General features: G+C 37.6%; 4 protein-coding genes and 2 non-coding genes across 6 annotated transcripts in view; 4 read left to right on the top strand and 2 right to left on the bottom strand.

Moving 5' to 3' along the window:
* Positions 1-36,768: 36,768 nt before the first annotated feature.
* Positions 36,769-38,294, top strand: LOC111885077 (60S ribosomal protein L11). Its single transcript, XM_023881365.2, has 5 exons — positions 36,769-36,928; positions 37,045-37,152; positions 37,250-37,292; positions 37,543-37,738; positions 37,960-38,294. Exons 1-5 carry the CDS (start codon positions 36,926-36,928, stop codon positions 38,156-38,158), a joined length of 549 nt encoding a protein of 182 aa, XP_023737133.1. The 5' UTR covers positions 36,769-36,925; the 3' UTR covers positions 38,159-38,294.
* Positions 38,295-40,286: 1,992 nt separating this feature from the next.
* On the bottom strand, positions 40,287-40,389 carry LOC111885600 (U6 spliceosomal RNA). Its single transcript, XR_002848154.1, has one exon. It is a non-coding gene; the product is annotated as a U6 spliceosomal RNA (small nuclear RNA).
* A 565-nt stretch (positions 40,390-40,954) lies between these two features.
* On the top strand, positions 40,955-43,876 carry LOC111885085 (pentatricopeptide repeat-containing protein DOT4, chloroplastic). Its single transcript, XM_023881376.3, has one exon. The coding sequence runs from the start codon at positions 41,116-41,118 to the stop codon at positions 43,753-43,755; it is 2,640 nt and encodes an 879-aa protein (XP_023737144.1). The 5' UTR covers positions 40,955-41,115; the 3' UTR covers positions 43,756-43,876.
* A 15,810-nt stretch (positions 43,877-59,686) lies between these two features.
* Positions 59,687-59,793, bottom strand: LOC111885611 (small nucleolar RNA R71). The gene has a single exon (XR_002848156.1). It is a non-coding gene; the product is annotated as a small nucleolar RNA R71 (small nucleolar RNA).
* A 9,229-nt stretch (positions 59,794-69,022) lies between these two features.
* Positions 69,023-70,038, top strand: LOC122197469 (secreted RxLR effector protein 161-like). Its single transcript, XM_042901622.1, has 2 exons — positions 69,023-69,440; positions 69,929-70,038. Exons 1-2 carry the CDS (start codon positions 69,023-69,025, stop codon positions 70,036-70,038), a joined length of 528 nt encoding a protein of 175 aa, XP_042757556.1.
* Positions 70,039-71,923: 1,885 nt separating this feature from the next.
* LOC111885093 (probable WRKY transcription factor 65) overlaps positions 71,924-72,089 on the top strand; it is a 2,024-nt gene continuing 1,858 nt past the window's right edge. Inside the window, 1 exon segment of the mRNA XM_023881384.3 lies at positions 71,924-72,089. This exon segment is cut by the window's right edge and continues 160 nt beyond it. Within this exon segment, the coding sequence (XP_023737152.2) occupies positions 72,065-72,089 (25 nt within the window). The 5' untranslated portion in view covers positions 71,924-72,064.

Below are 72,089 nucleotides of genomic sequence, written 5' to 3'. Positions count from 1 at the left end.
GCATAAATGTGTTTAAATATGGTGCAAACCCTTGAAATTAGGGCTTCATCCAGACACGCAGACTCGCCTAGTCCCAACATATGGACTCGCCGAGTAGCCAACATAAATGGTGTGATCATCCCGATTCTACTCGACGAGTCGGGCTACAGACTCGTCGAGTACCCCTTAAGAAAAGAAAATGCATTAATTAAATTACATACCAAAAATGGGGCGTTACAATTTATATGTACGAAATCCTTATAACATATACTATAATATAGTTAAGATTAATCCTTTTAAATAATCTTCCATCAAAAAGTCATTTTTGATGCTTATCGTCTCTAAATTGACTAACCCAGATCTACGGGCGTTACAATTATATCCCCCTTATGATGATTACGTCCCGAAATCATCAACGAAATAGGACTTGTATAATGATTCCATACATTATCTCTCCATCCAAAGTAATAATCGTGATGCTAAATCTTGCATCTACTATTCGTACTATGTTAGACTTTCAATCGTAACTTTTAAAGTTACACAATAAGTCCTTATTGTGGACTCCTTCTTCTTCTTAGGATAAATACTTTCCTTTATCTATTGTAACAGACTGATGGGTTGTACTTTAATGACCTTTCATCGAATGACGCAACGCTTAGACTCAGGTTTCTTAGAGTCAAATTCCAGAATGGAGTATACCTTTCTTCATAATCTAATGTGATATAATCACATTTTTGCATGTAGCATTTCTAGCTACCAATTTCTCTAACAACGAGCGCGATGCTATTGATCGCATTGATTTCAATCTTCTGTCTTGAGTCAGATGTTACATCGAACTTGGTTCTCTGAACCACATAACAACTCATTGTAGTCGGACTCAATTTGATATGACCACTAGGGTCGAAATAAAATCATCTCATTAGTCATTACTAAAACGATGGTAACAACATACTTGAATAAAACGAGACCAATTACTAGCTTCTTGGTAACCTTGTGAATTTCCCTGATCCAAGCGTGAGTCTTGTGCTTCCAGTAGTATAGATCTCTACTACTATTCATACCTACTCATACTAGTCCCAAGTATTGTCTCGTAGTCCCCAAGTCCTAAAATCATAAAACAATTTAACACATACGAATGTGTCCAATTAATCATACAAAAATTCCTAGACTCTACTAGGACTTTTTCCATGTGCATCTTCACTCATCAATTCTACTTTAACTCGGTTGGTGGTGGAAATTCCAAATGATGGGAAAACTTCAAGAATTACGCCAATCGTTCCATCATCCTTCCAATCGAAGGTGTACTTCAGACGTACCGTACTCCTCTAAATGTTCCGTTATTTTATCAAACATAAACTAAAGGCAAGACACCACTCTTACGATATCTTCCGATAGGTGTCATTCACTATCATAAGCCTTTTATTTCCTCCATTTACTTAATTCTCTACGAGTCTTCACCATAACATTTTGTACACCCAAGCACATGTTCGATGTACCGGGCGAGAATTTAAGATAAGAAAGCTTTATTTACAATAGACACATAAATTGTTGGATTAGTGTCTAAGTCCATAACTATTTTGGTATGTACTTGACCCGATGGTGCATGGTCCTTTTGGGTTGCCTTCACCAAAGCAACTTGATAGGATGAATTATGGAGAGAAATGATTAAATATGATTTATTAATATATTATGGGAATAATATATTAAAGGAGAAATCATATTGTTTAATTAATATTAGTCAGTAATTAATTGGTAATTAGTTTTGTGACTAAAAGAGATTAATTAAACTTAAGGGACTGGAATTGTAATTATAAGATAATTGCAATCTGGGCCATGGATTGCCTTGTATTAAGGAATGGACGAATTCTATGGGGAAACCCATAAGGAAATCGTCCAAGGCCTTAAGGAAAGGGATCCATGGGTTGCTTCGGGCTTAAGCATCCAAATTAGGGTTTCCTTGTTAGATAACCCTAATAGCCTCACTATATATAGATCCCTTATGACCTAAAAACGTGGCTAAGCATCCTTCTAGGGTTTCACACGTTTTAGGGCAGCCTCCATCCTCTCTCCTCTTCATCCTCTTACTTTTGGTGTTTGTGAACCATTAGAGGAGTGACATTTGTGACTCTAAGCTTTCTAAAGTCAATAGAAGAAGGATTTGAGATTGTTATTGCTACATAACAATCAAGGTATGATCTAAACCCATTATTATGTTAATATGATTACTTGTATGCTAGAATTAGGGTTTATAGTCTTGGATAATTTGCATGTACAATAGAGAAACCTAGATCCAAGCATTAGGGTTTGTATGAGCACATAGGATGTTCTTAGGACCAAAACCCATCAGTGGTATCAGAGCCTTGATTGGTTTCTATTGTATTGATGCCTTGTTTGTTTGTTCAAGCTATAAAATCGATTTTTTGGCCCCCTGTCTGATGAACTCGACAAGTTCCAATGTGGACTCGGCGAGTAGCTCCAACTCACCGAGTCCATAGAGGAACTCGGTGAGTTCGAGCGCCAGAAAGAGGCTGTTTCGGGATTTTTGCCTATTTTGACTTAGGATAATTGCCTTAATTGTTTAAAATTAATAAAATTCGAATTTTATTGATTCCTTATGATTATCCTTGTAAAAATAAAAGATTTTGGTCATCTAATTAGATAATTGTTACCTTATTTGATAAATGTTAAGTTATGGAAATTATTTGATCATTATCTTGCAAGAATTTGAACTAGATCTAATTAGATAACCACCAATTATAGTTAATTGCCTTATTTGATTTATGTGATCTAGAATATTCTTGACAAAGTTTGGAAAAGTTTCAAATTAATCCCTTTAGGTTTTATAGTTTAAATTAGAACTTGAAAGTTTAGAATTTAAATAGTTGAAACCCTAATGTTTTGAGAAAGGTTTCAAAACTTGCCCAAGTTTTGGAATTTAAATTTTGATTAATAGTTTAATTTTGATGTATATTTAAATTCTAAACCCTAATGTTTTGAAATGTTTCAAAACTTGCCCTCAAGTTTTGGAATTTAAAAGTTAATTAAAGGTTTAATTAGGAATGTTAAATTCTAAAACACTAGTATTGTTTTGAAAAGTTCAAATCTCACCCTTATGGTTTTATTAATTAATTGAAGTGTATAATTAAAGGAGGTTTAATAAATCCATAAAAGTTTTGGTTTACAATTTAATTGAATTAAAAGTATAATTGTTAAATTAGACCACCTAGTATTTTAAAAAGTATAAAATACACCCTATACTATATATAACATTAAAAGCCTAACATTATATATATGTATGAGTAAAAGTCAGTCTTACCGTTAGTAGGCCTCATTCACGAAACTGGTCTATAAGGGGTGTTTAAGGAAATTGCCTATAAAATGACGATTGAATGGGTATCCACTCTTACCCACCGCACTCTTGACTAGTGGAGGGTCGTTAGCCGAACGGGTAGGATGGGACAAAACCTTCCATTATAAGTATAATGAAGTATAAAAGTAACTAAATGTTTTCATAAAATTCCCAATCTTAGTTACTTAGGCAAAAGTGAATTTATGCAATTCCATGAAATTACACTTTGTGCCCTTGCGAAGACGTTAGTGGAGCGTGTGTGGTTTACTGGCACACTAAATGGTTCTAAGAAAAGGTAGCAAAGGGTGACTCAATGTTTATCATACTTCGGTGGAGCGTGTGTGGTTTACCAGCACATCGAATAGGTGACTGTAACATGTGAGGGCACCATGTAAGTTTGCATGGTTATTCACACCCGCTTTGTGATCCTCGGCATCCCAGTCACAAACTAGAGGGGCATATCGAGATTTAAACATGCCATTGAAATGTTCAATGAATCTCAAAGGATCTAGGAGTTTTCATAGATTTAAAACTTAAATTTCTTTTTCGTTTTTCATGGTGGAAATTAGTGAATCGTCATTCACTTACCTTCAAATATTTTGCAACTAGATTACGGCATCCCTTTTCTAGGTTGTAGCATATTGTGTTGGGTCCTAGCCTTAGTATCTCATTTGGGTGATTTACTAAGGACTCAATCAATCAACTAACTTGAATTCGTTTTCTCCCGTTTTGTAGATGTCAAAGTACGACAACTATGGTCCTCCCAAATCCTGTGGAACAAGCATTCCGCATGAAGATGATATTCCACGATTCGATCGAGGAACAAGAGATCATGCTTCACTTCCTCCACCACCTCCAATTATTCTCCCTAACCCACAAGTTCGAAGACTTGAAAAGTTCAAGCTCACTCAAGCCCTTTGGCAAGTAAACATAAAGAAGAAAAGTCGGTGTGTGCACACGTCCTAGGGATGAAGTCACACATTGATAGGTTAAAAATGATGGGATCTGTTGTCTGTGAGGAGATGGCTGTTGATTGGGTTCTTCAGTCACTTCCTAACTCGTATAGTGAGTTCGTAAGAGAGTACTATATGATGAACCACGACGTGACCCTTATAGATCTCATCTACATGCTTATTGCCGCTGAATCTGCAATGGTTTGGCGCAATGGAAAAGCAAAGTTGATTGGTGAATCTGCCTTCCAGACCTCTATGGATATAGACAATGACAACGAAAGACATGCCATGATCGAAGAGTTTGATCATAAGAGAAAGGCAATATCTGAAGTAGTTCCATTTGCTGTTCCAAAAGAGTCAATTTGCTTTTATTGCCAAGAGAAGGGGCATTGGAGATGAAGTTGCCCTATTTACCTAAGAGATCTAAGAGATGGGAGAGTCAAAACGTATGGCTCTGCTTTAGGTAAAATCCATTGACTAACTCTTTTAAGCTCCTATTCTAGATTCTTAATACATAATGTGATAAGATTACAATTGATGTTTTGTAGGATCGAAGAAAAGAGAGGAAGCTTAAGGGAAGAAGTGAGTGGAATCTAATCGTGAAGAAATGGATTTCGATCACATTACTTAAAGATTAGATTCTTAAGCTACTACTTAGAGTTAGAATAAGATTGCTAAGAAATATGTATTAGCGTAGTTTTTGAATGAATTGCATTGTAAGGACAAATTTTTCCGCAATAAAATAAATTTTGATTTTATATTATTTATTTATCCTTGCAATGGCATGCATGAAAATAGATGATTGAAGGTTTCTAATATTAGCAATAATGGATTTGATTCTTAATTATGTTGTTTGTGGAAATGTCGAGAATTTACCAAATAGGGAGAGTTTCTCATCGACCAAGTTTCAGTTGGACAGAAATTTGGAATCACGCAACTTGGTTGCATGATGAATGAGAAATTTCATATTTGGAAATTAGACTAATTTGTTGACAAAGTGTCAAGTGAAAGGACTAGGAAATCGAGTACACGAGTTGCGTGTTGATCAAGTCCACCATAAGAGTAACAAAGATATTCGTCATGATTTACTAAAGGTTTAGTAAATATGATTATACTTATAAGATTAAGTGTAATTCTGAATTGATTGAAAAAGTTTAAATCAATAGCAGAACGAATAAGAAGAATCAAGTAAGCAGAAAGATAAAAGTTTCTCCATTCTAAGAAGAAGGGAGAGTACCTTTTATGCTTTATGATAGGTCTTAATGATTAAGAACCATATCTCAATTGATCCTCTAAGTGAGTCTTAGTACAATTGTATGTCTAAGAAGAGGATTCAAGAATTGAAGAAATGGTTAAATCAAGAAGTCAATCATACTTCGTTCCAAAACAAGTCTTAGAGTTAAGATTGTGAAATTGAGTGATAAGTATTAAGAAGGTTTATAACATTCATCAAATGTGGAAAGTTGTGATGCCTTGGATAAGACAAAGATCAACTAGGACCAATTTATGAAGTGTTTTGATAAAAACTACACTAACTCTTGAATATTTGTTTGTCAAGAAATATTTATTGACAAGAGAATCTTATATGTCAAGGAGTCAGTGGGAGTCTTAATGATCTTGAAAGGTTTCAAGAATAAATCAAAATAGACCTTATCGATCATCACTAGCACATGAGTTGAGGTTGTGCCATTCCAATTGAGTTAATTATGCATATGAGTTCTACGAGTTCTCATTTGAACACATAAAAGGCAAACACCTTGATCAATGGAAAGTACATTGATAGGAAAGGGTGAGCTGCTTAACTACTTGGAAGACATGGTGGGCAGTTGTGTTACCATAAGGCAAGAAATCAAGATTAAGAAAGTTTGGTCCATATGAGTTAGATTTTGTCGTAAACTTTGTATTTGACAAATTCACATGGATAGGAACACATACACCATTAAAATCTAAGTGTCATAAGATTCCCTCCTTCATGAAAATGATTGTGAGGAAATGCTTTCACTAAGAGAGATTTTAAGAAGATAGTGATTGTGAAATTGAATTCTCGAATTCGATTATGGTTACGGTATCCCTTTCCATGATTCGAATTGTGGGATTTGGCAATTGGTCTGAATTGTTTAGACACACATATGAACTATCTAAGGAAAAGGTGTATAAATTTGAGAAGCCTTGATAAAAGATTATCAAAGCATTGGGTATTAGAAGCATGAACTTAAGAAATTCAATAAGTATTGTTTTTCTCGAAGTTAAGCTGGTTTCTAAATACATGTCAAAGCTAGTGGGAGCATAAGTGTTATGTTTATAATAATCATCATGATAGTGGGAGCATAAATGTTATGATTGTATGATTATTAAGGAAAGTATTGCAAGTTAGCAATATTAATTATAGAAAACAAGAGTCATACCTTGCAAAGTTGTAAGGGTTGAATAGTTGTTTTGCTATAATTAAGGGAGAGAATATTATGCTTCATTTCAAATCTAAAGGCTTAGGTTGTGGAATGTTAATAAATTTAGTCAAGGATACATAGTGTGTTTTCAAATTTTGATTATGATTACGGCATTCCTCTTCATAGTTCGAATTTTGAGAATGTAGCACATAAAATATTATGGCAGAAGATTGATAAAGTATCGAATCTTCATGTAAGACATTGTGCATCGTGTCCCATATGCTTCAGGTATAGGATCGATTGCAAATGCTATAATATTTGACCATTCTAAAATTTTCCAAATGTCTAGCGCATTTAGAGGGAAAAAGGACAAGAATCGGTTTTGACTAAGGTAATTAAACAACTATCAAAGGACAATCCAAAGTTCGCCAAGGATTGGTCGCTTGTGAGTAGTTGGAAGTATAGTATTGGATGGACCATATCGACATTATTATGAATAGACAAGATTATATTAAGAATGAGTTGTCATATGGAAAATATGGAAACGTGTCCATATTGGGAATTGAATATTGAAAATCTATGTCTAGATTAGAAACTTTTATGCAAAAGGATGTTCAAAGGAATGTGCTTTGAGTGAGAGACATCATATCTAAGGAATTGTATTGTAACAATCTCCGATAGAGGACTTTGTAATTTCATTGGCAATAGTCATTGTGACTTTAGTGCAGTGACATTACAAAAGGATCGTTGCATAAAATGTTAGAATCTAACATATTCCATAAGTGGAAAGAATTAGATATTCTTTCACTTGTGAAAAGGATTCGGAGTTGTGAAATGAGTATGATTGGAAATGTGTTCAATTTGATCTATTTCACAAAGTAAGAACCATAGGTAAACATTGTATGCATGCTAGGAGCATGGGACAAGTGTAGTAATAATTCGAGTAAGAAGTTGATTACCCGAAAAAACAAATAATGAGTAATCAATATGGTGATAAATAAAAGGTGTTTTATTTATGCTCAAAGGTTTGAGGCCATATGGGATTAGTATTATTCTTGTGTTTCACATTGCATGTTTTGACTTCCTGAATAATTTAATTGGTTGAGAACAATCAAATTATTCGAACGGGCCACAGTCATTCATATGTTGGAAGTAGGTATGAATAAAGACTGTCGTGAATTGGTGTGTGGATTGTCTAAAGAGTATTAGACATAAGCAAATGTTTGTTGCAACGTTCATGAGTGCTTATGAATATGATTCGAGCATTGGATTAAACCCACGCTCACTTGGATCACTCCATGAATTGTATCACGAGTGATTGGTGAGACGATAACATCTTATATTCTTGAAACCGAGATGTGTGAGTTGTATCTTGCAAATCGGTTGCACATTGATAATATGTAAACGCACCAGTAACTTGGTGTCATAAAACATATTGTTGTGTGTGATTTGGTGAGTGAGTGCAAGCGAGCATTGAATCAAAGTTTATCCGTTCCTTTTATCCAAAGTAGGATAAAAGCGATATCTTTGGGCCCCTCGATGATTTAGTGAAACGTAAATGCTCGGCCGGGCTAGGGCTAATTTGATTTGTTCAATTAGTTAGTCGTCATAAATCGGAAGTCGAAGAAAAGTACAAAGAGAATGATTTGAAATCATGTCTTATACGATATCTAGAATGGAGGAATATATGATCCCTTATCTAAAGGACACGCGTATCTGATAGGATTAGAGTTGACATCGACTTTGGAAAGCTACGATTGCAGATCAGGATCTAAAGTCATATGCAGAATAGTTATTAGACTTATCCAAGTGGGAGACTGTTGGATTAGTGTCTAAGTCCATAACTATTTTGGTATGTACTTGACCCGATGGTGCATGGTCCTTTTGGGTTGCCTTCACTAAAGCAACTTGATAGGATGAATTATGGAGAGAAATGATTAAATATGATTTATTAATATATTATAGGAATAATATATTAAAGGAGAAATCATATTGTTTAATTAATATTAGTCAGTAATTAATTGGTAATTAGTTTTGTGACTAAAAGAGATTAATTAAACTTAAGGGACTGGAATTGTAATTATAAGATAATTGCAATTTGGGCCATGGATTGCCTTGTGTTAAGGAATGGACGAATTCTATGGGGAAACCCATAAGGAAATCGTCCAAGGCCTTAAGGAAAGGGATCCATGGGTTGCTTAGGGCTTAAGCATCCAAATTACGGTTTCCTTGTTAGATAACCCTAATAGCCTCACTATATATAGATCCCTTATGACCTAAAAACATGGCTAAGCATCCTTCTAGGGTTTCACACGTTTTAGGGCAGCCTCCATCCTCTCTCCTCTTCATCCTCTTGCTTTTGGTGTTTGTGAACCATTAGAGGAGTGACATTTGTGACTCTAATCTTTCTAAAGTCAATAGAAGAAGGATTTGAGATTGTTATTGCTATATAACAATCAAGGTATGATCTAAACCCATTCTTATGTTAATATGATTACTTGTATGCTAGAATTAGTGTTTATAGTCTTGGATAACTTGCATGTACAATAGAGAAACCTAGATCCAAGCATTAGGGTTTGTATGAGCACATAGGATGTTCTTAGGACCAAAACCCATCATAAATCTCCTTATCACTCCGAAACGTTTACATGCTAGTTCTAATACCGTAGTCGTATGCTTAGAATCCTAAACACATAAGGTTTCGATACCCGGTCGGCAACAGACCATAGATCCGAACAAATAATATCATATATGGCAAACATATAACATTTAGCATATAAAAGCATTTTAGGCAACTTTCCATAAATATACTAGTGCTCGTGTCTTAAAATATGGTAGACACTCATCTCACAATCATCGCTTAGCATTCTAAGTTTAAGTCTAGAAATCCTACAAATTTCTAGTTCGCTTAAACTAATGCTCTGATACCAACTGTGACATCCCCATTTTTACGGCTAGAAAAGACCGATTTGTTTATGATTTGTTTTATAAATCAGAGTAATCTTTTAAAGAAAACAGTTGCGGAATTTGTCCCCAAAACAAAATGTGATAAGAATTTATCAAAGTATTTCATTAAAGAAATGTATTTTCATTAAATAACAAAATCTTGGGATGTCATGTTCCGATAGAGACCAAAAGCATAAACAATATAAAATAGACCTTACAATAGTTATTTATAACTACTGATCTATAATCCAAAATCTCTCGTCAAGTCCACCAACTTATACTCTTGTGCCATTGTCTGTAATGCAAAGAAAACTGAGTGGGTCAGGCTTGGGAGCCTGGTGAGCATATAGGGTTTTCGACCCACAATAATATAATTATTATATTTAATCATCAAACAATCAACCCAATTACCCATCCCCATTATCTTATTTATTTCTTAAGGTTTTACCCTAAGAATCAACTATCCTTTATTCATTCGTTCCTAAGGATTGACCTAAGGAATTGGCACGAAGTCCATTGCTGCCAAAGTTTATCAATCAGGTACTAAATCCATAGCTATCAGGCGTTAAGTCCATAGTCACCAAGGTTCACTTAATAGGCGCTAACTCCATAGTCACCAAGGTTCACTTAATAGGCGCTAACTCCATAGTCACCAAGGTTCACTTTACAGGCGCTAACTCCATAGTCACCAAGGTTCACTTAACAGGTGCTAACTCCATAGTCACCAAGGTTCATCTACACTGTACTAAATCCATAGCTACCATCGTTTTATTGTGAGACACTAAATCTATAGCTGCCAAGATTTTTAGAGTACACCGGTGAACATCAAGTCCACAACACGTACAAGTTGCCAGCTTGCTAGTGTTCCACTGGACTGTTTAGAATAGTCTGTGGTTGTCATCCCTACTCTGCTGAATGACGGGGTGCATCATTTAGGTAAAGGTTTCACTCATTTATCACCTATCACCCTCATCTCATGATCTATATCATCTTTTGTCTCATCCTCAAACTAATCTTTCCTCACACACCAACTATTTCATCTACCCATGTTCTACCCAACAAATTTGTAGATATAAATTACATATATAGTTTAAATCATTTAAAAATCTGTATAAAAAATCCATTCAACAACCATCTCAAGTAAACAAACAACGTATAAACACATAGCACGTATTTCATAGCAAATACTTCATATCTATGCGGTAGAAGAAAGTAACTACACACTCACTTGTTTAGACGATGCTCGGACAGCACTACGGCTCTAAGAGTAGTATTCTTCGGTGAAACTAGAATATCTTCAAACACCAGGCTTCTCGCGGGCAGAGCTTCGGCTCAGAAACTCTTTTTCTTCTCGGGATCTTCGGGCTTCGGGATTCTCTTCGGATCTCGGGATGATACCAGGGTTTCGGGGGGTAAAATAGGGATTAGAGAGGGTATCGGGAGTGGGAGAGTAAGGGAGGAGCAACCAAAATCGGTTGACCCTTGATTTCTGTTTATAGGGTGAAATTTCTGCACTCACGTCGTGAGCTTCTAATGCTCACGTCGTGGGGATTGATCGCCACTACATGATTTATCACAAGTGGGGTCTGACAGAGTCCAGGTGACGTTTTTCTGAGTTCACGTCGTGAACATAGTGTTCACGTCGTGAGTTCTGACACAGGGTCGGATTTCGTGCCCCGAACTTCAGAAATTCATATCTTTCGCATAAGAGCTCCATTTTTTACGTTCTTTATATGCATGCGTATATGAGATTATGCTCTACAACTCAGTTATAAAATCATAACTCTTTCGTCTGACGTCCGTTTTCGTCTGTCTTTCCGCCATTGCACTACTATCGATGAGATCTTCAATTCTCATTTAGATTGTTTCGGCTAAATATCGTTCGATCTCATATTCGAACTTCGGGTTGTACAATGCTAAGCCGAAACTTCGAAAAATCATAACTTCCTCATACGAAGTCAGATTTAGACGTTCTTTTTATGTACGCTCGTGGTTTAACGTATTCTACGAATTTCATTTAGATTGCTAAGGTCAAATATTGCTCTAACGTAAATTCACTATTTACGTCGCGTTGTGTCGTGTTGGTTCTGTCGCGAAACTTCGACAAGTCATAATTTCTTCGTTATAACTCGGATTTTGGCGTTCTTTATATGTACGGAATCCTTGTAACATATATATAACTTAGTTAAGATTAATCCTTCTAAATAATCTTCCATCAAAAAGTCATTTTTGATGCTTATCGTCTCTAAATTGACTAGCCCGAATCTACGGGCGTTACAACAACCGAGCTATCCAGACGCGAACTAGAAATGGTTTTAAAAGCCAAAGAGGAGCTTGCAACAAAATATAACATCTAAACGAAAAAGTGAGTTTGCAATAAAATAACTTTTAGCCTTAGCGATCTAAATGAAAGTCATAGTATACGTTAAACCAAGTGTGTGCATATAGAGAACGTCCAAATCTAACTTCGTTGAAAAAGTTATGATTTTTCTAAGATTTAGCATAGCAGTATGCAACACGGAAATCAAATTTTAGATCGATCGATTTTTATCCGACACAATCTAAATGAGAATTGAATATCTTGTTAATACGAGCTCAACGATACAAAGACAGACGAGAACGAACGTCGGATGACAAAGTGATGAATTTTTAACGGAATTTATATGTCTAAGCCTGTTAAAATATAATTTTAAAAATAAAATCAAAGTTAACAGACGGAGTCTAAACGAAAGTTGTAGATCACGTCGCTCCCTACGCGTGGATATAAAGAACGTCAAAAATGGAGCTCGTATGTGAAAGTTACGTTGTTTAGAAGTTAATTAAACTATGGATTAATGCAAGGTTGACACGTGGCGCGATGCCCACACTCCCTTTCTCCCCACGACTTCGCATGCGATGATGACACATGCCCCTCGTACGTGCAATGTAGGGCTTCAGACACCCGCGCACTGAGTATGCCCAACGTACTCTGCGGATTCAACCTATAAATAGAGGCAAGGATCACTCCAAAAACTCACACATTTCCCATTATTTCACTTCCAATTACCTTTCTTAGCCCCTCCCATTCCCTAGCACTTCCCAAGTGCTAGAGGTGAGTCCCAGAGCGCCAAAAGGCTCCGAGAAGAAGAGCTTTCGGCTCAGAAGTTTTGCCCCCGCAGAGTCCGACTCCTAGCTAAACTCCATTGTTAGTGAGTTATGATTACCCTACTTTAAGTATAGCTTATGTTTAAGTTCATTATCGTTATTATGAACCTATAAAAAATATATGTGGTAAGTATTATAAATAATACAAAGAGTTATTATAATACCTTTTAACTGCTCGTGGTATAGGGAATATGGTTTGAAGGGTTGCATAGGGTTGTTGGATTTGATAACATCTTAAATGCCAAAATAGTCCTGCCCTCCGGTGTTTCATGTTTGGCTCATGTCTGTACATAGTAGTTTAAAAGTATTGTTTAACACTTATAAAACAATATCGCTCGTAAATCTAGACTAATAATTAGTCACAATAAATATTTGACTAAAATCTAGTGATAATAATACTAGGTTTCGTCGAAGAAAACTAAATTGTTAGAAGCGAAACACTGCTGAGTTTCGAGTCATCACTTTAACAAGTGAGTGTATAGTTACTTTCATCTTACACATAGATATTAAGTATTTAATATAAATTACGTGTTACGTGTGCATATTATCTGTGTTCTTGATATTTATGCTGGATGAACAAAATATACATGTTTTATTCAAATTAAAGTGTATATGTATTTTATACCTATAACTATGATGGGTAAAGATGGGTAGATGATATAGATGATTAAAGATATGATGAGAGGCCTCGATGTTTAAGATGACTTAGTCATCTAGCGGAGTATAGATGAAAACCATGTGGGTGTTTGTGAATGATGTGTTCACCGATGTACTCCATCCTCCTCATAGTTGCCTTAATGACATATATTTTTGAGGAATCCCCTAAGCAGTATTGCCTATCCTGATGATGATCCTTATGATAGGTCCCTTAAATTAGATACTTTAGGGACAAGAAGTGAGGATAACGGGAACGGGTAATCGGGTTGAATGATTTGATCAAAATAATAAACTTAACTGTTATGGGTTGAAAACTCTATGTGCTCACCAGCCTCCCATGTTACATCCGAGAAAAATAAAGGTATGTTTTGGAACCTTTGAATAAGAATTTTTGGCATGAATGGTCCCTTAGTACGTTGGGCGTACTTAAGTGTATGCTTAGCGTACTACGTCCTTTTCTGGTCGCGGGTGTTTGGGGGTACGCGGGGCGTACGCGCCAGAGAAGCAAAACCCTAATTCTCGGACTTGAGGCCTATATAAACGACTTTAAGCTCCTTGGAGTGAACCCTAGAGAGCCTCTACTATCCTTAAACATTATTACACCTCTGGAAACCTTGAGAGGGTATCTTTGAGCCTTATAAGTGTGTATGTGTGGTCTTTAGTGCCCATTTTAAGAGGAGGATTTGGTGAAGAAAGCTTGGATCAAGAGGGTGCTTCTAGATCTTGCATCATAATTATTTGTCAGAGCTTTTGGAGGTAGAAAGCTTGCACCTTTCCTCTTATTTCTTTAGATCTTGCTAGGGTTTTTGTAGTTGGTCCCTTTGATGAGACTTGGACCTCATTTGTTGGCTTGGTCATCCCCATGGGTTAAAAAGTCATATCTGGGGTCCTTAAGCCATCTAGAAGCATAAAAATAGGATCTTGGTGGTAGTCTTGACCTTGAGCATGAGTTAAAGACCTTGGGAAGGTCTTGATGAGGGTTTTGGAAGTATAAGGGACATGCAAAGACATAAAGTTGGCAACTTTATGCCTTGGGACGTGTTTAAGAACTCAGATTTAGCTTTTGGACGTAAAAGAATGGTATATTAAGAACTTAATTGGGAAAGTGCTTAACTCGGGCGAACGCCAGGCGTACTCAGTGTACGATGCGCGTAGCCTTGGGAGCCCAGTACGTGGCGCGTACCAAAGAGGTACGCTGAGGGTACGCAAGATAGATTGGGTCGCTCCTGTTTTGGGGCTGGCGACTTTTGGGCCTCAACTTGGTATTTTGGGCTAACTGCATTCTGTGAAATACGGGCTATACCTTTGGATGTGGGTCATGGACTTTTAGGAGGGCCTTATTGGGCCAAGAGGCCCATTAGTGATTTTGGACTTGGACTTTGGGCCCATTTTCAAAGAAAGATTGATTGGGCCGCATGAATAGGGTTGGGGCTTGGGTCTTTCCTTCGTGATTAATATAAGGATCTAATATTATTTAATACTATTATCCAGGCCGCGAGATTTCGGATTATTAGGAGAGCAACTTTGGTTTTCGGCAAACGGAGGTGAGTCTCCTCACCATACCTATGGTCTAAGGCACCAAGGCCGACCCATTATATGTGATGTGTTACGTGTTAGTCATTCTGTGAAACTATGTGTTGTGATTATGTTGGTACGGAAGACCTCGGGGGGTTCCCGGGGCACTTAAACTAAGGAAATGGTAAAAAATGTTTTCAAAAGTAATAAATAATAATAAGAGTGCAACGCGCGTGATCAGCCGAGCCAAGTAAGTGATTCCCTTATATGATGGCCATGTTACACTATTTTTAGTGTTATGTGAACATGTGGAACTTGTTATGTGTATGCTTTTAAATTTGTATACGACTAGGAGCTTATAGACTCAGAATGATTGATTTGGCCTTAATTTCTTTTCCTTGTTTGGATGTGGTCTTAGGGTAGAATCTTTATTCGAAGGTCTATTTGATCCTTTTTGTGTATAATTTGCATGCATAAAGGCAACCTGTTATGATGAATTGGTATTAGTAGAACAACTGCTAGGGCGGTTTAGGGCTTGATTCGTTTTTTCTTTGCATGAGCTGTGAGGGACGGGGCGAGTTGGAGTTAGCAGGTGGGACATTGAGGGAAAGGTACGGGTAGGTGTGGAAGGTAGTATTGGGCCCGTACTACTGGAAGCACAGGACCTGTACCCAAACTCATGTTGTACCTGAGAACTCTAAGAAGGAGAACCGGTTGGGAGGGTTCTTGTTATAGGCATCTTGATCATTATGTTTTATGGCTTTTCAGTTCAGCATGGTGGTGACTCGATTTGGAGCAGGGGGATCAGGACCGGGATCTGGATCCGGGGCGGGATCAGGAGACACTACTGATGCTATTGATGAGAGGCTGCAAGAGCTTATTGCAGTCGAGGTTAGCAAGGGCATACTTGACGCGAACCCGATCATCTTCGGGACGGTCAAGGAGGGTATCATGGATCTTATGGAGGAGAGACTCAGATCATTCAGGGATGAGGTTTCAGCGGGCCAGGTTGGGGCCCGAACTCCCTCGTTTCGGGAGTTCAAGGCGTGTAGAGCGCCGGAGTTTCTCGGGGCCAGGGACCCCATTGTCAGTCGGCGTTGGATAGCGGATATTGAGAATGCCCAGCATACGAGTTCTTTCCCGGATGCAGCGAAGGTGGGGTTTGCTTCATGTATGCTAAGGGATAGGGCCCAGGATTGGTGGGGCGAGGTTACTAGCCAATTGGGGCCGGCCGGAGTGGCCGAAATGTCATGGGCCGAGTTCGTACAACGATTTGATCAGGAGTTTGCACCACCCGTTGAGGTGCAGAGGTTGGTACGGGAGTTCCACGATTTGCAGCAGACCACCGAGACGGTGGCGGAGATCACCACCAAGTTTCGGGAGCGGGCTCTATTGATACCACAGTATGCTACTGACGAGGATATGAGACAGACCCGGTATAATTCCATGCTGAGAGATGACATTCAGGAGTTTGTGAGTTTCACGGGGTGCAAGACCCTAAATGAGATGGTGGATAAGGCCTGTGAGAGGGAGATGGAGTTGGACTTCCGTACGAAGCGGAAGCCGGAGCAGGCCCAGGAAGCAGTAAGACAGGCTAAAAAGCCTAAGACCTCGGATTCGTCTAGTCGGGGCCAGCAGGGCCGAAGCCGATGTGCCAAATGTGGGAGGTCACATGGAGGGATATGTAAGGGACAAGGCATGACATGTTATACCTGTGGTCAGCCGGACCACGTGAGCAAGGATTGCCCCAAGAAGGGCCTGATATGTTTCTACTGCAACCAGACCGGCCACAAGCGGGCCGATTGCCCTAAGTTGCAGGGAGGAGGAGGAGCGGTAGCGGCGCCTGCGCCCGCTACTTTGAGGATCACCGATAGCCGATCTACCAAGGCAGACGCCCCAGCGGCTAAGAGCCGTGCTTTTCAGCTGACTACCGAGGAGGCTCGGGCAGCACCGGATGTTGTGACTGGTACGTGTTTATTTTCTCCCTCCATGTTCATTTTGTTGTGTGTTCTGGTGATTTAGGGACCTTTTTGGTCAATGGTATATCAGTCCACGTTTTGTTCGACTCGGGAGCTACCCGATCATTTGTGTCTCTTGCGCTTAGCAAGAAATTCCGGGATACGTCGGGGACTTTGGATTCCCCGCTTGAGGTGGAAATTGCAGACGACCGCACGGTGAGTGCTGAAAGGGTGTATCGAGGTTGTGTTCTGAATATGCATAACGACATATCTGGAACAACATTGATGAAGATAGTGTCTAGCCCTAGATGTTGAACATAGAATCATCCCACGTTGAGTACTCTCTCCATGAACCACTAACTCTCCTCCACTTGGGGTCCGAATACATATCATCTGACGCTCGCAATCACTAACTGCCCCATTAGGGCTCAAGTAGACCATCCCTACAATAACCTTATTCCCGAGCAAAGGAATATGAACCAAATTTATCGGATACTGCTCGCTAAACATCTCTGGAACACAATCCCGATAAACCCTCGATACCCGAATAGATTGATCATCCGCAATCTCAACCTCTAATGGACAATCCAGCTCCCCCGGAGCTCCAACAAACCTCTTGCTAAGCGTAATAGATATAAAAGATCAGGTAGCCCCTCGATACCCGAACGTATCGATCATCCGCAATCTCAACCTCTAATGGACAATCCAGCTCCCCCGGAGCTCCAACAAACCTCTTGCTGAGCGCAAGAGATATAAAAGATCAGGTAGCCCCTGAATCAAATAATACCAAGGCAGAGATGTCGTTCACAAGGAACAATCCTAAAAACACACAATCAAATAATACCAAGGCAGAGATGTCGTTCAAATGAGAACCACAAAAGATTAAGAACCTAAGAACTCCTATTAATTAGAAAATATTTACATGATACTCTTATAAAACATGTTAAAATTCCTATTTTTTGTCATTTTGGTACGAAAAAGGGCAAAAATGTAATTTTTACAGTCTAATATTTTATTCATATATGCTCTTATATTTTAACACAACACTGATATAAAATACAACTTTATACAGTCCATTTACATTTTATTGCAAAAGCTTCACAACTTAATACAAACTATTTTACAATAATTCACTAATTCAAAGAAGTCAAAAACACAAACTCTACCACCACCACCATCACACGCTGCCACCAAACACCTGTAACAACATCACAACCATTATTTCTTCCAAATCAGATCTGTAAATAAATTCATGCATTAACAACTTAAATACTATATTCATAGTCTAATAAAACTTACTAATTCACTCATCTTGAATTTAATGCAAAATAATTATAAAAACTAATATAGTCTTCCATATTTATACAAGACACAAATAAATATATTCACAAACAAATTAAAACAAAAATTCGTACATAAATCAGTCATATTTTAACACATAACTCCTTGAAATTTTACAGCTTAATAAAATCAATTCACAGTTTAGTACATAAAATTCACAGCTTAGTATAAAAATTAACAGTTTAATGCAATAAAATTATACATTCACAATCATGTTCTCAACTTAAAACTTACATATATATATATATATATATATATATATATATATATATATATATATATATATATATATATATATATATATATATATATTTAGATCTATAGGCTAATGCTTCTTTCAAAGTTTATTTACAAAAATTTTCACAACTTAAATTTTAAATGCTTTATTCAAAATTAGATTAAATGAGATCTTTGTATAATGGTACTTTTATTCAAAATTTTAGAAGGCTACAAGGAATTATAAAAAATTCATAGCTTAATACAATAAATTCACAGCTTAATACAGTCAATTCACAACTTAATACAGTCAATTCATAATTTAATATAGTTAATTTAAAACTCAATACAATCAAATCATGGTTTAATAAAAAAAATCACAGTTTAATATAATAATTTCAAATTTTAATACGAAAAAAAATTATACTTCACAATCATATTCTCAAGTTAAAACGTATATTTCAAGACTTTAATTCACAATATAATAAAGTAGCTTAGGTCACTCATTCACGATATTTACAACTTAAAAACATAATCGATTTTGTTGAATCATTTCATCAAATATCTTGTGTGCATCAAACAAATTCACACTTTAATAGAGCATAAAATTCATAAAAAAATCATTGCTTAATACAACCAATTCACAACTTAATACAGTTAATTCACAGTTTAATACATAAAAATAATAGCTTATACAGCCAATTCATAATTTAGTATATAAAATTCATAATTTAATACACAAAATTTTATACATTTATTACCAATTTTCCAAATTAAAGCTTAAATTTATACCATTATGGAGCCTAGTGATTTTTTTCAAAATTTATTTACACAATATTTACCGATTATGTTTTACGTACTTTATTCTAAATTAGAGAAAATCAAATTTTTGTATAATGTTTCTTTTATTTCATATTTAATAAGCAAACACAAATTTTATGAAAAAAATCACAGTTTAATACAATTAGTTTAATACTTAATATATTATATTTATAGTTTAATACATAAAATTTATAAAATTTATAGTTTAATATAATTCATAATTTAATAAAAATGGTTGACATTTAATTCTTATGTGAGGAAATGTTATGATCTAACTCATCTTCTCTTTGTTTTTACAATATCCTAAGAGCCCAAAAACATAATCATATATATGTGGTGTAAATATATTTTATATATCTCAATAAAATTTGTGATCAAAATTTGTTGGATACACATAATTATCTAGTCAACAAAATAAAATTTTATTAGAATCATTATTGACGAATTTATATTTGAAACTAAATCGAAACTATATAGTAATAGTACATTACCTATTATTTTAATTAATTAACTACAATCAATAGTTAAATATTTTATATTGAAAATAAATCCAAACTATATAATAATAATACATCACCTATTATTTTAATTAATTAACTACAATTAATGGTTAAATGAATTTATTTATAAACACTTAGAAAATCTCAAAAGGACTCCCGTAAATTGTTTTTTTTTTTTAATATCTTATTTCTTTTAATTCATGGACTTCCGTAAAATGATTTTTTTTTAATATTTCATTTCTTTTAATCGATTTCAAGGTCTAACTCAATTAAAACTAACTAGACCAATTAAACAAAAAAAGATAAGCCCAAAATGAGACACAATACGGTAAATGACCACCAACCTTGTTCTCATTCTCGCTGGAAAACCTCAACAAGACGAAACAATCACGATTTTTTTGGATTCACAACCCACCGGATGAACTCATATCTCTTATTTTCTTATTACCGCTGATGAATAATCAAATCGATTAACTTCGTTTCGATTCTCATTAACTCAATCTTACTCGCCAGAAAAAACATCGCTTACTCATATGTGTTTTGCACTTCGTTGTAATTGCTGATAGTTTAAACGAAATAGAAAACGGAGGAGCCGACGATGGAGGAGGCGAAGACGGAAGAAATCGTCGGAGGAGAAGACGGGGAAGAGATCTGTCGGAAATCGTAGATCTCATCGTTCGTTAGAGCTTCTAGATCTGGTCTCGCCGATAAGAAGAGGAGGAGGTGATGCAGGTGACATGGAGGAGTTTCATTAGAGCCGCTGGACATCAGTGGTGGTGGCGGATGACGGCATTCGTGGTGGTGGCGGATGAAGAGCTTAAACATGTCAGATCTGATATAGATTTAGTTGTTTGTCACCGGAGATCATGGAGGTGTTGTTGGTCGTGGTCGTTGCAGAGCATCATCGAGAAGTATATGAAGTGGCGGTGGTCGGAAAATCATGGATCTGGAAGATCTAATGCAACAGCGACCGGAAAATCGTAGACCTAGAGGCTACCGGAAAATCATAAAGTTTGACATCTAGAGTGGTGGGGCAGTGGTAGAACAACGACAGTGGAGAGAGGTGAAGGCGGTCTTTCGACAGTGGTTCTTTGTTGGTGGCGGTGGTGATAAAGTCGGTAGACGGTGCTGGCAAAGGCGATAGGTGGTGGTGATGGAGGCGGTAGGCGGTGGTGCTAATAGGGACTGTGTGTTCTTCAAAAACTTGTGGGAGAATTCGAAAGGATTTGATAGATCCGATTTTAAAACGTAGCTTTTGTTAAAATGTAGATTTTGCGTTTTTTTTATTGTTTATATTAAATAGACAAAAGAATATTTAATGGTTCTTACGGTTTTTAACTTTTCAGGGTTCTTATTTGAACCTTTATATATATATATATATATATATATATATATATATATATATATATATATATATATATATATATATATATAGACACACACACACACATAGGCCTGACAATTGGGTTGGGTTCGGGTTGGCGAGTTGAAATTCAGAAACTCAACCTAACGCATATAATATATGGGTTGGCGGGTTGGACACATCAACCCAACCCAACCCATATAACCCGTATAAATATATGGGTTAGCGGGTTCACGTGTCAATGGGTCGAACCCAACCCGTATAACCCGTTTAATAAGCAACACATTTTAAGATGAAATTGAAAAATCCAAATAAAATGAAATCTAAAAGTCATAAACATTAAACATAAAATCATAAACATCCAAAATAAACATTAAACATAAAGTCATAAACATCCAAATAAAACTCTAAAAATCAAAACATTCATGAAAAGTGCAATTGTTCAAACATATCCAAAAACAAATGTGATAATTCATTCATGCTACAATTCCCATTTCTTCCTCCAACACCAACTTCTTCAAGGTGGGTCGAAAATGTCGAAGCTGACAAGAGTGGGTGCGAATAGCGATGAGCGGATGAGGATCAGCCCGATGAGTGATTAAATCATGAGTTCGTGATGTTTCTTCCTTCAAAGATCAGTCCTTAACTCCTTAATCTTTATCCTTCGTTCAATTGTTCGTGAATGTGGAGACTGGGGCGGGTGAGGAATGGCGTTTTTTATTAGGGCACACAAATACGCAATGGCTGGCTGCACAAGGACTTAACAGTCAACACTCAAGGATTCAAGGTCAAAGATGGATGACGGGATCATGAAACACAAGCCCAACAGTAGCCCACAACACAATGCCACATTGCCCAAACATATGGTTGATGATATACAAAATTACGATTGAATACCAAATTTAAATTTAAGGATATGATAAATAGAAACTAATAGTATAATATGATCTTAGATTATTAAAAAATAAAATAAATAGATAATTAAATATATTAGGTGGGTTGTAACGACTGAAAAATACAACCAATTTTAAATTTTTCAAAAACAACTCGATTCCATTAAATCTTTACAAAAAGGTTTTCAATACAAAACATTTAACGTATTCCCAGAATCACATTACTACAAAATCATGAGGAGCGGTACGATCACGCCTTCACCTTGCCACGGTCTCCTGAAGAACCTAAAAAACATAAAACCACAACTGTAAGCCCGAAAGCTTAGTGAGATATCCCCAAAATACCAACCACATATACCATACATGCATAACATGCCATAACATATCCGATCACAGAACAACCATGCACTTCGGGTCTGCTGTATGACTGGTCCGCCGCACTGGCCTACAGTCCACCTGGTCCACCCTCTGAGTCTAGCCATAAACCTCGAGTCTACATTGTGATTGGTCCGCCCGCACCGGGTCTTCAATCCACCTGGTCCACTCTCCGAATCTAACCACATACACCGAGTCTGCAGTGTGATTGGTTCGCCCGCGCCGGGCCTTCAATCCACCTGGTCCACTCTCTGAGTCTACAGTATGACTGGTCCGCCCACACCGGGCCTTCAGTCGGCCTGGTCCACTCTCCGAGCCTCGGCACGTCTGGTCCGCCCTCTTGGGGCCTACAGCCTATCCGGACCGCTCGCTGGGCCTTCGGAACAACCGGTCCGCCCTGGGTATCTTGGCCTACAGCACAAAGCAGGACCCGCCTCAACCCAACTCCAGTCCAAACAACCATGTGCACATATACATACAATCATATAGCAATTCACAGTCAACAAGCAGATCAAACAGATCACATAACATATCACCATCCTAACCAGGATACCGACCTATCAGGTCACTAGCATAGCATCTCCCTATCTCTCAAGATACCGATCTCAATCAGGTCTCTAACATATACCATCCTAGCTCTCAGGATGCAAACATATCAAAGCAATAACATAAAAACAACTACCTGGATCTCAATCCGATAAGGGCCGGCCTTGGTGCCTTAGACCCTGTTGATATAGTGAGGATAACTCACCTCGATACTGTCGACTGAACAGATAACCCAAGCTGCTCCGACCACTGATACGATCTCCACCACTGGACAACTACCACGGAACTGAACTCAAAACAATAACCAACAATTACCCAAAATGCCCCTGGAAACCACTGGTCAACCTTTGGTCAAAGACAAGGTCAAAGTCAACCCCTGACTGACTCTACTTGCCGAGTCAACCCGATGACTCGCCGAGTCCCCATACTCAGAACTTCCCTCAATCTGCGACCTAACTCGCCGAGTCATCCCGAGACTCGTCGAGTCCAACAACTCTGAGTCCACTCGCCCACAACTCACCGAGTCATCCCTTGACTCGCCGATTCTTGACTCAACCAGAAAATATTGGGACTCTTCGACAAGACTCGCTGAGTCCAAGAACAGACTCGCCGAGTCTAAGGCTATCTTTAACCTACTCGCCGAGTTGTTCATACAACTCGCCGAGTTCCAGGCCATCTTCATCCAACTCGCCGAGTTGTACTTCCAACTCGTCGAGTTCCAGCTCATCTTCAAGCAACTCGTCGAGTTCACCCATGTGACTCGCCGAGTACCACCGGTCTGAATCCATACAGAAGCATTCCAGGCCATGCAATTGATGCAAAACATAGATCTAGCCTCCTACAACCCATCCATCACGTAAAGTGGCAAACTTTACGTGAATCCAAAGAAATCTAGGCCTTATACACTTTAGGGCTAGGGTTTGGGACATGATAGCTTCACTACACACTCAAACACAGGGACTTTCAGGCATTCCATCCCTTCTCCATTCCAGATCTGAGGTAGCAACCTCAGATCTAACCTCTAAACTCCAAAACACCAAAAGATAAGCTCCCCACAAACCCCATAATGATGAATCCAAAGAGTAACAGCCCAAGGACGAGATATTACCTCAAAAGAACGCCCCAACTGCAATGGAACTCGAATCCAAACAAAGCCCCTAGCTCCAAGCCTCCTACCCTTCAAGATTTCCTCAACAATTGCTTCTCCAAGCTCCCAAATGCAACTTGATCCACTCACATACGAAGGTTAGGGTTTCTGGACTTGAGGATGAGTAAAGAGGCTGGGGGAATGGATGTTATGTTCTTTATATAGGGCTCAACCCCGAGAATTAGGGTTTTCTCCACTCAGCGCCTACTCGCCGAGTCCATCTTACTGACTCACCGAGTCGGCTACTTAACACGCGACCAAGTCGCGACTCTACTCGCCGAGTCCACCCATGAACTCGCTGAGTCACTCTTTCCCAATTTACTCTTTTAGCCCTTCAACTCTACTCTTGATATTTCGGGATGTTACACGGGTTGACCCGCGAACCCAAACAGGTAACCCAACCCATTAAATAAACGGGTTGGCGGGTCAGAAATCTCAACCCTAACCCACTTATTTTCGTGTCGGGTTACGGGTTGGGTTGAGAGTTGCCACCCCTACACACATCGAGGAATCCCATACCCTACAAGCTTCCAGGTATCATCATAACTTTCCTTGACTCGAGTATGGATCCTCTGCTTCCAGTAGTACGAGCCCATACTACCTTACACATCTATCTGTACTTTCCTCAAGGATCGCTCTGAATCCTTCAAGTCACTCCCTTATCCATACATACAACCCTCAACAAGACAAGTCTCCCTACACTAAATCTCTTCCTAGGCTTTCCTAGGGAAATCACCACACCACTCTCTACCATCAGCTGCAGAAGGACCCCCCGCCCTCTAACACCCTCTAACTAACTCACGAATACAATTACATATTACTGACACCATATAATTCTTTGAATGAAAGATCTCACACTACAACGGTTGGACTCAGACAAGAGCTATGCAATAGATTTAAAACCTAACCTTCTAAAATTATTTAGTTTCAATAATATGTAACATAGCATATTCGCTTACTAGTTATATGAGGTTAATGAGAACTCCTAAAAAGTACAAAGCAACCAACATTCGAGCAATGTGTAATCATAATCAAGCATAGCCTAAACAGGCCATCCTATCACTAACTGATTAATACTTGCATGTAAGCCTACACGCTCATATAACAAGCATACAAAGGCATCTCTCCTAGCACTCTATCCAATCCTGATAAGATCCTTAGCCCTAATCTAGCATGCAATTCAGATTCACAATTTAAAGCATAACATAACATGTATGGGTATTTTGGGAAAACTTACTTGAGCTCGGTCGATTGCATGCACCACACCCCTTTCTTTTATTAGAAAACTATTTTTATAAAACATTTTTTTTTTGTAAAATTTACCGAACCCTTAGTTTGAATTCAAACACACCCGAGAGTATGCCTGAATCCCTCAAACCAAGGCTCTAATACCAACTTGTAATGTCCCAAAAATCAAGACCAAAATTTCTTTTTAATTATAATAAAACCGCCATTCAAAACATGTTCATAAAACCATGATAAAATCAAAGTATGATCAAAACATCCAAATACATCAGAGTCGAATAAAAAGCGGAACGATATGGTCTGTGCGATGCGAACACCCCGAGCTCTTCCCCTTGGATCTGGAAGTACCCGAAATATAAACTAAAAATTGTAAGAACAAAGCTTAGTGAGTTCCCCAAAACACCACATATCATACATATCAAACATATAATGCTCCCCGCCCAGCATCAGGCCCCGCTCGGAACAGATCTGTTAGTAATATGAGATGGTCCCCGGCACATCACATTTATCAGGCCCCACCCGGTATACATATAAACACATTAACACATGCAAGAATCACAAAGATAAATAGAATACAATATAGTCATCAGTCCCCGCCTGGAATCGGGCCCCGTCCGGTATACATATTAACATTTAACACTAGAAAGAGTCATGTAGACAAATAGCAGCCTAATCATAACAAACAATGGGTCGACATTGGTGCCTTCAACATGTTAAGCACAGTGAGGACACTCACCTCAAGCTGCTGAATCTCTCAGATAATACTCAGACTGCTGATCCGAAAAAATCCTTGCGCCAACACCATCAAATAAAATCCAATTAATAATTAGGTTACAACCCATAACTAGGATCCTAGTCCAACTATCCAATACTTAGGGTAAAAGACCATTTTACCCATTCCTAACTTGGCCCAAAACCAAGGCCCAATCCAATAGCACAAAAAAGCCCAATGTGACCCAAAGCTCTAAAAGATTCCCAAAACCCATTATGGGCCCAAACACATGAAGGCCTAAGGCCCAACAATGACTTAAAGGCAGAAGGGACAATGACCCATCAGGACCCAAACTCTATTTGTCTAAAAAAGGCCCAAAGTCACAAAAGCCCAATCCAGGCCTGGTACGCTGCGCGTACCAGATGTACGCCCAACGTACCCTTGAGTACGCCCAACGTATGTGCATATTAAGGACTTTTTCCTTAAGTGCTTAATACTTGCATTCCAACATCCAAATTTCAGATCCAAGTCTAAATGAACGTCTTAATCCATAAATTCGTGAGCTTGGAGCATTTGTGATGAAATGATTAAAATTTTGTAAACCTAGACTTTGAAGAGTCCAAGTGTTGAAAATACTGAAACAAATTTTAGAATTGTCAAGTGGCAAGTAATGCGGAAAATAAAGAGTTATGAATCAACCATGTTAATGATAAAAACATTTTTTATATGCTCAATATCAATGATTCAAATGTCTCGTATTCATAAAGATTCATTTACAAGTGTTTCATATAGTAGACACACTAAAACACTCAAATGGCTCTCTAAAAACTAGTCTAAATAACAAATGAGCGGAATGAGCATAAATGAACAAGGATGAGAAGCTTTATAATGGAGCCCAAGGGGCTTATTTATAGGTTTTAGAAAAGCCCATTTAACGAAGAATGGATGAAATATTCTAATTCCGGTAGTATTCCGTTAGGGTTCCATCCAATTTTCGAGTCTTCATTTCACTTGATCATTCTTGATCAACATTGAATATATGATGAGCATCATGAGAATCATGTTGCTCCATTGTCTTCTAAGATGTTATCAACTTCCAGAAGTGTCATTGATCAAGTTGATTTGTTTATTGAATGTTGGAATATTTCTTGAACTTGAAGATGTATTAACACATGTTCATGACGGACCATGGACGAACTGCATGTGTCATTGAGAACTTGGACGTGTCATCATTGTGCACGATGTGCCATGTGTAATCTTGTTGATCCGTCAATGTTATCATGATGCTCCATTGACTTGAGATGAGCCATCAATATTCATGTTGAGCCATCAACTTCTTGTTGATCCATAGAGTTGCAAATGAGCCAACAATGTTTCTGACGAGCCATCAATATTCCAGATGATCCATCAATATCTTGATGCTCCATATATGATCTAGATGTGTCATCTGAGATCATGATGGTCCAACTTGCTTTCAACAAGTGATCCATGTAAGTTGCAAGTGCTTCATGTAAACTGCAAGTGCTCCATGTTCAACAAGTGCTCCATGTCAACTTCAAGTGCTCCATGTTAACTTCAAGTGCTTGTTGGATCTTCGGGATCTTTTTAACCCAAAACATTGTGATAATGTTTATTAGAAAATGTAAATCAATACTCAAATTATTTCAAGTCACAATCACATAAAAATATTTCCAACACTTTGCATGGCTCAAAAGGATCCAAACCTCACTTTTAGCATTCTACTTTCACCATAATGACCTAAACACATGCATCGTTGATTTATTGTCTTGCATGTCCAATGTATGTATTTCCCCAAGCTAATTCATAACAATGGAGGAAATGAGGTCATAAATGATGGGTTTTAGCCATAAGAACTTTCCTATGTGCGCATGCAAAACCCTAATGCTCGGATCTAGGCTTTCTAATTAAACATGCTTTGAATCCAAGACTTCTAATAACTATTTATGCTAAATAACAACATTGAAACAGATCTAGAGTCATACCTTTGAATTCCTTATTGACATTGTTGTCTTGGAGCTTCTAGAGTCACAAATGTCACTCCTCTAATGGCTTACAAACACCAATAGCAAGAAGAATGATTTAGGAGAGAGGAGAGGGGAGGAATTCGGTCAGGGTTCTCTTACTTTATGAGATGTGTCGAATTCCCTATGCCATGGGGTCTATTTATACTTGTAGACTCCTTAAGGGTTACAACCTAAACCCTAATTGGATAATCTTCTCTTAAGGCTATCCAAATCCATTCCATAGATAAGCCTTTGGACGATTTTGGCTATCCTAACACTCTTAGAATTCGTCCAAAGCATATCCCAATGGATTTACAGTCTAAAGTTTAACTATCAAACAATTGACAGTTTATACCCCTTTATTTAATTAATCTCTTTAAGTCACCAAATTAATTCTAATTAATTCTATGACTTATATTAATCAAATAACAATTATATTTCCCATAATATATTAATAATATTTACTCTCTCTTAATAAATCATCCTATCAAGTTGCTGTGGTGAAGGCAACCCAAAAGGACCATGCACAACCGGATCAAATACTTACCTAATATAGTTGCAGCCTTAGACACTATTCCAACAGTTTCCCACTTGGATAAGTCTAGTAACTATATTTACATGTACAATTCGGTTTGCAATCGTAGCTCTCAAAGACGCTGTCAACTCTGATCTAATCAATCTTGTCCTTTAGATAAGGGAACGTACAGTCCTCTGTTAGATATCATGCTGACAATCCTATGGAATGGTTAGTCAAGCATTTAGGTTTCTCGATCTCTGATTTATTTTGACATAGAACTTAATCGAACACATCAATTTAGTTCTGACCGGGCTTGGCACATAAGTCAAATCAAATCATCGAGCGGCCGAGATATCGCTTTTACCTTCTTAGATAAAAGTTACAGATAAACTTCGACTTATATGCATTTACTTATTCATTAACCAACTATACACAACAATACGTTTTATAACACCAAGTTACTGATGCGTTTTCGTATTATCAATGTATAATCAATTAACAAATAATAAACCATATATCTAGGTTTTAAGACTATATGATATTATCGTCTTGCGATCACCTTTTTATATCTTATTCCATAAGGTGATTCCAGCAAGCGCGGGTTTGTTCCAATGCTCAAAACTAGTTCATAAGCACTCATGAACGTTGCAGCAACCCTTTGCTATGTCTAACACCATTTAGACAATCTACATACCAATTCATGACAATCTTCATTCATATCTACTTCCAACATATGAACGATTGTGGACAATTTGAACAATTCTATTATTCCTAATAATTTCAATTATTCTGGAAGTCAAAACATGCAAAGTGAAACAATAGCTAAATAATTAACATAAGATAGTAACCTTACTCATAAATAAAACTCCTTTATTTAATCATCAAATGTCAATTACATTTATCTATTACACGTTTCTAATACTATCTAATCTATGCTAATATCATCCTTCAGCCCAATGCTCCTAGCATGCTACAAGTGCTTAACCCTACTCAGTCCCTTCGTAAGCGGATCTGTTGGGTTATCTTCTGATGATATCCTCTTCACTACGAGTTGTCCTTCTACACGATGTCTAATGAAGTGATATTTTTTGTCGATATGTCTTGATCTACCATGATCCCTCGGTTCCTTGGTTAAGGCAACCGCACCTTCGTTATCACAGAAAATCTCCATTGGCTCCTTTATGGCAGGTACGACTCCAAGATCACTGATGAAGTTCTTTAGCCATATCGCCTCCTTCGACGCTTCGCTCGCTGCAATGTACTATGATTCGCACGTTGAATCAGCTACGGTTTCCTGCTTGGAACTCTTCCATGTCACTGCTCCTCCATTTAGGGTAAAGACCCAGCCTGACTGTGAACGGTAATTGTCCCTGTCGGTCTGAAAACTGGCGTCACTATACCCTCGCACTTTCAAGTCATCACTCCCTCCGAGGACTAAGAACCATTCCTTCGTCCTCCGAAGGTACTTAAGGATATTCTTCACCGCAATCCAATGTGCTTTGCCAGGATTCCCTTGATATCTGCTAACCATGTTCAAGGCGAAGGCTACATCAGGGCGAGTACAAGTCATAGCGTACATGATTGAGCCAACTGCAGAAGCGTATGGTACTCGGCTCATTTCTGCTATCTCAGCTTCGGTACTCGGACTTTGAGTCTTACTCAACTTGGCATTGCTTTGTATCGGTAATTCTCCCTTCTTTGAGTTTTCCATACTAAAATGTTTTAGTACCTTCTCTAAGTAAGTATTCTGACTAAGTCTAATTAGTCTCTTACTTCTTTCTCTCGCTATCCTTATTCCCAAAATGTAAGAAGCCTCTCCGAGGTCCTTCATAGCGAAGCACTTCCCGAGCCAGTACTTAACTTCCTGCAGAGTCGGGATGTCGTTTCCTACGAGTAATATGTCATCGACATATAGAACGAGGAAGCTTACTATACTCCCACTGGCTTTGACATATACACAAGACTCGTCTTCGCTTCGTACAAATCCAAACTCTTTGACTTTCTCATCGAAGCAAAGATTCCATCTGCGAGATGCTTGCTTAAGTCCATAAATGGACTTCTCAAGCTTACACACTCTATTCGGATGCTTCGGATCCACAAACCCCTCGGGCTGAGCCATGTAAACATCCTCAGCCAACTTCCCGTTAAGGAAAGCGGTCTTGACATCCATTTGCCAAATCTCATAATCATGAAATGCGGCAATAGCTAGCATCACTCTAATAGATTTAATCTTCGCAACTGGTGAGAAGGTCTCATCATAGTCAACTCCAGGAGTTTGAGTAAAGCCCTTCGCAACCAATCACGCTTTATATGTGTGCACGTTTTCATCCACGTCGGTCTTCTTCTTGAAGATCCATTTGCACCCAACGGTCTTACGTCCGGGTACATAATCAACCAAATTCCAAACTTGGTTATCATACATGGATTGGATCTCGCTATCCATTGCCTCTTTCCATTTCGCAGACTCCGGGCCTGCCATGGCTTCCTTATAGCTATTAGGTTCATCAAGATTTATTAGTGTACCATCACTAATATACGTGTCCCCTTCGGTAGTAATATGAAAACCATAAAACTGGGGTAGAACTCTAACTCTATCGGAACGTCTAAGAGGTAAGGATTCGTCAATCGTTTCAACCGGAGTTTCCTCCTCGGGTTGAGTGCCAGTGGTAGAGGTTCCTTCATCTATCGACTCTTGAATCTCTTCAAGTTCGATTTGCCTCCCACTGTCTCCTTGGCCTATGAGTTCTCGCTCTCGGAAAACCCCTCTCCTCGCAATGAAGACACCATTGTTCTTCGGTCTATTGAAGAGATATCCAAAGGATTTTTATGGGTAGCCGATGAAAATACATCGTTCACTATGAGGTTCGAGCTTGTCGTGAGTGTCTCGTCTTACGAAGGCCTCGCAACCCCAAACCTTGATATGTGCTAACGAGGGAGCTTTTCTTGTCCACATCTCGTGAGGTGTTTTGGCAACCTTCTTAGTAGGGACTTGGTTAAGGATATGGGCGGCAGTCTCTAAGGAATACCCCCAAAAAGAGATAGGTAGTGAAGCACGACTCATCATAGAGCGAACCATATCCAATAAGGTTCGATTACGCCTTTCTGCCACACCATTCAACTGCGGTGTCCTAGGAGGCGTCAATTGCGAAACTATTCCACACTCCTTGAGATAATCGTGGAATTCAAGACTTAGGTACTCTCCTCCTCGATCGGATCGAAGCATCTTGATTTTCCTGCCCAATTGATTCTCCACTTCATTCTTGAACTCTTTGAACTTTTCAAAGGTTTCTGACTTTTGCTTGATTAAGTAGATATACCCATATCTACTATAGTCATCGGTAAAGGCCACGTAGAAGCGGTTCCCATCCTTCGTGGTTGATCTAAACGGTCCACATACATCGGTATGTATTAGGTCCAATAGACCTTCGCCCCTTTCACATGTACTCGTGAAGGGTGATTTAGTCATCTTCCCAAGTAAACAAGACTCGCATGTGTCATCTTCCCTAAGGTCGAATGATTCCAACACTCCATCCTTTTGGAGTTGGGCTATGCGTTTCTTGTTGACATGTCCAAGACGACAATGCCACAAGGATGCTTTATCCATACTAGTGGAAGAATCAATATTCAAAACATCATTTCCTAAGTTATCAACAATCATAACAGTTTCATATATTCCATTACATGGTATAGCTTCAAAGTAAAAGACACCATTTAGATAAGCCAAAATAGAACCATTCTCATTATTAAAAGAAAATCTAAATCCTTGTCTATATAAACCATGAAATGAAATGATGTTTCTTGCCATTTCTGGCGAATAGCAACAATTGTTCAAATCTAAAACCAAACTATTCCTAAGCACTAAGGAATACACTCCAATCTTGGTTACAGGCGACGATCTTCTGTTCCCTATGATTAGATTGATCCTTCCTTGCTCCACATCCCTACTTCTTCTTAGTCCCTGCACATTAGAACAAATATGATAACCACAACCGGTATCAAGGACCCAAGAAATAGCATGATTAGAATCGTTAGATTTAATTGCGTATATACCTGCGAAAGATGGCTTGATCTTTCCTTCTTTGATTGCTTGCAGGTACTTTGGGCAGCTTCTCTTCCAATGTCCTATCTTGTGGCAGTGGTGGCACTCTGCCTCCTTCGGGTTAGGACAGGGCTTAGCGAGATCAACTTTGGTCCCACTAGAAGAGGCACCATCTCGGGCCTTCACCTTGCGATGGTTCTTCGATGAAGCTTTCCTCTTCTTTCCCTTTCCTTGACCAATAGCCAAGACAGGAGCAGCGGGCGGATTGGGAGTAGGTGCAACATACTTGTCCTTGAAGTTGCTCTCAGCGACTCTCAAGAGACCTTGGAGTTTGCTTAGGGTGACCTCCTCTTTGTTCATGTGGTAGGTCATCCTGAACTGGTTGTACATCGGAGGCAAAGAGTGAAGCACCATGTCGATCGCCAAGTCTTCCCCGAAGTCAACATTTAACTTGCGAAGGTGGTCGACATACCTTTGCATCTTTTGCAAGTGCACGGTAAGAGATTCTCCATGACCCATCTTCGCGGAAATCATGTTAGTGAAAATCTCATACCGCTCTTGTCTCGCGTTTTGGTGGTACCTCTCCAATAAGTCTTGGTGCATCTCATACGGGTACATGTCCTCGTAGGACTTTTGGAATTCAGAGTTCATGGTAGCAATCATGATGCAATGTACCTTCGTTGCATCTCGCTCATGAGTTTCAAAGGCGGTGATTTCGGCTAGAGTAGCGATTTCGGTGTTGATTTTCTCGAGCTTCTCATCAAGGACATACTCCTTGTCCTCATAGCGAGCAATAGTGCGAATGTATCTTATCCATTCGCTAAAGTTCGTTCCATCGAAAGTGACCTTTTGGCAAAGGCTCATCAACGTGAAAGAACTAGCAGCAGCGTTGTTTGCGTTCGACATCTATAATTAGAAAAGGACAAAGATAGATTAGAATATGAATCCCTAATTATCACCCAATAAGAAAAATTAGGGCTAGGATCCAACAATGACATTTACATATTAGAAAAGGGATGCCGTAATCTAACATGCAAATAAATTGAAGGTAAGTGAATGACGATTCACTAATTCTCCATCACAAAAACCTAAACTATTAGCCCTAAGTGTTTTTGAGAATTCCTAGGTTCGGATGAGATTCATTGAAACTATTCAATGGCATGTTTAAATCTCGATATGCCCCTCTTGTTTGTGACTGGGATACCGAGGATCACAAAGCGGGTGTGAATAACCATGCAAATTCACATGGTGCCTTCATTGTAACGATCACCTATTCGATGTGCCGGTAAACCACACACGCTCCATCGAACTATGATATACAATGAATCACCCTTTGCCACCTTCGCTTAGAACCAATTTGTGTGCCGGTAAACCACACACGCTCCACTAACTTCTTAGCAAGGTGCAAAGTGTAATTTCATGGGATTGCATCAATTCACTTTTCCTAAAGTAACTAAGATTGGGAATTTTAAAATATGTGTAGTTACTTTATATTTATACTTTTAATGAGAGGATGAGGTTGCCCTATCCTACCCGTTCGGCTAACGACCCTCCACCAATCAAGCAAGCGGTGGGTGTGAGTGTACACCCATTAAGCGCCATTTTATAGGCCGCAACCTTATACCCACCTTATAGATCGGTTTCGTGAATGAGGCCTACTAACGGTAAGACTAGCATTTAGTTATACATATATATATTATACTAGTAATATCATATTAGTATAGGGTTGTATTTTAAACCTTTTAAAATCTAGGGTTTTGAAATTTAAGTTGTCTAAATTAAAACTTTTAATCATAAATATAAATTTCAAAACTTGAGGGCAAGTTTTAAACATTTAAAACATGGAGGATCAAATAACAAATAATTCCAATTAACAATTAATATCCTAATTATCTATATTTGATTTTATTCAAGATTTCTTTGAAAGATAATTACCAAAATAATTAAAATAATTAATTAATTATCATATAAGGAAATTAAATATTTTATTAGTTGATAAATACCTTTAACTAGATCAAGATAATAGTCATATATATCAAAAAATCGGATTTAGATTGATCTATTATGATTAAGGTAAGTTTCCATAAGATAATTATGAAAAAATCCCGAATCTGGCAATTCCTGACGCCTGGACTCGCCGAGTGCACAAGGGGACTCGCCGAGTCAGGCCTACTCGCCGAGTCCACCTTGGAACTCGCCGAGTCCATGACTCAGAAACCTAAAATCGAATTTTGCAGGTTTGTTTCAGTTAATCAAGCAACAATTTAAAGAAAACCAAGCTAGGCTCTGATACCACTGATGGGTTTTAGCCATAAGAACTTTCCTATGTGCGCATGCAAAACCCTAATGCTCGGATCTAGGCTTTCTAATTAAACATGCTTTGAATCCAAGACTTCTAATAACTATTTATGCTCAATAACAACATTGAAACAGATCTAGAATCATACCTTTGAATTCCTTGTTGACATTGTTGTCTTGGAGCTTCTAGAGTCACAAATGTCACTCCTCTAATGGCTTACAAACACCAATAGCAAGAAGAATGATTTAGGAGAGAGGAGAGGGGAGGAATTCGGCCAGGGTTCTCTTACTTTATGAGATGTGTCGAATTCCCTATGCCATGGGGTCTATTTATACTTGTAGACTCCTTAAGGGTTACAACCTAAACCCTAATTGGATAATCTTCTCTTAAGGCTATCCAAATCCATTCCATAGATAAGCCTTTGGACGATTTTGGCTATCCTAACACTCTTAGAATTCGTCCAAAGCATATCCCAATGGATTTACAGTCTAAAGTTTAACTATCAAACAATTGACAGTTTATACCCCTTTATTTAATTAATCTCTTTAAGTCACCAAATTAATTCTAATTAATTCTATGACTTATATTAATCAAATAACAATTATATTTCCCATAATATATTAATAATATTTACTCTCTCTTAATAAATCATCCTATCAAGTTGCTGTGGTGAAGGCAACCCAAAAGGACCATGCACAACCGGATCAAATACTTACCTAATATAGTTGCAGCCTTAGACACTATTCCAACAATAAATCTCATGTATGAGCCAAAAATTAACCAAATCTCAAATCTGGAACACTAAACCTCAAAGGGACCTCAAGGATCCATAAAGTTGTCAACTTTATAGAATCCTTCCACTCAAACTTTCTCCAACATGGAGAAAATGCACAAAAAAGTTTAGATCTATGAGCATAGAACATAAAGCTTGGAACTTGAACACTCACAATGGTCCAAAATAAGTGCAATAAGATGATGATAAGACTTACAAATTGAATCTATGCACCAAGGATGCTTCCTTCTCATTCAAGACACAAAAAACACAACTAAAAGCTCAAGAACTCAACAATGGATGTTAGGGTTTCGTTGAAAGGGTTGGAGGTTGAATAGGATGCCCTAAACCTTGAGTTTAAGGGCTTAAATATGGAGGAAACCCTAAAATATCATGGGCTTGAGCTGCTGCTGCTGTCACGTCGTGACCTTCCTTTCGTCACGTTGTGACAACCATCACAAAAACACGTTCATGAATCTGGCATGCCATGCCGTGGTGCTCCAACCACCACCTAGTCGCATAAGTTTTTTTTTCCAAAAAACCTTTCTTTTCATTATTCTAAACCATCCACCGATCTATCCTAGAAAATGGGTGTTACATGAGAGAGACATGAGAAGAAGAACATTTATTTTTATGACATTTCATGTCACCTAAAAGTGCAAAAATAGTTGCTTAGGTTTTCTTATGAAGGAGAGCAGAGGGGGGAGGGGGTGGGGGTGTAGGGTTGAGGCGAGTAAGTGAAAATGAGTTTGGGAGAGAAAAAAGAGAAGATAAAAATGTGAGGGAAGGCATAAAAAGAATGTGAATTAGTACTAGTTTGTTTTTCTTTTTAGTTTTTGATTATAAAGTCATTTAAAAATAAAAAGGGTAACTTTGTAACTTAATAAACATTTAACTTTTATATTCTAACAATGTTATTTATAATTATAAGAACCTACAATGGAGTCTTTCAAACTTTCAACCTCCTGCATCTTAAAAATTTCTTAAAAAACTTACAATGACATTTATTGACAACCATAAGGACGATTTATGAAATTTTGTCCACTCAAATTTTAGAGGTGAAAGGGTAAATACGGCATTCTCAAATTCCATCCTTTATACCACAAACCCTAGCAGATCTGTTGGCAGCCTTACTTTTCTAATAAAACCCTTCTCCCCATCCCCTCTCCTCTGCTTCCTCTGCCTCCAACCTCCAATCTCCACCGCCGTAATCGTTCCCTGCAGCAATGGTACTCTCTTTAACAAATAAATCACACATAGAACGAATGTTTTTTATATTAGATATAAACCGTTGATAATATTGTCTGTTTTGGATGATGATCTTGATGAATGAAATAAATTGCAGGCGTCAGAGAGGAAGCTAGCAAATCCAATGAGGGAGATTAAGGTTCAGAAACTCGTCCTCAACATCTCCGTCGGTGAGAGCGGCGATCGTCTCACTCGCGCTGCCAAGGTCTCTCTCTCTCTCTCTCTCTCTCTCTCTCTATCTCTCTCTCTCCACTTCGATGCGAACTCTTCTAATCTTCATTGTTCTGATTAATGGTAATTAGGTTTTGGAGCAACTAAGTGGCCAATCCCCCGTCTTTTCCAAGGGTAAGTTGCATATCACAATCTACCATTACTCACATTATTCATACCTTAACTTCAATTAGGTATCCATAATTATTGTTGCTAGATTTTGGCTTTGTTTTTAAAATTATATTGTTTAGATGAATGGATTCATCTTAATGTTTGACAATTCATACTTATAGATTAATCAGTGAATCCTTAAGCTAAAATTTGAACAGTGTTAGCGACTTTTTCACTCCAAATTTCTAAATAAAACCGATGCTGTACACTACAGCAAGGTACACTGTGAGGTCATTTGGGATTAGGCGTAATGAGAAGATTGCTTGTTATGTTACTGTTAGAGGAGACAAGGCAATGCAGCTTCTTGAGAGTGGATTGAAAGTGAAGGAGTATGAGCTTCTCAGACGTAACTTTAGTGACACTGGTTGCTTTGGATTTGGTATTCAGGAACATATTGATCTTGGAATCAAGTAAGTCATTTTTAATAAAAATACTATGAATACTACTTAATTGTTAAGAAACAATGAACATTATTTATTAGTTTTCACTAATATTGTGTAGAAAGTTTTAGATTCATTCATTCAACAAATTTGATCCCAACAATTATAATTATAATAAACATACATTGCTATTTGTGGTGATAAAACATATAAAAGTATATTTATAACCCTAATCTTTTATGTAATTGCAGGTATGATCCCTCCACTGGTATTTATGGTATGGACTTCTTTGTGGTTCTAGAGCGGCCGGGTTACCGTGTGGGCCGTAGGCGTAGGTGCAAGGCACGAGTTGGAATCCAGCATAGAGTTACAAAGGATGATGCAATGAAGTGGTTTCAAGTGAAATATGAGGGAGTTATTCTCAACAAATCTCAACAGATTGGGGCATAATTGTCTTTTTTATTTAGTAGTCTTTTTTGGTTATATTGTATTGTGCCAGAGATTTAATTATTATTGCTTTTGTGTTTTGTACTTGCTGAGTCTTTATAGTAGTGAGAATATGAAACCCACCAAGTTTTGGTTTTGATTGGATTTGTTTTGGACTTTTTTTTTTTTTTTTTTTTTTTTTTTTTTTTTTTTTTAATGACAAGTAAAATTGTTACATAAAAACCCTAAATTTCCTCATTTTTTTGTGTTTAAATCTAAACTTCTATTTTCTTTTCAAGAGAACACTAAAAATGGGGTTTGGCAAATTTAGTCTGTTTTTTAGGTTATAACTTTGGGTTTCTCGTTTAGTTAGATTTTTTTTTTATTTAACTAAATATCTAAGCATTATTATTATTATTATTTTCTAAAGTCGTAACATTTGATATAATTTTGTTTAAAACCTAGTTGCTATTCCATGGTTATTGATGGTGATTTTTTTTGGTCTGAACTATTTTAAACACCAACCTAAATTGAATAAGAAAATAAAGAAAAATATGTAAATTAAAAGACACTTTCATGGATTGATAGGTGGGAAATTGATCTTTTCTTTTTCGATTTGTTGTTTGGTCCTTCTCACATAACACATCCTTATTATTTAGTAACACTTCATTATCTGTTTTCTTTGTAGAAAATCGAAGACCATATATAGTTTATATATACTTGTAAAATTTTATCAACTTAAAACAATTTTAGAACTAAAGTTCGAATCTTATAAACGTAACAAACACAGAACCGTTTAACACATTTTTGATCCACCCGGGTCCGGTCCAGACGGCAACCCAGACGGTTGCCTAGGGCCAATATCTTTAAAACGCCAAAAATTCCTAAAATATATAACTTATCTAGAAATGCTATTAGTTGTTTTTATAATATTGTAATCATATTTATGTTTTTTAATATTAAATAGTGAATTTTATGATGTAGTGTCTTTTTTGATTTTTTTTTTTTTTATATTCATGATTTAAGGGACCTATTTTTTCTTTAACCCACTATATTCTTAGATCGACTCTCGATCCTCCATTGATGCTTCAGCCTAAATAATGGTATAATGATTAATGAGTACCTAACTCGACAACATGACCATTGTTAAATTAATATTGTCAATAGAGGCGACTGATGTGAAACGCCATTCTCTTATCCATTGTTTGAAAGAAGGTGGCATGCATGTGGATTAGCCGATGGGCAGCAATTTAAAAAGAAAAAAAAGATTTTTGGAATCGGTCTTATTGTTTCCAAACAAACAAGGGATAATGACTTAGGAGGGTAATAAAGTTTCCAGTTTGTCCGTATTAAGTCACTAAGGTTTTTTTTGTGCGTAATAGACCAATATGGTTGTTATTACCGTTTAGAAATAGTCATTTTTATAGGTTTTAATACGAACAAACTGAAAACTTAATTACCCTCCTAAGTCATTAACCCTAATTATTTAGATAACATGCTTACTAATCAATGTGACTGACCTGTTTGACTGACAATAGTTGTTTTCATTTAAACTTATCTCACAACCCTTCCAGAACTTCTAAGTACAAAAACTCATATGATTGATGATCTTCATTACATAAATATGCAACATTTTATCAATAACCTCTTTTTTGTCATTTAAATGTTTACATGAACATATCCATATGTACAAAAACAATCTCACTTTGATACCTCTCATCAATGTCTACATTTGATAACGAATGGAAATGTAAAACCAACAAGGACTTGCAGAGGATGCCTATTATCAATTATTTTATAAAAAACAAAACCACAACATGAACTAAGAAACTGAAGTTGCAAAATTAATCAAAAATCAGCACATAAACAAACACATACAAACTATATACAACACATAAACGAAAGGTTATAAAGCATGAAACTTAATGACAAGAAAAGTAAAAAACTTAAAGGAGACTATAAAAAGAAAGATCACCCTTACTTGCCACAAATGGTTGAAGACATCAACAAGAAGATCAATCTGACCATGAAATCCACATGTTGTCTGATCATGACTTCAGTAGATGAACTACCGAAACATAAGAATTGCAATTGAACTCTATTAGCATTTGAAAATGGAATTAGGGTTTCAGAGAAGATGGCGAAGGGTTAAAAAAAATTGGACCATTTCTTGATTTGTGTGTGTCATCCTTGCGCAGGGGCCATGCTAATCTTCTCTGTATCGTTCCAATTTTATCGGATGTCCCCAAAGGAACGACTATAGATAAAGAGCTTCGCCATATAGATGAGTAGCAGATTATATGGGACGACGCGAGTTCTAAACGAACTAGTTTACTGTTGATGGTCATATATTCTCAATGTCTTTAAAATTAGGGTTAATGACTTAGGAGGGTAATTAGGTTTCCAGTTTGTCCGTATTAGGCCATTAAGGTTTTTTTTGTGCGTATTAGACAAATATGGTTGTTATTACCGTTTACAAATAGTCATTTTTACCGGTTAAAACCGGTAAAATGACTATTTCTAAACGGTAATAACAACCATATTGGTCTAATACGCACAAAAAGAACCTTAATGACCTAATACGGACAAACTAGAAACCTAATTACCCTCCTAAGTTATTATCCCAACAAACAATAGGAACCTGAAGTGGTCTTAGATAAAGAGTTATACTTGTAATTTTCAGATTACATAATTGGTCTATAAAATTATCTATTACATATTTGTATCTTCATACATATACTAATTATATCGTTTTTATTTAGTTCAACTCAATTTAAACCACATAAACTATTCACCTCAAAACATATGACAAAATAACTATTTGATGAGGAAACGTTAACTATTCAGATTTCACAAGGACGAATATACATTTTTATTGAAACTATAGGGGGAAGAACTGAAGAAGTAAACTTGTTGCTTATTCAGATTTCAGAGCTATAGAATCTCAAGCTTCTTCCTGAATTGGGCGTACAAGAGTAGCGATGCTGTTAATGACCAAAGCCACAACGTTCTCATCATGGGTCTCTCCAGATCTCCATATACGAAATCAAAAACATCTTTTTCACCATAAAAATGTCAAACCAGCTTTAAGATCTTTACAATTTCTATCTCAAAGCTTCAACACTTTATACTGTACACGAATTCCCGCTACTTTAACAATGACTACAACCTCTAATCATCAAGTTACAGATTACAATGCTGAAATTTTCAGATTCTGTGAAATGGGTAATCTTCAGAAGGCGATGGATTTGGTTTGTAAGTCTGAAGAAATTGATTCCAAGACGTACTGTCACATCCTACAGCTTTGCGCGGAGTCAAAGGCTCTGCACCATGGCAAGACAGTTCATAATTTGATATGTTTGAGGGGAATTGAACTTGATTCTGTTCTGGGTTCAAAGCTTGTGTTTATGTATGTGAGCTGTGGGGATGTGAGAGAAGGAAGGCGGATTTTCGATAAAATTGAGAAACATCACGTTTTTCTTTGGAACTTTATGATGAACGCGTATGCAAAGATGGGTGATTATGAGGAGACTGTATCTTTGTTCAGAGTAATGCAGGAAGTGGGTGTCGAACCTGATTCTTACACATTTTCTTGTTTATTTAAATGCTTTGCAGCTCTTGGGAATGAAAATTTCGGGGAAAGTATCCATGGTTATGTTCTAAAGCTGGGGTTTGGACTTGATTGTACTGTGGTGAACTCCATGATTGCTCTTTACTTCAAGCGTGGAAACCTTGATAATGCACGGAAGCTGTTCGATCATTTGCCTGAACGAGATGTGATTACTTGGAATACAATGATAAACGGATATGTAGCCAACAGTCTTCCAGAAACAGCCTTTGAGGTCTTCAAGAGCATGCTTAATTCTAGGGTTAGCATGGATTCGGCTACAATGGTTAGTGTTGTAGCAGCATGTGCAAGCATGGGTGTCCTTACTTTAGGCCAAACAATTCATGCTTTTGCAGTGAAAAGCGAATTCAACAAGGAAACAAAATTTAACAACACCTTACTTGATATGTATTCAAAATGTGGTGACATGGATGCTGCACTTCAAGTATTCAAAAACATGGATGAAAGAAGTAGTGTTGTTTCATGGACTTCATTAATTGCAGGATATACAAGAAAAGGTGAATCCCATAAAGCAATCGAGTTATTCCTCAACATGAAAAAGAAAGGTGTGAAACCCGATAGTTTCACAGTCACAAGCATCCTTCATGCTTGTGCTTCAAATGGTTCACTAGAAAAAGGCCAAGAAGTTCACAATTATATCAAAGAAAACCAAATCCACTCTTTAGCAGTTTCTAATGCTCTTATGGACATGTATGCAAAATGTGGTAGCATGGATGATTCATATCATGTTTTCTCTGAAACCCCTTTTAAAGATATTGTCTCTTGGAACACAATGATTGGAGGCTACTCAAAAAACTCTCTTCCAAGTGAAGCACTTACTTTATTTACCAAAATGCAAAGTGAAATCAAACCTGATAACATAACAATGACATGCATCCTTCCCGCATGTGCCAGCCTGGCATCTTTAAACAAAGGCCGAGAAATCCACACACATGTTTTAAAAAAAGGGTTTTCTTCAGATCAATTTGTCATCAATGCACTTATTGACATGTACATGAAATGTGGAGCTTTACTTTTAGCAAAATCACTCTTTGAAATAACCAAAATCAAGAATCTTGTCACATGGACAATCATGATCGCAGGGTATGCCATGCATGGATTTGGACATGAAGCTTTATCCACCTTCAAAAAGATGCGTGAAGAAGGTGAAAAGGGTAAAAAAGGAATTGAACCTAATGAAGCTTCGTTTACTTCTATATTACACGCGTGTAGCCATTCAGGGTTGCTCAAAGAAGGTCAAGAATTTTACAAAATCATGGTGAATGAGTTCAAGATTGAACCCAAGTTAGAGCATTACGCATGTATGGTGGATCTTCTTTCTAAAACAGGAAAGTTATCAGAAGCTTATAAGTTTATCAAAAAGATGCCTGTTAAACCTAACTCCATAATATGGGGAGCATTACTTTGTGGTTGTAGGTTTCACCATGATGTGAAACTAGCCGAAAAAGTTGCAGAAGAAATTTTCGAATTAGAACCAGAAAACACAGGAAACTATCTACTTTTGGCTAATATATACTCAGAGGCTGAGAAATGGGAGGAAGTGAAGGTGTTAAGAGATAGAGTTAGTAAACGGGGTTTGAAAAAGAATGTAGGGTGTAGTTGGATAGAGATTAAGGGTGAAGTTTATATATTTGTTGGAGGAGATAAAGAGAATCCAGAGGCTAAAAAGATTGAATCTTTATTGGATAAGTTGAAAATGGAGATGAAGAAAGATGGATGTTTAGATAGAGTAAAATATGGATTGGTTGATGAAGATATGGAGAAAGAAGTTAAGGTTTGTGGGCATAGTGAGAAGCTTGCAATGGGTTTTGGGATACTGAAGTTGGCTCATGGTAGGACAATACGGGTGACTAAGAATATGAGAGTATGTTGGGAGTGTCATGAAATGGCGAAATTTGTTTCCAAGAATGTTGGGAGGCAGATTGTGTTGAGAGATTCGAATAGGTTTCATCATTTTAAGGATGGGTTTTGTTCTTGTAGAGGTTACTGGTGAATTGATAAAAAAATGTTTAACTATCATTTGTGTATTTAGATGGAATTATTGGTATAAATAGTGATTTGAATCACTCAATTTCAATCTTTTAATCACATAGGAACTAAATTGTTGACCATAAGCTCCTTGTTCGATCCTTACTCTTTGCTAAAATAGTTAATTTAAGGTTATTTTTGTTCTCTCCATGAATGCAATCAAAATTTAGAGCCGTTACATTGGAGCTATTATGCTCAACAGATTCGAAAACTGTTTTTGATGTAATTTTTTTTTTCATTTAGTTTATCATTAAGTTCTTTTTTTTTTCTACAAATTCTTTCGTGTTTTCTTTGTAGTCTCATAGTCTTTTCATGTATACCCGTAAACGTTCTAAATTTTAACCTAAAGTTTTAATTTAAAATTTAAAGGAAAACTTAAATAATTTCATTCTCAAGAGAGTAATTAACAATTTGTTTCAAACATCATCAAATCAAAGTTATAAGAGGGCGGAAAATCTATAAAACATAAACACAGATGCGGTGCAATCATGCCGCGCCTTTCCCTTTGCTACCAGAAGCAACAACACCTGAAACATTTAAATTTAAAAGTGTAAGCACAAAGCTTGGTGAGTTCTCCAAAATACCACATATAACATACATATAATGGGCCTCACCTAACATATATGTTTCCAACATGCATGCCTCGTCCAACGACTATATAAGCAGGCCTCACCCAATAAACATATAACATTCATGCGAGTTTCACAAAGACAACAAACATTTCAATGACTCCTAGTATCCTATAGTAGAGTGAGAAGACTCACCTGAATCTCACGGCCAAATCCGACTAATCAAAGTCTTAACAAATCGGCTACATGCACTGGTTAAACAAAACACAACCTAAACCCCAGTCAGCTAACCTACAAGTTTGACCCAAAAGTCAAACGGGTCAAAAAGTCAACGGTCAACGACATGCGTGATGTGAACGTTGACCGGTCGCGTCACGAAACACAAAAGTCTAACATAGACATCAATAATATAACATTCAAGTTTAACCGCTTAGAACCTCCAAGTTTGACCCAAAAGTCAAACATATAACATTCATGGAAGATTCACAAAGACAACAAACATTTCAATGACTCCTAGTATCCTTCAGCAGGTCACACCGTGATTTCCTTCTAGCTCTCAATCCTATACTTCAGAAGTTCCAATTCTCAGATTTGATACTCCACAACGACTTAATGGATAAAGTTTCCAACTTTATCCATCCCAAGGGATTGATAACTATAAATCCTAATCCCTAAGTCAAGAGTCCACTTATAAAGCCAAAACTCAATGCATGGTCTAGGGACAAGCATGCATAAACATTTTTCCGGCACTAAGTAAGTCCAGAAGTTGATTAATTCGCTCAAATGGTTCTGGAGTTCTCCAAGATCAAATAACACCATTAAAGGGACCAAAATGACACCACAAAACAATCCAAAACCTAGATCTAGCATCAAATAAATATAAAGGTGGAAGCTTTGCATCATACCAAGGTCCAGAAGTTGATTGGGAGAAGATGAACTCCTTCGAAAACAACTTACAAACACGAAATGACCTTTCTTCTCTATAATATTCCAAATAAAGATTCGAAGATCATCAAAACTTGCAACGAAAGAAGAAAGGACAATATGGAGGCTAGGTTTTACTCCAAGGAGGCTCTTTGAGGTGATGGGGGTAAAACATAAAGCTTGGGTTGCACCACCATTCGTGCCATGACGCCCTATGTGTCGCACCGTGATTGGCCTAGTCCAATAAGGCCCAAACATCATAAGCTCAAATCGATACCAACCCAAAACTAACCCTTTAAATTAAAAGCCTTATACTTTTAGCCCAAAATCTCACTCTTTTAAGGCCTAAACCTTATTAAAGCCCGAGAGCTTCTAATAACTAAATTAAAGTCTGCCATTCCGAAATAAAAAGCGTCCCAAAACCGGATGTTACACATGACGATCTTCCATTGCCATTTGACATGGAAATTGAGAGATCTACACTTGAAAAACCACTATTTGTCACCATTACACTCAAATCCAATTTTGAGGACATTGGGAAAGCAATTATTAACAACAAATCAACAAGATAAAAAGTTAATCCGATTTTGAGGACTGTGAGAAAGTAATTATTAACAAAAAATCAACAAAAGAAAATATTTTTTTTAAAGGATCCATCGATACGATGGCAGGATGAAGGACCATGGACTATTATGGACAATTGTGATCTCTATTAATGATAGTTAATCATATATCTTACATCCAACAACTAAAGCATCCAATTTTAAAATCACTTATGCATATTATTTAAATGGTGCTTTTTCAATCATGCATCTTACATCCAACATTTGAAGCATCCAATTTCGAAATCAAGACATATATTATTCTAATGGTGAGAAACAACACATAATTTGTTAGGTTACATGATACAGACCCAACACGCATGTCATAATTTTTTTGGAATTATGCTACATGTTTAACGTTCATACGATATCGGAAGATGCCATTCATCTTCGACTATTCATGTTCTCTTTTCTTCGCAACACCGTTTTATCCTTACCCACCGACTCCATCACCATGTGGGCGATGCTAGCCGAAAAATTCTTAAAGAAACATTTTCAACCGCAATGGCCACCATGTTAATTAATGAAATTGCCTCATGTAAAATGAAGGAGGAAGAATCACGTTATGAGGCATGGGAGAGATATCAAGAACTACTCCAATGATGCTCTCATCATGATCTCTCACTATGAAGATAATCTCAAATCCTTTACAATGGTTTGGATATGCAAAATCAACAAGCCATTTATGTGGCAGCTACATGTTCCCCAATGAATAAAACATCCAAACAGGAACATGAACTCACTGAAGAAATGGCCACGAAAAAATCCTATTCCTACTATCATATTAAAAACAAGAGCAAACATGTTCTATTCTAGAGTAAATAATAAATGATATTGTAATCGAGGTACTTTTGCAAATGAGAAAATTGACAACCGATGTTAAGAATCTAAAACAAAAGCCTCCCATACGAGCCCAATTTGATTATTATGTGATGAGTGATGACTTATGATATTTCCATATTTATACATATTTTTAGGCAATATTTATTTACATTTTACATATATTTTGGTTATTTGCATAGAATAATGGTACTTATAAGAATAAATTGTTATTTGCAGCCAAAATAGAAGCATTCTAGAAGAGAGGGACTAGAACTGACAATATTTGGAACTTTGGAGGCTTGAAGGGAAGAAGGATGAAAAACTCAGCAAAAAGACATACTCAAGACGTTAGTAATCAGATGTTCACGACGTGAGTTGTGACATCCCCAATTTCACGGCCAGAAAAGACCGATTTGTTTATGCTTTGTTTTTAAAATCAGAGTAATCGTTTAAAGGAAACTGTTGCGGAATTTGTTCCCAAAAACAAAAATATGATAACCATTTATCCAGACATTTCTCAAAGAGAATGTATTTTCATTAAATAATAAAACCTTGGGATGTCATGTTCGATACAGACCAAAAGCATAAACAATATAAATAGACCTTACAATAGTTATTTATAACTACTGATCTATAATCCAAAATCTCTCGTCAAGTCCGCCAACTTATACCCTTGTGCCATTACCTGTAATGAAAAGAAAACTGAGTGGGTCAGGCTTGGGAGCCTGGTGAGCATATAGGGTTTTCAACCCACAATAATATAATTATTATATTTAATCAGCAAACAATCAACCCAATTACCCATCCCCATTATCTTCTTAAGGTTTTTCCCTAAAAATCAACTATCCTTCATTCATTTATTCGTAAGGAATTGGCACGAATTCCATTACTGCCAAAGTTTATTTATCTAATACTAAATCCATAGTTATCAGGTGCTAACTCCATAGTCACCAAGGTTCACTTAACAAGCGCTAACTCCATAGTCGCCAAGGTTCACTTAACAAGCGCTAACTCCATAGTCGCCAAGGTTTACTCAACAAGCGCTAACTCCATAGTCGCCAAGGTTCATCAAATAGGCACGAAGTCACATCGTCGCCAAGGTTTATACAATAGGCGCTAATTCCATAGTCACCAACTATCCCATCTACCCAAATTCTACCCAACATTTTCGTAGATATAAATACTTACACAGTTTAAATCATTTAACACTTATGTAAAACATCAATTCCACGCCCATCTCAAATAGACAAATAATATATAAACACATAGCACGTATTTCATAGCAAATACTTCATATTTATGTGTTAGAAGAAAGTAACTACACACTCACGCATATAAACAACAATATACTTAATACACTCAAACCATACTTGTATTATTATCGTGTTTATGAAAGGTAGTATACACTCACTTGATCGGAAGATGATCGGACGACACTACGACTTGCAGAAGTAGTAATCCTCAGCAGATCTGGAAGATCTTCACAAAAATTGAACTTCTCGCGGGCAGAGCTTCGGCTCGGGAATCACGCTCTTCGGGATTCTCGGGGCTTCGGATCTTGCTTCGGGACTCGAGATTGAGACCGGGGCTTCGGGACACTTCGGGCACACAAAACGATGCAAAACGGGAGAGAGAGAAGAGAGAATGAGCAACCAAACTCGGCCGGCCCTTCAAATCTATTTATAGGGCAAATTTGGCCCTTGCCACGTCGTGGCAACCTTTTTCCACGTCGTGGGCTTGGTCGTCACTGCATGCGTCATCCCAAGTTGCATCTGGGGGCCTCCCGGAGGTTTCAGGAGACTTGCCAGGTCGTGGCACTGCTTTCCACGTCGTGGTCTCTGACAGTTTTGGGGTTTCGCGCCCCGAACTTCAGAAATTCATAACTTTCGCATACGAACTCTGTTTTCGACGTTCTTTATATCGCCACGAAGGTGAGATTATGATCTACAACTATTGTTTAGACTCCATTGGCTAATTTTGACTTTATTTTTAATATATTATAATTATATTACTTATATATTATTTTTAGTAGGCCAGGACAGGAAAACTCCGTTATAAACTCATAACTTCTTCGTTTGACGTCCGTTTTCGTCTGTCTTTCCGTCGTTGCACTACTATCGATGAGATCTTAAATTCTCATTTAGATCACTAAGGATAGATATCTATCAACCTTAAATTCACTATTTACGTCGCGCTGGGTCGCGCTAGGTCGCGTCGGTTCTGTCGCAAAACTTCGACCGGTCATAACTTCTTCGTTATAACTCGGATTTTGGCGTTCTTTATATGCACGGAAACCTTGTGACATATACTAAAACTTGGTTAAGATTAATCCTTCTAAATAATCTTCCATCAAAAAGTGATTTTTGATGCTTATCGTCTCTAAGTTGACTAGCCCTGATCTACGGGCGTTACAATTATCTCCCCCTTAGGATGATTACGTCCCGAAATCATCAACGAAACAGGATTCGTATAATGACTCCATACGTTATCTCTCCATCCTAAGTAATAGCCTTGATGCTCAATCCTGCATCTGCTCTTCGTACTACGTTGTACTTTCAATCGTAACCTTCAAGTTACAAAATAAATCCTTATTGCGGACTCCTTCTTCTTCCTGGGATAAATACATTCCTTTATCTATTGTAATAGCCCGATGGGTCGTGTCCCGATGACCTCTCATCGTAGTCGGACTCAATTGATATGACCACTAGGGTCAGAATATCAGTCATCTTTTTAGTCATTACCGAAACAATGGTAACGACATACTTGAATAAAAACAAACTCAATTACAAGTTTCTTGGTAACCTTGTGACTTCCCATGATCCAAGCGTAAGTCCTGTGCTTACGGTAGTATAGATCTCTACTACCATTCACACCTACTTATACTCGTCCCAAGCATTGTCTCGCAGTTAACCAAGTCACCATACATAAATCATATAATCATTCAACACATCAGATAACAAAACCAGGGTTTATATTAATTCTTGAAACTATTACACAAAAGTTCAAGTTCACCCTATACTATGCCTCTAACAGGCTATGCTTCCCGATACAGACTTTATATATTAATATGAAGTCTTCATCTTTTAATCCTCCCATCTTTTTCTGCTTCGTTGAGGAACATGTTGAATGCCCTTGGCTGTGGAGGTGTGTTTTTCTTTGGGCATTCTTTAGAAATATGCCCTTCTTCGTTACATCTATAGCACACCTTCTTGATGGGTGCGCACTTGTTGGCGTAGTGTCCTGTCTTCCCACATTTGTAACAAGTCATCTCCTCGCTACATTTCCCGAAGTGTTTCTTCTTACACTTCTCACACCACTTAGCTTCATCTCTTCCCCCAGATTTAGAGAATTTGCTTTCCTTGTCGATTATTGAAGATCCTTCACGCTTCCTTTTCTCTCCAACTTCAGCTCTTTCCAGACCCTTTTCTTTTATTTGGGTCTCAACATTCTTGGCTGCCCAGATGGCGGCTTTCAGAGTGGTTGCTTGCTTGACTATCGGACCAAAGTCCGCTGGTAATCCACTGGCAAACTTGTTGACCTTGGAAAGTTTAGTTGGAATTAGGTATGGAATAAGCTTCATCTTCTCCGTAAAGCTCGTAGCGTATTCAGTGACGCTCAATTTTCCTTTCTTCAGATTCTGGAACTCATTGTTGATTTCCAGGAGATCTTGCTCAGAGCAGTATTACATTTTCAGTTGCACCACGAACTCTTCCCAAGACATCTTGCTAGCTTCCCCCTTGGGCATCGAACCAGCCAGTAACTTCCACCAGCTCAGTACTCCAGATTTTAACAGAGGGATTGCAAGAGCGGTCTTCTGTCTGTTGCTACACTCGCAACTTTCAAACATTGTCTCCATCTCGGAGATCCAGTCCATGACTTGCACCGGTGTTGGGCTCCCAGAAAGACATGGTGGTTTGGATGCCATGAAATCCTTGTACTTGCATCCACGTCCATCATTGCCTCCATCATGATTGTGTCGACGAACTATTGGTGGTTTGGGTTGACCAATGGTCCCACTATTGTTCCCTTCTTCTGACTGCCCCTCATTCAGCTCAGGCTGTTCAACTGGTATTGAGGGTTCAATCCTATTGTTCAGCAGCAATTGTCTCATTTCCTCCTTTTGTTCAGCCATCATGGCCTGAATCATGGTTCGCACTCCAGCCATTGTGATTGGTTCAGGTGTTGCTGCTACCACAGCCACTCGCTCAAACACAGGTGGTTGATTCCTGTTTTCGTTCACGTTTCCAGCTCCACTCATGGTTCTTGTCATTCTGATCTATACACCGAATAAGGTGAAATTAGATCCTTATTCACGATAGATATTCAAATCATCCTTATCACTCCGAAACGTTTACATGCTAGCTCTAATATCGTAGACGTACGCTTAGAATCCTACACGCATAAGGTTTCCAGATCCGGTCGGCAACAGACCACAGATCCGAACAAAAAATATCATATATGGCAACATATAACATTTAGCACATAAAAGCATTTTAGGGACCGCTCCTAAAATAAACTAGTGCTTGTGTCAATTTAGGTGTAATACCTAAAATATAATGGACACACTCAACTCACAATCATCGCTTAGCATCCTAAGTTTAAGTCTAGAAATAAATCCATATTCCTAGTTCGCTTAAACTAATGCTCTGATACCAACTGTGAAATCCCCAATTTCACGGCCAGAAAAGACCGATTTGTTTATGCTTTGTTTTTAAAATCAGAGTAATCGTTTAAAGGAAACTGTTGCAAAATTTGTTCCCAAAAACAAAAATATGATAACCATTTATCCAGACATTTCTCAAAGAGAATGTATTTTCATTAAATAATAAAACCTTGGGATGTCATGTTCGATACAGACCAAAAGCATAAACAATATAAAATAGACCTTACAATAGTTATTTATAACTACTGATCTATAATCCAAAATCTCTCGTCAAGTCCGCCAACTTATACCCTTGTGCCATTACCTGTAATGAAAAGAAAACTGAGTGGGTCAGGCTTGGGAGCCTGGTGAGCATATAGGGTTTTCAACCCACAATAATATAATTATTATATTTAATCAGCAAACAATCAACCCAATTACCCATCCCCATTATCTTCTTAAGGTTTTTCCCTAAGAATCAACTATCCTTCATTCATTTATTCGTAAGGAATTGGCACGAATTCCATTACTGCCAAAGTTTATTTATCTAATACTAAATCCATAGTTATCAGGTGCTAACTCCATAGTCACCAAGGTTCACTTAACAAGCGCTAACTCCATAGTCGCCAAGGTTCACTTAACAAGCGCTAACTCCATAGTCGCCAAGGTTTACTCAACAAGCGCTAACTCCATAGTCGCCAAGGTTCATCAAATAGGCACGAAGTCACATCGTCGCCAAGGTTTATACAATAGGCGCTAATTCCATAGTCACCAACTATCCCATCTACCCAAATTCTACCCAACATTTTCGTAGATATAAATACTTACACAGTTTAAATCATTTAACACTTATGTAAAACATCAATTCCACGCCCATCTCAAATAGACAAATAATATATAAACACATAGCACGTATTTCATAGCAAATACTTCATATTTATGTGTTAGAAGAAAGTAACTACACACTCACGCATATAAACAACAATATACTTAATACACTCAAACCATACTTGTATTATTATCGTGTTTATGAAAGGTAGTATACACTCACTTGATCGGAAGATGATCGGACGACACTACGACTTGCAGAAGTAGTAATCCTCAGCAGATCTGGAAGATCTTCACAAAAATTGAACTTCTCGCGGGCAGAGCTTCGGCTCGGGAATCACGCTCTTCGGGATTCTCGGGGCTTCGGATCTTGCTTCGGGACTCGAGATTGAGACCGGAGCTTCGGGACACTTCGGGCACACAAAACGATGCAAAACGGGAGAGAGAGAAGAGAGAATGAGCAACCAAACTCGGCTGGCCCTTCAAATCTATTTATAGGGCAAATTTGGCCCTTGCCACGTCGTGGCAACCTTTTTCCACGTCGTGGGCTTGGTCGTCACTGCATGCGTCATCCCAAGTTGCATCTGGGGGCCTCCCGGAGGTTTCAGGAGACTTGCCAGGTCGTGGCACTGCTTTCCACGTCGTGGTCTCTGACAGTTTTGGGGTTTCGCGCCCCGAACTTCAGAAATTCATAACTTTCGCATACGAACTCTGTTTTCGACGTTCTTTATATCGCCACGAAGGTGAGATTATGATCTACAACTATTGTTTAGACTCCATTGGCTAATTTTGACTTTATTTTTAATATATTATAATTATATTACTTATATATTATTTTTAGTAGGTCGGGACAGGAAAACTCCGTTATAAACTCATAACTTCTTCGTTTGACGTCCGTTTTCGTCTGTCTTTCCGTTGTTGCACTACTATCGATGAGATCTTCAATTATCATTTAGATCACTAAGGATAGATATCTATCAACCTTAAATTCACAATTTACGTCGCGCTGGGTCGCGCTAGGTCGTGTTGGTTCTGTCGCAAAACTTCGACAGGTCATAACTTCTTCGTTATAACTCGGATTTTGGCGTTCTTTATTTGCACGGAAACCTTGTGACATATACTACAACTTTGTTAAGATTAATCCTTCTAAATAATCTTCCATCAAAAAGTCATTTTTGATGCTTATCGTCTCTAAGTTGACTAGCCCTGATCTACGGGCGTTACAATTATCTCCCCTTAGGATGATTACGTCCCGGAATCATCAATGAAACAGGATTTGTATAATGACTCCATACGTTATCTCTCCATCCTAAGTAATAGCCTTGATGCTCAATCCTGCATCTGCTCTTCGTACTACGTTGTACTTTCAATCGTAACCTTCAAGTTACAAAATAAATCCTTATTGCGGACTCCTTCTTCTTCCTGGGATAAATACATTCCTTTATCTATTGTAATAGACCGGTGGGTCGTGTCCCGATGACCTCTCATCGTAGTCGGACTCAATTGATATGACCACTAGGGTCAGAATATCAGTCATCTTTTTAGTCATTACCGAAACAATGGTAACGACATACTTGAATAAAAACAAACTCAATTACAAGTTTCTTGGTAACCTTGTGACTTCCCATGATCCAAGCGTGAGTCCTGTGCTTACGGTAGTATAGATCTCTACTACCATTCACACCTACTCATACTCGTCCCAAGCATTGTCTCGCAGTTAACCAAGTCACCATACATAAATCATATAATCATTCAACACATCAGATAACAAAACCAGGGTTTATATTAATTCTTGAAACTATTACACAAAAGTTCAAGTTCACCCTATACTATGCCTCTAACAGGCTATGCTTCCCGATACAGACTTTATATATTAATATGAAGTCTTCATCTTTTAATCCTCCCATCTTTTTCTGCTTCGTTGAGGAACATGTTGAATGCCCTTGGCTGTGGAGGTGTGTTTTTCTTTGGGCATTCTTTAGAAATATGCCCTTCTTCGTTACATCTATAGCACACCTTCTTGATGGGTGCGCACTTGTTGGCGTAGTGTCCTGTCTTCCCACATTTGTAACAAGTCATCTCCTCGCTACATTCCCGAAGTGTTTCTTCTTACACTTCTCACACCACTTAGCTTCATCTCTTCCCCCAGATTTAGAGAATTTGCTTTCCTTGTCGATTATTGAAGATCCTTCACGCTTCCTTTTCTCTCCAACTTCAGCTCTTTCCAGACCCTTTTCTTTTATTTGGGTCTCAACATTCTTGGCTGCCCAGATGGCGGCTTTCAGAGTGGTTGCTTGCTTGACTATCGGACCAAAGTCCGCTGGTAATCCACTGGCAAACTTGTTGACCTTGGAAAGTTTAGTTGGAATTAGGTATGGAATAAGCTTCATCTTCTCCGTAAAGCTCGTAGCGTATTTAGTGACGCTCAATTTTCCTTTCTTCAGATTCTGGAACTCATTGTTGATTTCCAGGAGATCTTGCTCAGAGCAGTATTGCATTTTCAGTTGCACCACGAACTCTTCCCAAGACATCTTGCTAGCTTCCCCCTTGGGCATCGAACCAGCCAGTAACTTCCACCAGCTCAGTACTCCAGATTTTAACAGAGGGATTGCAAGAGCGGTCTTCTGTCTGTTGCTACACTCGCAACTTTCAAACATTGTCTCCATCTCGGAGATCCAGTCCATGACTTGCACCGGTGTTGGGCTCCCAGAAAGACATGGTGGTTTGGATGCCATGAAATCCTTGTACTTGCATCCACGTCCATCATTGCCTCCATCATGATTGTGTCGACGAACTATTGGTGGTTTGGGTTGACCAATGGTCCCACTATTGTTCCCTTCTTCTGACTGCCCCTCATTCAGCTCAGGCTGTTCAACTGGTATTGAGGGTTCAATCCTATTGTTCAGCAGCAATTGTCTCATTTCCTCCTTTTGTTCAGCCATCATGGCCTGAATCATGGTTCGCACTCCAGCCATTGTGATTGGTTCAGGTGTTGCTGCTACCACAGCCACTCGCTCAAACACAGGTGGTTGATTCCTGTTTTCGTTCACGTTTCCAGCTCCACTCATGGTTCTTGTCATTCTGATCTATACACCGAATAAGGTGAAATTAGATCCTTATTCACGATAGATATTCAAATCATCCTTATCACTCCGAAACGTTTACATGCTAGCTCTAATATCGTAGACGTACGCTTAGAATCCTACACGCATAAGGTTTCCAGATCCGGTCGGCAACAGACCATAGATCCGAACAAAAAATATCATATATGGCAACATATAACATTTAGCACATAAAAGCATTTTAGGGACCGCTCCTAAAATAAACTAGTGCTTGTGTCAATTTAGGTGTAATACCTAAAATATAATGGACACACTCAACTCACAATCATCGCTTAGCATCCTAAGTTTAAGTCTAGAAATAAATCCATATTCCTAGTTCGCTTAAACTAATGCTCTGATACCAACTGTGAAATCCCCAATTTCACGGCCAGAAAAGACCGATTTGTTTATGCTTTGTTTTTAAAATCAGAGTAATCGTTTAAAGGAAACTGTTGCAAAATTTGTTCCCAAAAACAAAAATATGATAACCATTTATCCAGACATTTCTCAAAGAGAATGTATTTTCATTAAATAATAAAACCTTGGGATGTCATGTTCGATACAGACCAAAAGCATAAACAATATAAAATAGACCTTACAATAGTTATTTATAACTACTGATCTATAATCCAAAATCTCTCGTCAAGTCCGCCAACTTATACCCTTGTGCCATTACCTGTAATGAAAAGAAAACTGAGTGGGTCAGGCTTGGGAGCCTGGTGAGCATATAGGGTTTTCAACCCACAATAATATAATTATTATATTTAATCAGCAAACAATCAACCCAATTACCCATCCCCATTATCTTCTTAAGGTTTTTCCCTAAGAATCAACTATCCTTCATTCATTTATTCGTAAGGAATTGGCACGAATTCCATTACTGCCAAAGTTTATTTATCTAATACTAAATCCATAGTTATCAGGTGCTAACTCCATAGTCACCAAGGTTCACTTAACAAGCGCTAACTCCATAGTCGCCAAGGTTCACTTAACAAGCGCTAACTCCATAGTCGCCAAGGTTTACTCAACAAGCGCTAACTCCATAGTCGCCAAGGTTCATCAAATAGGCACGAAGTCACATCGTCGCCAAGGTTTATACAATAGGCGCTAATTCCATAGTCACCAACTATCCCATCTACCCAAATTCTACCCAACATTTTCGTAGATATAAATACTTACACAGTTTAAATCATTTAACACTTATGTAAAACATCAATTCCACGCCCATCTCAAATAGACAAATAATATATAAACACAAAGCACGTATTTCATAGCAAATACTTCATATTTATGTGTTAGAAGAAAGTAACTACACACTCACGCATATAAACAACAATATACTTAATACACTCAAACCATACTTGTATTATTATCGTGTTTATGAAAGGTAGTATACACTCACTTGATCGGAAGATGATCGGACGACACTACGACTTGCAGAAGTAGTAATCCTCAGCAGATCTGGAAGATCTTCACAAAAATTGAACTTCTCGCGGGCAGAGCTTCGACTCGGGAATCACGCTCTTCGGGATTCTCGGGGCTTCGGATCTTGCTTCGGCACTCGAGATTGAGACCGGGGCTTCGGGACACTTCGGGCACACAAAATGATGCAAAACGGGAGAGAGAGAAGAGAGAATGAGCAACCAAACTCGGCTGGCCCTTCAAATCTATTTATAGGGCAAATTTGGCCCTTGCCACGTTGTGGCAACCTTTTTCCACGTCGTGGGCTTGGTCGTCACTACATGCGTCATCCTAAGTTGCATCTGGGGGCCTCCCGGAGGTGTCAGGAGACTTGCCACGTCATGGCACTGCTTGCCACGTCGTGGTCTCTGACAGTTTTGGGGTTTCGCGCCCCGAATTTCAGAAATTCATAACTTTCGCATACGAACTCTGTTTTTGACGTTCTTTATATCGCTACGAAGGTGAGATTATGATCTACAACTCTCGTTTAGACTCCATTGGCTAATTTTGACTTTATTTTTAATATATTATAATTATATTACTTATATATTATTTTTAGTAGGTCGGGACAGGAAAACTCCGTTATAAACTCATAACTTCTTCGTTGGACGTCCGTTTTCGTCTGTCTTTCCGTCGTTGCACTACTATCGATGAGATCTTCAATTATCATTTAGATCACTAAGGATAGATATCTATCAACCTTAAATTCACTATTTACGTCGCGCTGGGTCGCGTAGGTCGTGTCGGTTCTGTCGCAAAACTTCGACAGGTCATAACTTCTTCGCTATAACTCGGATTTTGGCGTTCTTTATATGCACGGAAACCTTGTGACATATACTAAAACTTGGTTAAGATTAATCCTTCTAAATAATGTTCCATCAAAAAGTCATTTTTGATGCTTATCGTCTCTAAGTTGACTAGCCCTGATCTACGGGCGTTACATGAGTAGAGTGTTCCAGAAGATATGCATCCGGGTGAAATAGTCCTTGTCGAATACGGAAAACTCGCATTCACGACGTGAACTCGGTAAAATCAGATATTATAAATTCTCTTGCTCATTACGACTTGAGAAGCTTTTGGCTGGAGAAAAGGGTTTCAGAAGACGAATTTCAGCAGAATAAAAGTCTTGGAAGAAGGTTTTCAACACCAAAAGAGTAGAGGTTCATAATTAGTTTAATTGTTGATACTTGAACATGTCTTATACTTTGATTTGTTCTTGTTTATTTGCTAGTATGTACAACTAAATCTAGCTGTTTCTGTTAGCTAGATGAAGCTGGAACTCATGGTTTTGATGCATTATATTTGACTTTATTTGATGGTAATATGCTTGTGTTGATTGATTTTACCTAGCATGTTTAATTTAATATTGAATTGCTTCAAATTCTTGTTCTGTGTAGTTAGTGAATACAAATCTGCATGAATTTGAATACCTAATAACTTAGTGAACACTAGTTTATTAGAGCTAAGATCAAACCAATCTTAGATAAGTAACTAAATCATTGAATTAAGCTGTGCTAGAGAGCTCATATTATGACTGTAATTGTGTTTTGATTAATCAATCTTACATGGCTCCAATCTTATTCAATAATTGATTCTATGTTAACTATTGTGTGACCATACATAGACTTACATGAATCAATTAAAGTTAGTAGATTTAGAACTAAATTGCTAATATTATCTTAATTGGTACCAACAGTAATTGTTATAGCTAAATTATAAACCATTGAGGGAAAGTGGATTTGAACTAACAGAAGTGTTTTTAGTAATTGATTGAATTTGAGTAAAGTTCGTATGATCTTGTAAAATCAGATAAAACCCTTTTAAGCTGTTAATAATTAGATTAATTTAGTAGTAAGTAGATTAATTAGTTAACACTGTTCCCTGTGATCGACACCCGACTTAGTCAACTATTCTATAATTCGACTAGGTACACTGCCTAGGTGCATTTTAGTTAGTTAAGTTAGTTAGGTTATAAATTATAAAATTAGTGGGTACTTTTGTGCACATCAAGTTTTTGGCGCCGTTGCCGGGGAACGGCTTAGTTAATTACTAATTTATTTTGCTTTAAATTAATCGATCCTTTTTGTGGGGTAAAACCTGCAAAAAAGTTATTTTTACGTTTCATTTTTTTCTGGCATTACAGAACTCACGACGTGAGCTTTATAGGCTCACGACATGAATCCTGTGATTCCTCATTTTCTTAGTTTAGTTTGTCTTTCTTAGTTCAGTTTTACTTTTTTATTTTTTTTTTTTATAATTTTGCAGGACTTCATGACCTAACACACCTTTGGTGCCACCTCTTTAAGATCCAGAGTCCGCCCTTCACAAAAAGAAAGATAAGAACGTGAAAGAAGATCAGACACCAAAGAAGACACCCTTACAAGAATTCAAGTCAGTATTCTCAAAGAAGTCAGGAAAGAAAACGGAAGAATCGAGTTCATCTTCAAAGGACAAGAACAAGGTTGACTTAGGCCAAATACCTATCCTGAACGAATCTGAATACAAATCCGAAGCCGAGTTTGGACTTTATATAAGTGAACCTGAGAACGAGCCAAGAAACACGATGGCGAATATTGAAGAAATGTCCATGGGAGCTTATAGAAAGAGAATTAGAGATGATGTTGGTCCAGGTTTAGTACAACCTGCCATTCCTGCCACTGCCACATTCGAGCTGAAAGGACATATCCTTTCTGTACTGGAGGATATCCCATTCTATGGAAAAGATCATGAGGATGCGTTCAAGCACTTAGATGAAGTTAACGACATTGCTGATTATTTCAATGTCCCGAATGTGAATAGAGATACCGTCTTGCTAAGGATGCTTCCTATTACTTTTAAGGGAGCTGCTAAGGATTGGTTAAAAGCACTACCACCGGGTACAATCACTACATGGGCTCAAATGCGTGAGCTATTTTTAGAGCAATTCTGCCTACCATCCAAGATAGCTAAACTCAAGAAGGCGATAACTAATTTTGAGCAAAAACCGGGGGAGTCACTTTACGAGGCTTGGGAGCGCTACAAGGGGTTGTTAAGGAATTGTACTCAACATGACCTTAACATCCAAAAAGAAGTATTTATATTCTATGATGGGGTCAATGTAATGACACGACAACTCCTTGATTCTCAAGGACTACTTACAAAGAAAAATCCGGGTGAAGTCAAGGAATTAGTTGAAGAATTTGCAAAGCATTCTCGTGAATACCATAATCCAAGGAATGAAGGAGTAAAGGGAGTTGGAAGTGCACATTCTGAAGAGATGACTGCTATGATGGAAATGCTAAATAATATGGACCGAAGCTGACCCAAATGGACCAATCAATTCATGCAATTAGAGTTGGTTGTGAACGATGCAGTGGGCCACACTTGACGAAAGATTTCAATTTGGATGAATATGGGAACAAGAAGGCTCAAGTTTGCTACTCAAGTGGGGAGAAGTATGATGAAGATTGGAGAAAACCAACGAAAGAGTGGCTGCCTTACGATGAGTACAAGAGGCAAAAAGAAGAAAAATATAAGTAGCCATGCCGAGGCTTCTATCAAAAAGAGCAACCACCAGCCGAAAAGAAAGTAGACTTGGAAAACATGTTGACCCGATTTATGGAAGCATCCGAGAGAAGACATGATGATACCGATGCAGTGCTAAAGGAACACATGAATATGATGAAAGAACATCACAAAATGATGATTGACCAGCAAGCTTCATTAAGAAATCATCAAGCATCGTTTCATAGTTTAGAAGTCCAAGTTGATCAACTCACTACTTTGGTGAATAACAAATTATCTTCACAACTTCCTGATAAGAAAGTTCAACCTCATGTTATGGCAATTGATACTGAAGAAGAGGCAATCTCTGAGTTTTTGGAGGCACTAGAAGTGGAACCAAAGCAGCCTGATCTAAAGCCGAAGAAGCCGAAACTCGAAAATGAAGAATCTGTTGGAATACCCAGTTCACGTCGTGAGCCCGCTATGCTCACGTCGTGGACCCGGTCTGAACAGAAAAATTCCGTATATGTTCCAGCTTATAAACCGCCTTTGCCATTCCCGTCCCGAGCTAATCTTAGTCCACTGGAAAAGGAACATCTGGAATTTATTCAACAAATAAAGGGTATTCTTATTAATACTCCTTTTATGAATTCATTATAAAAAATTCCAGAATACGCGAATTTCCTACAAGATCTAATAGACACTCGACATGAATTAAAGAAAAATTACAAAGTGATTCTTAGTGAGCAAAGCTCAAGAGCTGTATTGGGAAAGTTACATAAGAAGATTGGAGATCCCAGACGCCTCACTCTTCCATGTGAGTTTCATAACAAATTGAAGACTTATGCTTTAGCCGATTCTGGGGCTAGTATAAATTTGATGCCTTTTTCGTTCTACCAAAAGCTAAATATTCAGAAAATGAATGCAACAAAAATGACCATACACATGGCCAATCGTTCGATGACGCATCTAAGAGGAATTATAGAAGACATCCTTGTTAAAATTGGGAAATTTGTTTTCCCAGTTGATTTTGTAATTATGGATATGAAGGAGGAGGCAAATATCCCAATCATTCTTGGTCGCCCTTTTCTAAATACTACTGGCACGCTAGTTGATGTTCGTGAATCTAAGCTTACACTAAGGGTTGGTGATGATAAGGAAGATTTTGGAATACAAGATGGATTTCAAGGATATGATGTTAAAGGTGAAGTGTTCAATATTGATGAAGAGAAAGAACTTGAAGAATTAGAGAAGCTTATGGAAGAAGAAATCAAGACAGTTAATCAAGTCAAACACACTAAACCAAGAGCATCCGTTCCATTTTTCGTTGAAGTCATTGCCTACACAAAACCAACATCTTTGATAAGTGAGGAAAGTGATGAAATATCGAGTGATGAAGAAGAAGTTACATCAAAGGTGACTAGTCCAGTGGTGAAGAAAGAGAAGGATACTATGGAGCTTAAGTGTGAAGACAAATTAGGGACTAAAGGGATAAAACGCAAGATCGATGGAGACGAAGTCAAGGCTAAAAAGGAGAATTCTAAAAAGGCGTATATTCGTCGAGTTCAAGCTTACAAGAGACGCTTCAAGGAGCAAAAGATCCAGGTGGTGGACTCATCTGAAGATTCAACGTAGGAGGCACGAAGTCCAACTCAAGACTCCTAAATAATAAGCGCTTCTCAGGAGGCAACCGGAGTTTGGATTGCATATTCTTTTTTTCTTTTTAGTTTTTGCATTTTTAGTTTTAGGGAAATCGATCATATCATCCAAATCACTTTATACATAATATAGCACTTAGAGTGGGGTCAGTTTAATTAGTGGTAATAATTCAAAAAATTAGTTAATAGATAGATTTGGAGTTTATAATTAATTTCATGATCAGGCATTATTCACGACGTGAATCATTATGATTCACGACGTGAGTCCAGGTTGAAACGAACAATATATCCCTTAGCACATTACTAGTCCAACCCACTCCATGTTACAATCTTATATAATTAAATGGTCCAATTCTACAACCCAAACGAACTCACGACGTGAATTCTTACAATTCACGACGTGAATTATGAATTGACATGGGACCACAAATAAGAACAAATTCCTTTGACTTAGCCACATTTCTTTATCCCTCACAAGGTGAACGAGTTTTCTGGTCCCCCATCTTCGCGATTGCGGCCGACATTCCTCGTATTCTTCTTGTGCTTACGTAATTCACCATTCTAGGTAAATCAATCTTCTTCACATTGTTTATTGTTGACTTATTTACTAGATTTAGGGGTTAGGGTTTGCATTTCACTTGAATCTTAAAAATCGTGACCCTAAATCTGTGAATTTCTTGCTGCATGTGTTTGTAATGAGTTTGAAATCGCCCTAGGAGTAAGCCCCATTGACATTGTTGGCCTGATTTGATTTCTACCTTGACCGATTCTGACTTCGATTACGAACTCACGACGTGAATCCTGGGACTTGACATTTCCTGTTCTGTTTAATTATGATATTTTGGGATGTTTTTGTTGGCTGTGTTTTCTGTTTATTTTTGCAGCAATGGCTCCCAGGAGAGAAATCCCGACAGGGGTGTCGAGTTTACATCCGTTCTACAATTTCCCAACAACAATGTCCCAAGACATTTTGAACCGCTGGAACAATCGTTTGGGGTGGATTTATAACCATGAGATTGCTGTTGCACCTACAATTAATTGGGCAAGGTTAAGGGAGGTTGGGCTTGTTGATTAAATGTCCCAGTATTTCATGAAAGTATTTTTGGGAGATGGTTTTTCGTTTACTTGTTCGGGGTGGCTAAATCTTTTCCGCATTCAAGAGAGGGTTTATAAGGAAATCTGTGTGGAGTTCTTCTCGACAGTGACATTCCACGAAAATGTCGAAGACCCTAATTACCAGCGAGCTTTGGTATTCTGTCTCAGGGGAGAGTACCATGAATGCAGCCTTGTGGAGTTTTCTTGGAGGGTGGGGATATATAATCCCCAAGAGGCAATAACTCCTGACTTTGGCATGTTCTTGAGGGAGGCGGTCAGAAGTTATGCAGATGGTGTTACAGGGTTTAATTTCTGGCACAACATTGCTTCCGGAGTGTTTAACTCCTAGGTATCACCCGAGAGCAGCATTCAGTTCCCTATTCACCGATTACTCCACCGATTCATCACGTTTTCCATCAGCCACAGGAGGAATGGGGATAAAGTAACGAAGCAGAATATGTTTTTCTTATGGTGTATCTTACATCCGGGAGTGTGTTGCAACATTCCTTACTTTTTGGCACACTTTCTGGCTGATTCTGCTGCTTGTTCTTGTCCTGGGATCCCTATCTGTGGAGGGCAATTCATTACATGTTTGGCCCGATCGTATGGTTTGCTTGTTCCCGACATTACCCGTTCCATGACTTGCATGGATGGGAATGAGTTTAGCATGGGTTATTTGGAGACAATACAGGTTGTTCAGAACTTTGGATCTCACTGGGATATTTTGGCATCAGATGATGAGGGTGGTGACCAGTCGGGTGATCAACCCGAGCAACAGCCACAACCACGACCAAGGCGAAGGAATGTGAGAGGGAGAGGTGAACGAGGACAACCGGTGCACCAACAAGCACCCATTGGAGGACCACATTTTAGGGGTGATATGACAGACTATTTTGATCAGCTTTCACTTAGCGTCAATTGGATTGGGGGGACTGTGGAAAATATGGTGCGACATTTCCATGTTGAGCAACCTCCTCATTTGGGGAATCATTACCCGATTTTCCCTCGGTGGAGTGAATATAGAAACCAAGGAGGAGATGGAGCGGGTACAAGTGGAGCGCATGATGATGATGATGAGGATGATTGATTTGATTTTATTTAGTTTTTAGTTTCTAGCTTATTTGGTTTTAATTTGTTTGAAAAATTTGAAACACTTGTTCGTTTATTATTATGTTACTTTTATTTTCTTTTGGTTGTTTGATTACAGCTTGCTAAGGAGTTTTGGAAAGGGAGTAAAGTCGAGTCAAGAGTTGCGTTCGTTTAGACAAGTGTCGTTAGAGTTTAAGAAGCTAAGAGTCAAGACCCACAATTTTAAATAAGTGTAGGGTGAGTCAAGAGAGAGGATTAGTGTAGAGAAGAGTCATAAAATCAAGGTCTTAATCAATTAAGACATTGGTTTGAAGTTAAGAGGTGAAGACAAAACAGTTTTCTGTATGTCCAGTACTCACGTCGTGACTCCCTGAAATTCATGTCGTGAGTCAAGTTTTCACGGGTTTCTACTTTCCACGTTTTCTCGATTTCACGTCGTGGTCCTTCTTATAATTCAGGACGTGAACCATGTTGTTCCATAAAGATGAAGCCCATTGATGCATTTTACTACATGGGTCACCACTTTTCTTCTTGGGATTGTTATGAAGATTACTTTGGCTTGGTTTCTTTACCATTTAATGTGGCGTATGCTTTCCCACATTATTCTTCTTGTTTGGAGATATACACCACCTTTGTTGAAGTTTGAAATCTCGATTCCATATTTTATTGACGCTTATTACATCTTTTGCGAGATCAAGATCCATATTCATATTTCGAAGAAGTTCCACATTCGAGATGCGCATTTTGTCCACACTTATGGAGTTCGATCACGCCACTATCCCAGGGGAGTCTGTTCATTTTTCTCCCTTTTATTGCTTTTAATTTAGTTTATGCATACAATGAGGGCATTGTATGTAATAAGTGTGGGGTAGGGGGTCGAAAAAGTAAAAAAGTAAATTGCTAGAAATCTTAGGTAATTTAAAAATTTTCATAGGTTTGAAATAATAATCTAATATTAGTTCTAGTAATAATAATTTGAACTTAAGTTGCTAGTGTTGCATTGGGATGATCTGATAAGAGCTCAAATGTTTAGTTGAGCCGATACACGTTATAGTGCATTTGTGGCCTCCTTTATTCTAGTGAAATCATGGGACAAAAACATAACCTCGCTTAGTTTGAGGGATGCGATATGTTTAGCAGCCTAAACCTGAAATGTATCCAGGAAAGCTTATGTAGTCATTGCACATAGACTAATATCTTAACCAATAAGGGTTGAAGTAAAGCGCCCATGCTTAAGCATGTAGGTTTTTGAGTGATATAAAAAGTGAGTACATGTAAAAAAAAGAGAGAGAAATTACCAAAAAGTGAAAAAATTGAAGAATTTTTGGAGCATAAAAGTATGAAAGCATGAAGATCAAAGATCGGAAATTCTGAAGTTTCAAAAGTTGAAGATATCAAAATCAAACATAAAAGTTGGTGAATTCAAAGAAATCAAAGATCAAAATATCAAGAAGTGAAGAATTCAGGAGATCCATATTGTGGTATCTTCTAAAAGTTGTAATTCTCTAGTTTATGTATGCTTGGTTAGCTTTACAAAAATACCTTGAGGTTAGAGAGCGTTCTGAGGATGGATTCAGAGGGTTGCATAAAATGAGCATTGTTCGACAGAAGTGGGTCAGTGTTTATGAGGATTGTGAGTATTTAGAATTGAGGGGGGTTACTTAGGAAAAACTTTAGACACAAATGCATGTGTTGAGGTCTTCGCATAATGGATGAGTTTGAGTTGGATTGTTCTATGTAATGATGGTGATCAAGGTTTGAATTAATAATTAGATTTGCTTGAGGGCAAGCAAAGAACAAGTGTGAGGTATTTTGATATTGCCATATTTATACATATTTTTAGGCAATATTTATTTAAAATTTACATATATTTTGGTTATTTGTATAGAATAATGGTACTTATAAGGATAAATTGTTATTTGCAGCCAATATAGAAGCATTCTCGGAGAGAGGGACTAGAACTGACGATATTTGGAACTTTGGAGGCTTGAAGGGAAGCAGGATGGAAAAACTCAGCAAAAAGACATACTCATGATGTGAGTAATTAGATGTTCACGACGTGAGCAGAGTGTTCCAGAAGATATGGATCCGAGTGAAAGAGTCCTTGTCGAATACTGAAAACTCGCATTCACGACTTGAATCCTTATGGTTCACGACGTGAACTCGGTAAAATCAGATATTATAAATTCTCTTGCTCATTACGACTTGAGAAGCTTTTGGCTGGAGAAAAGGGTTTCAGAAGACGAATTTCAGCAGAATAAAAGTCTTGGAAGAAGGTTTTCAACACCAAAAGAGTAGAGGTTCATAATTAGTTTAATTGTTGATACTTGAACATGTCTTATACTTTGATTTGTGCTTGTTTATTTGCTAGTATGTACAGCTAAATCTAGCTGTTTCTGTTAGCTAGATGAAGCTGGAACTCATGGTTTTGATGCATTATATTTGACTTTACTTGATGGTAATATGCTTGTGTTGATTGATTTTACCTAGCATGTTTAATTTAATATTGGATTGCTTCAAATTCTTGTTCTGTGTAGTTAGTGAATACAAATCTACATGAATTTGAATACCTAATAACTCAGTGAACACTAGTTTATTAGAGCTAAGATCAAACCAATCTTAGATAAGTAACTAAATCATCGAATTAAGCTGTGCTAGAGAACTCATATTGTGACTTTAATTGTGCTTTGATTAATCAATCATACATGGCTCCAATCTTATTCAATAATTGATTCTGTGTTAACTATTGTGTAGATTTAGAACTAAATTGCTAATATTATATTAATTGGTACCAACAGTAATTGTCATAGCTAAATTATAAACCATTGAGGGAAAGTGGATTTGAACTAACAGAAGTGTTTTTAGTAATTGATTGAATTTGAGTAAAGTTCGTATGATCTTGTAAAATCAGATAAAACCCTTTTAAGCTGTTAATAATTAGATTAATTTAGTAGTAAGTAGATTAATTAGTTAACACCGTTCCCTGTGATCGACACCCGGCTTACCCAACTATTCTATAATTCGACTAGGTACACTGCCTAGGTGAATTTTAGTTAGTTAAGTTAGTTAGGTTGTAAATTATAAAATTAGTGGGTACTTTTGTGCACATCCAATACTACAAGAGTGCGGATTGTAAGAAGCACAACATGTTTTCACATGATGATGATAACATCGCGGAGTAAGAGGTATACTAGTCTTCCCACGATCATGCCTATATAAAATAAGAAAGTCTATTTTTTTATATCGTCATCACAACACAGTCAATATAACAACCAACACAATAATGAGTGGTGAAGGAATAACAATTCAGGATCAAACTGGAGAAGCAAAAACAATTTGGGTTCAAAATTATACAAAACCTTAGATAAATTCAAAATATACAAAACGGTGGTGGAATTGCAATTGGGTATTCCGATTAAATATCTTAGGATTGATAAAGGAGGTGAATATATGGATCCTATATACTTTCAATCAGTGGGTATCATTCATGAGACCACGACACCTTACACACTCCAACATAATGGTATTGTTGAGCGCAAAAATCGAGTTTTAAAGGAAATGGTAAACTCAATGTTGTCATACTCGGGATTGAGTGAAGGATTCTGGGGAGAGGCCATGTTAACGGCCTGCTATTTATTAAACAGGGGTTCCAAATAAAAGGAACAAAACAGTCCAATATGAACTTTGGTTTAAGAAAAAGCCAAATCTAAGTTATTTTCGGGTTTGGGGATGTCGGACAGTTGTAAAACTCACCAAGCCCAAAAAGAAAAATTTGGGAGAACGTGAAATTAATTGTATATTCATTGGATATGCTGAACATTCCAAGGCATATATGTATTATGTAATAGAACCTAATGATTCAGTTTCGATCAACACTTTTATCGAATCACAGCATGCAATTTTTGATGAGATGCGGTTTTCATCGATTCAAAGGCCTAAGGATCTGACCTTTGGTGCTAATAAAGAGCAAAATTTAGAAATTCAAGATGGTGGTAATGTGCAAGAACCAAAAGAGCTTCGTAGAAGCAAAAGAGGCCAAATTGCGAAAAATTTCGAATCCGACTTCCAACTGTATTTGGTGGAAGGTTCAAGGGATGAAATTAATCTTGAATACTCTTATTGATATGGTATTGAAGAAAATCCTAAGACTTATCAATAGGCCATGAAGTTTCGTGATAGTGCCTTTTGGAAGGAAGTAATTGACGATGAAATGTCATCAATTCTTGAGAACAACACATGGGTGTTGTCTGATTTGCGTCCAAGTTCTAAACCACTTTGTTGCAAATGGATTTTCAAAAAGAAAATGAATGTTAATGGGACTATATATAAATTCAAAGCCCGGTTAGTCATTCAAGGTTTTAGACAAAAACCAGACGTTGACCATTTTGATACATATGCTCCATTTGCACGTATTGCTACTATTAGATTGTTGATTGCTTTGGCAAGCATCTATAATCTGGTTATTCACCAAATGGATGTGAAAACAACCTTTTTAAATGGTGATCTTGACGAGGAAGTTTACATGAAACAACCAGAAGGTTTCATTATGCGCGGTAAAGAACATGGTTTGTAAACTTGTCAAATCTTTGTATGCGCTGAAACAAGCACCTAAACAATGACATCAAAAATTTGATGAGTTTATTTTGTCTTCTGGTTTCAAGACAAACCAATGCGAAAAATGTGTTTATAGTAGATTTGATGATGCTACTAGAGCTGGAGTGATCATTTGCTTATATGTAGATGACATGTTGATTTTTAGTACCGACCAAAATCAAGTAGATGAAACAAAGAAATTGTTATCATCTAAGTTCTCCATCAAAAATTTAGGGTAGGCTAATGTAATTCTTAGAATACGAATTAAATGGATGAACAAATGGTTGGTAATGACTCAAAGTCATTATATTGAGAAAATTCTCAAGCGATTTAATTTTATCGATTGTTCTCCTCTGAGTACTCCTATGGATCCAAGTGTGAAACTAATGCCAAATAATGGTGTTCCCATTTCACAGTTGGAATACTCTCTGGCTATCGGTAGCTTTATGTATGCCATGACAAGTACCAGACCTAATATTGCTTTTGCTGTGGGTAAATTGAGCAGGTACACTAGTAATCCCAATGCTCAACATTGGCAAGCATTAAATAGAGTGTTTAAGTATCTCAAGGGAACCATGAATTATGGTTTGAGTTACTTGGGGATTCCTTCGGTTTTAGAAGGTCATTCAAATGCAAGTTGGATAACCAACATGGAGGACCATTCCTCAACTTCTGGTTGGGTATTCTTGCTTGGGGGAGGTGCCATTTCTTGGGCTTCCAAGAAGCAAACTTACATTACAAACTCGACAATGGAATATGATTTTTTTGCATTAGCAGCTATTGGTAAATAAGCAAAGTGGCTAAGGAATTTAGCCTATGAGATTCCTTTGTGGTCTAAACCGATAACACCTATTTCTATCTTTGTGATAGTGCAACCGCTTTGGCTAAGACATATAACCCGGTTTATAATGGCAAGTCTAGAAACCTAGGTGTTAGACATATTATGATTAGAGAACTAATCATGAATCGTGTGATTTCGGTTGAGTTTGTGAAATCGCAACAAAATTTGGTAGATCACTTGACTAAAGGTCTGACAAGAGACTTAGTGCACAAGTCTGTAATCGGGATAAGATTAAAGTCCATTTAATTTTGTAATGATGAGACACCCAATTCCCTCCTAATATAATGTTAGGAGTTGAATTCAATGTGGAAAGCTCATACTTATAGATTGGAACATATGAAGTATTCATTCCAGGTATGTGTTCGGTTCTGCAAGTTAGCCAGGTTGAAGTTTAACTTCTTAATAATTCCTTTGATAAATGTATGTGCAGATACATGGAAAGGAGTTACCTACGTGATTGTGAAGTGTAGCTGCATTTCAAGAGGTTGTGGACTTGACCTTGATACGATCATGAGAGGATTGGGACACACGACTTTATAATAGTGTCAAGTTGTATTTTGCTAGAAATTCAATAAACTAGTATGTATTTTACTTTCTGGTATTCAAATGGGTTGATGGGTTCAATTCTTAGAACACCCTAATTCTCAAGTATTTGCAAATGTATGATACTAAGTGGGAATTCAATCGTTTCGATATTTTCATTATGTACTAGTTTGGTTTGTTTGATAAGGTTATGTTTGTTCAAGGGTTACACTAAAATTGGGGAGGATTGCTGGTGATTTTAGTGTTACATGTCATTTTATGTAACTGGAATTAACATGTGAGCTAAGGGGCTTCATAGTTTGTATTCTAATATATGTCCGAGTTTGTGTGGAGTGCACAAATTTATAAGATCGAATTAGAAGCCGGTTCGACGACAAGTCGGGGGTCCGAGGGCAGCGCCCCTTTAGCAGGGTCTAATGGGCAGCGCCCCAAAACCTTTCCGAATTTTACATATGGGAACATATTGGGAAATTAGGATTCTGGAGGGTGATTATGGTAAAACTAACGAAACTCGTTAGTTTTGGTAACCCTAAATTCTCATTAAAATATAGATTACCCTGACTTGCTTCGAAAGCAACTCATGATGGCCCAACCCTAATGAAACCCTAATCTCGTTTATTATATAAACGATTCTTCCTTCTCAGAAGAAAGACACGAAATTTAGCTCTCGTTTTCTTCAAACTTTCACAGAATCTTTCTGGCAATTTGGCTTACGATTTCTCTACCTAGTATCGTAAGTGTCCACTTGGATTATCATAGGTTGAATTTCTTGCAACCCAGACATAGGGTAGAAATATCAATTCGGAAAGTGTTCTCACGATCTAAGTTGGTATCCAGATCTCCACCACAAACCCTAAATTTTCTAACATTTCCAAGCATCAATACTCCAATCACTCGATTGGTTACACTTTTTAAAATTTATGTGTGGCTAGTGTTTATACAGCTAGTGCTATTTTGGGCAACAACCGGATAAAAAGATCATTATTATTTCATAAGCTAACATTTTTTTTTGATGTACTATATAAATCACACCAACAATCTGAATTCGATCGTTTGTCAGGGAAGCATAGTAAGGTTAGAGACGTAACTAGAAGAGTTGGCCATATTTCACTCTTTTGATCAATTCGATTGTAGTCTCCAAAGCCCTTCTTGATCGATGGTCCCCATTCTATGGAAAATAATTGTTAGTCCTTGTCTTTTCCATAGACAAATTGCGTTCATATGTTTGGTAGTAGTTGCAATTCTTTGCCAATATGTGGTGTCTCTTTGTGGTAGCCGCCTTATATGTTTCCTACACAAGATAAACAAGGAGAATTATTGGCATGGTCTACCTATAAAACATAACAAGTTAAAGAACTCAACTAGGTCCATTCAAACGAAGAGCCATTACATTAAAGAATTTATATATGGCTAAACATGCGACCCATCACATTTAGTTATTAATCCACCCAAAAGGTTCACTTATAATTAAAAATGTTAAAAGTAAAAATCATTACAACCATATAGAGAGTAAAAATCACTTGTCATATAGTTGTGAATGCTATTAAATGCCTCAAATATATAGTAACCCAGTCTACTTGAATGAAAATAAAAAAAATCTCCACTTGGCAAAGGGAAAAATACTTTATATTAAACCAACGACGGAAGAAAGATAATGCCATAAATGCCAAAGTCATAGAGTTAGATCAAAATGAAGATAAATTAAGATTAAGAATTAAGATCATTAAGAGGTCTCTTTCAAATTGGAGTATATTATTGTACTATTCTAATTATATTGAAATTAAATAATCCCCAAACCCCCCTTCCCTCCTTTAGAGTTTGGATTTATTTTCACATCTCCTTGCACGTCCTCTATAAAATATCCAATTGCCCATCTGTCGACATTTGGGACCCGTATAATTAATTTACACCACCCCATTCTTTCATCACCTTCCCCCATTTTCCTTCATCAGTTTCTCTTCCTCTCTTTCTCTTTCTCTCTCTCATTCATCCATTTGAGCCATCATTATAGCTACGTATATATATGCGTAAACACAAAGGTAAATATC

The sequence above is a fragment of the Lactuca sativa genome, chromosome 4 (assembly GCF_002870075.4).
Source record: "Lactuca sativa cultivar Salinas chromosome 4, Lsat_Salinas_v11, whole genome shotgun sequence".
Taxonomy (NCBI): domain Eukaryota; kingdom Viridiplantae; phylum Streptophyta; class Magnoliopsida; order Asterales; family Asteraceae; genus Lactuca; species Lactuca sativa.
This window is presented reverse-complemented; position numbering and strand designations above follow the sequence as displayed.

Coding starts and splice junctions, on each gene's coding strand:
- LOC122197469 (XM_042901622.1), top strand. CDS start 69,023: ATGGATCCAAGTGTGAAACTAATGCCAAATAATGGTGTTCCCATTTCA. Junction 69,441..69,928: donor TTTTGCATTAGCAGCTATTG/GTAAATAAGCAA, acceptor ATGTATGTGCAG/ATACATGGAAAGGAGTTACC.
- LOC111885085 (XM_023881376.3), top strand. CDS start 41,116: ATGCTGTTAATGACCAAAGCCACAACGTTCTCATCATGGGTCTCTCCA.
- LOC111885077 (XM_023881365.2), top strand. Junction 37,153..37,249: donor GTCTCACTCGCGCTGCCAAG/GTCTCTCTCTCT, acceptor AATGGTAATTAG/GTTTTGGAGCAACTAAGTGG. Junction 37,739..37,959: donor CATATTGATCTTGGAATCAA/GTAAGTCATTTT, acceptor ATGTAATTGCAG/GTATGATCCCTCCACTGGTA.